Source organism: Pituophis catenifer, unplaced genomic scaffold, assembly GCF_029215685.1.
Source record: "Pituophis catenifer annectens isolate HBS135680 unplaced genomic scaffold, rPitCat1.0.hap2 SCAF_6, whole genome shotgun sequence".
NCBI lineage: Eukaryota > Metazoa > Chordata > Lepidosauria > Squamata > Colubridae > Pituophis > Pituophis catenifer.
The window spans coordinates 96,337,668-96,398,615 of record NW_027256886.1 but is presented as its reverse complement, the minus strand read 5'-3'; the positions used below and the strand labels follow the sequence as shown (position 1 = coordinate 96,398,615).

General features: G+C 45.5%; 1 protein-coding gene across 1 annotated transcript; it reads left to right on the top strand.

Moving 5' to 3' along the window:
• The first annotated feature begins 12,617 nt into the window (after positions 1–12,617).
• On the top strand, positions 12,618–58,705 carry EIF3F (eukaryotic translation initiation factor 3 subunit F). Its single transcript, XM_070945115.1, has 8 exons — positions 12,618–12,935; positions 14,809–14,879; positions 29,273–29,352; positions 44,742–44,879; positions 45,277–45,368; positions 53,137–53,273; positions 53,402–53,515; positions 58,439–58,705. The coding sequence occupies exons 1-8, from the start codon at positions 12,650–12,652 to the stop codon at positions 58,514–58,516; spliced, it is 996 nt and encodes a 331-aa protein (XP_070801216.1). The 5' UTR covers positions 12,618–12,649; the 3' UTR covers positions 58,517–58,705.
• The last annotated feature ends 2,243 nt before the right edge of the window (positions 58,706–60,948 follow it).

Below are 60,948 nucleotides of genomic sequence, written 5' to 3'. Positions count from 1 at the left end.
CTGTATATTTGCAAGTTCCTGGTCGGTACACATAGGTCTTCACAGAAGCCGACATATGATGTTACAGTATCTGTGAGTTCACCCAGGTCTGTAAGGTATCTTCAAAAATATTCCTATCAGTGCAGTCAAAGCAAACCTGTAGCTTTAAAATTTTTAAAATTCTCACCTCTCTTTCTGCAGATTCCATCAGTTTCTGTTCTGTCCCCGTCCCACACACGCACCTCCACAGATGGCCCAGAGTTAATAAACCACACGACAAAGTCTTTGAAGATAAAGCTGGCAGCAACCCAGTGGCTAGCTGCCAATTCAGACTTTACTCACACAAAACAAAGATTAAACTGCAAGCATTCTGATAAAGCAGGCAAAGTTTCAGCAATACAAGGATTAGTCCAAATGCAGTCCGACAAGGCAGGCAAAAGTCCAGTAACGCAGAGATCATGGATTATTTCTAGTTTTTGCTCATCACAAACTGAACCGGCCACCACACCCACATTTATACCCTGTGGGGTGTGGTCCAGTGACTCAGCTAATCTCTGGCACGCCTTCCCCTCTGCTGCACACGCTTCTCCCTGCGCCACTGTTGAGGATCCAGCCAGCACTTATCTCCTTCGTCGCTGTCCACCTGTGGCTGCGGGGACATGCTTGGCTTTGGGCCTATCTCTTGGCCTTCAGTGTCCTCCGGAGGCATTGCCAGAGAGGAGGGTCCTGGAGAGAGAGGCCTTGCCAACTCCTCTCCCTCACTCTCAGATATCTGCATCTGTCGATAGCTCAGGCTCAGGCAACGGAGCCACAACAGTTTCATCCAACCATTACTTTCTTTCTTATTCTTTCAACCAATTCATTTTATCTATCTATCTATCTCTCTATCCATCCATCTATCTATGTTTTGAAATTTGATAGTCTTTCTCTACATGATAAAATCATCACAACATGCTTCTTTCATAGTGGTCACAGATGTGGTCAGTTTATATTATTTTGTACCATTTATTCTTAATCCTATTCAAATTAAAACCCATTGACAATTTAAAAGCTAAAAAACTAAAAAAGACTAAAGATTTATTTACTTCACTTTTTACCATTTATATTCATTGCATTTTCTCTATCAAACTATTGGTCTTTCATATATTTTCCTTGTTGCATCATATATTCTTAAATTCACTGCAAATGATACAGGTTCTTACCAACATGACATCAACTGCATACAAGACTGCAGCACATGTAAACATGCCTGTAACAACTGACAAGTATTCCTGATACATGTCTCCTTGCACATTGTAAAACAATGGAAACATTATTTTCATTGAAGCTCTGTACATTATACAATACCTTATAACCGGGATGGCGAACCTATGGCACGCGTGCCACGGGTGGCACGCGGAGCCATATTAGTGGGCACGCCAGCTCAGCTCTGGGGCACATGCATGTGCTGGCCAACTGATTTTCGGGCCTTCTGGGCCCACCAGAAGTAGGTAAACAGGCTGTTTCCTGCCTCTGGAGGGCCTGGGGGGAGGGGGAGGCCTGTTCTTTTTTCTTACCTGGCTCCAGATCCTCTCTATTTATCTGGGAAGGGCGAAAACAGCCTTCCTTGGAGGCCCCTACGGAGGCTGAAAGGGCCCATTTCCCGACTCCCAGTGGGACAGGAAGTGACTTTTTTGCTGTCCCCTGCCTCCAGAGACTCCTAGAGAGGCTCCTAGAGACTCCTAGAGAGGCTCTGGAGGCAAAAAATGTCACTTCCTGTCCCACCGGGCGTTGGGAAATGGGCCCTTTCAGCCTCTGTAGGGCCTCCACAAGGGAGCGGGAAAGGCTGTTTTCGCCCTTCCCAGATAAATAGAGAGGATCTGGAACCAGGTAAGAAAGAAAAATGGGTCTACCAGGCCATCATGTACCAGGAGCGGGGGGGGGAGGAGGGAGGGTTGCGCACGCATGCGCGTGGACACATGCACACGTGATCCTCCCCCGCCCCCCTTCTCCTGGCACGCGATGGCAAAAAGGTTATAATAATCTTTGAAAAAAGTGGTGGTTCTTTTATAATTTTTTCTTTTTTTTTCTTTTTTTAATATACTTTATTAAATTTTTCCATTATAAAAGAAAAATATATAATCTCTACCTCCTTCAGAGGCACAGTGTTTATACATATTAAGAAATCATACATCATACATTTTGAACAGCTAAGGATGAAGCATATTTGATGTATGATTTCTTATAATTTTTTCTTTCTCATCCAAAGCTTGTTCATTTCATTTTACCCAATGCATTTTTCCTACTTCCTATTACAAGAAAGATTTCTGTTTCACTTTCCACATCCTCTTTCTTTCCAAATTTTTCATTGTGTATTAGAATAAAATACTTTTTCATACAAAATTCATACTTTTGCATCCTGCTGTTCTCATTTCTCTCTTTCCCTTCTTTCCCCAGTTCTACCTTAACTCTTAACACCAAAATCTCACATTGTGGTTGTATACTTCCCTTGTTCTTCCAGTGTTTCATTATACACAAATTATGCTTTTCTGTTCTTTCCTTTACCACATACGGTTATGGAAAGATGCATGCTTAGATCTCATGTTCAAAATTGACCTTTTTCTAAGCAGATAATCAACTGTACTGAAGGTAGTCCTCGACTTATGACTACAATTGAACCCAAAATTAGTAACATGGTTATTTAAGTGAATCTGCTTCCCCATTGGCTTTCCTTGTCAGAAGGTTGCCAAAGATTGACCAGAGGACACTGCAGCTGTCATGAGTCAGTTGCCAAGCATCTGAATTGTGATCATGTGACCATGGGGACCTGGACTGAAAGTTCTGACAGCCACTCGCCCCTCCCCGTGGTCATGTGATTCCATTTTGGGTGATCAGCAACTGACTTGCACTTACAGTTGTTGGTAGTATCCTGTAATCACCTGACTGAAATTTACTTTGGGGTTGTTGTTTTTTCCTGGAATAGTGTTTACTTCCAATTTTCAGCAAAAAACACCCATTGCATACAATAGGTTTGCTTAATGACTACCACAAAAAGGTCATCAAATTGGGCATAGTCACATGATGACCTTCTTAATCACACAACTTTCAACTGCAATTCTGGCTCCATTACGGTTGTAAGTCAAGGACTACCTGTAATGCTTTTGTAAAATACATTTCATTGCTTGACAGTAATGTTAGAAATCATGTAGTTAAACAGTGATCAAAGAAACCCTGACACAACAAATTTAAATAATATGCTGTTATTAACTAGGCTTGTAAAACTTGTAAAAAAGGTAAGCAGGTGTCTTGTTTATCTTTGTAGGTGACACTTCCTAGCATGGTCTTATTCTTATTAATAGACAAGTGTAGCTTCATGTTAGGTAGCAGCCTTCTTCCATTTTTATCGCTTGCATTCATGTTTTGTCTCATTCCATGTGGAATGTGTGAGAGTAGGAATACAGATGAGAAGCCAAACTTCAAACAGCCATGTTTATTGCAGACAATGACTCAGTAAAACCAACATGCAATTTCCGGCTGATAGCCCCTTTTAAAAGAAAACTATCAGCCTTTAACCAATAACATTAAAATATATCCTACACCTGCGTGGGAAAAAAAAAGTCTCTGCTCATGCCTGCGCGGATATAACACCCCTTCTCCCTTGGGGAAACTTTGTATACCACAAACATAATCACCCAGATACATTGGTCTACGGCGGCTTCGCGTCGACTGGCAGCTCTCCTGTATTTCTGTTGGGCCCTCACACATCGACTGCATTCTCAACAATTCTTCAACTACATCAGATGGCTTACAGATACTCTCTGCCCCCCCCCCCGAACATATCCCTCAGTTGGAGATGGGCAAGAACGAGATGAGCTCCGTGACCCTCAATAACAGGTGTTTCATTCTGCACGGCCTCAGCCCTTCAGATACCTTTCACTGCGTTGTTGTCCCTCTCGGTCTTCTGGATTCCCACCCTGGTTTATTTCTTCCAGCTCCCTAATGGCTGTGCCCATCACTCAGCTCCGAAGCTGATCGATATGTCGGCACTACAGGCGCCCATCCTTGAGCTCCACCCGGTACGAACGGGGACCCATAGCATCTGTAATCTGTGCCGGCAGCCATATGGGTTGACCAGTATAATTCCGGGTGTATACTAGATCACCTTGCTCAAAGGTCCTGACCGTACTTTCCCAGTCTGTGAGGGTTTCTGTCGAATAATCGGGGTGTATTCTATCTAAATTTGTTCTTAGTCGGCAGATGAGCACGTCATCAAAATAGGGCACAACCCCAGGGATGCCATATAATAAACGTTCCATCAGGTTTTGAAACAACCCTGGGGCCACGCTCACCCCAAACTAGGCGGCGACAATGGAACGCCCCCCCCCCCCCGATGTGTTATGATTGTTTGGGCTTCGGCAGTGGCGTCATCTACAGGGAGCTGCTGATACGCTTGAGCAAGATCTAACTTTGCAAAGATCTTAACTCCATCCCCCCCGAATGTAATAAGTGCTGCACCACTGGTAATGGATAAGCATTATGTTGAAGAGCCCTATTCAACGTACATTTATAATCTGCACAAATTCGGACCGACCCATCTGGTTTCACTGGCGTCACGATAGGGGCCTCCCACTTGGCATGGTCCACCGGTTCCAGTACGCCTTGCTGAATCAATTTATCTAGTTGTTTGTCATCTTTGGGCTTTAGTGCAAATGGCACCCTCCTTGGTTTCATTTTTTTATTTTTTTAGACATACAACATAAAATACATCTTTTTAGAGCAAGGATTTGATCCGGTATAAAATAGGTACAATTACTCACATTCCCTCAACCAATTTTGTTCCAAATTTTATCCATTTATAGCTTTAAAAAAAAAGAAAGAAAAAAAAAGAAAAAAATCTTATTCTAAGCATTTATCATTCTACTATATCACCCAAAATTCTAAACAATTATTTCCAAATAGACACCATTACAAATCTTTATCATTTTAACAATCAATATTATCTCCAGATATATTTTCCTCCACTCCTAACTTTTTATTTTTTGGCTAGTTCACAGTTTTGTTTTAACTGTTACCCAGCGTATGCTTTCCTCCACTCCTAACTCTATTTATTGGCTGGTTCACAGCTTTACTTTGTTTTCCAGCACATGCTTTCCTCCACTCCTAACTCTTATTTTTATTTTTAACTGGTTCCCAGCTTTGCTTTAACTGTTCTTCAGTATGATGCTTTCCTCCACTCCTACCTTGTTTGTAAGACTGGATCACAGCTTTGCTTTCACTGTTCTCCAGAATCATGCTTCCCTCCACTCCTAACTTCATTTGTTTAGCTGGTTCATAGAATTTTATTTTAGTTATTGTCCAGCTTTATGTTTTCCTTCATTCCTAACTCTTATTTTTATTTTTAACTGGTTCCCAGCTTTGCTTTAACTGTTCTCCAGTATGATGCTTTCCTCCACTCCTACCTTGTTTGTAAGACTGAATCACAGCTTTGCTTTCACTGTTCTCCAGAATCATGCTTCCCTCCACTCCTAACTTCATTTGTTTAGCTGGTTCATAGCATTTTATTTTAGTTATTGTCCAGCTTTATGTTTTCCTTCATTCCTAACTCTTATTTTTATTTTTAACTGGTTCCCAGCTTTGCTTTAACTGTTCTCCAGTATGATGCTTTCTTCCACTCCTACCTTGTTTGTAAGACTGGATCACAACTTTGCTTTCACTGTTCTCCAGAATCATGCTTCCCTCCACTCCTAACTTCATTTGTTTAGCTGGTTCATAGCATTTTATTTTAGTTATTGTCCAGCTTTATGTTTTCCTTCTTTCCTACGTCTCTTATTCAGTTATTTAACTTTAAATTAATTCACAATGTATTACCCATATTTATTTTTCGATCCATTCTCCTCCCTATCTTTTACTAATTTAAAATAAGAATGTATATCAACCAATATCTTAACTCCTATTCTCTCCTAGGCTTTCTCCCATTCCATGCTTATTTCTTATTTTCTATAAGTAACATTTTAAGTCACTTTAAAATCAATTTTCTATAATTGTTAAGTCTGTAAATAATTCTTTTTAATATCCAGCACCTTGAAAAACATTTTCTTCTACATTATTAGGTCTGTAAATAGAGCTTATTAAAGATTCAAAATTTAAAAAGGCATTAGAACATCCAGAAATCATGTTTTTCAATCATTTGTACTCTTGTTTTCTAGTCAAATTATTTGTATATTTATAAGGTCAATTTCAATAAAAATAATAGTAAAGAGAGAGAGAGAATAGTACAATATTAATAATAGTTAGAATAAAAAAAGAAAAAAGAAGAAAAAAAAGGAAAGAATAGAAATAACAAAAGAGATTGAAAAAGAAGAATTAGGAAAAGTAGAGAGGGGAAAAAAGACAAAGAAGAAAATAAGAAAAAAAAAAGAAGAAATAGAGAACAAAGAACAAAGAGAACAGAAAAAAGAAGAAATAGAGAACAAAGAGAAGGAAAGTATCTCCTAATGTTATTCAGACATCAAACACCCAGACACCATTACATCCATTTAAATCAAACTATAGTATTTTGTTATCTTGTTACATAATATATTCCATTTTTTTTCTTCTGTCTAAGTATGTTTCTTTTCCATTTCAGTGTCATCAAAGTTATAAGTTCTGTAAAATTAGTTCTGAATTAGCTATTCCATATATAGTATCATCATGTCCTTTTATTGCCGTGTCCCCTCTCTGTTGCCACTCTTATTAGTTCAGTTTTCATTATTCCATTTAGTTTCTTCTTTCTGATCTTCAATACATCCTCCAATAAACAGATTATATATCCAAAGTCAAGCCTCCTGAATTTTTCTCAAAATAATCCACTTTAAGTAACAAGCAACAAAGTTTCTCAGCAGAAAGCAGAAACAAGCAGTCTGGAATTTACACTTTCACTTCTCAGCTGGTAACCATTTTGTCCATCTCCATTTGTCTTTGTTTTTAAAAGTGTATTTATTTCCTCTTCTCTTTCCTCTCTCTCAAACATAATCCATTCTCATTTAGCCACAAAAAAAGAAAAAAACCCCCAGATCTGTAGTGAGATCGTTTCCAAGAAGTCAGTAATTAACGCTATCCATCAACAGGTCTTTTCCTTCCACCATTCATTTGAGCCTTTTTGCCCCAATAGTTCTCAGCCGCTGTTAAAGCTGGGGCACACTTATTATAATCCAGCATTTACGGGCAGTTCCCGCCTGGGCAGAAGTCCACTCACCTGGCTTTCAAACTCCCTGCTCCACTCTCTGCTTCTCCTCCTGCACATCCTTTTGTTCCGATTGCTGCAGTCTTGGGGCAGCCGCCATGGCTGCTGCATCCACTGCCGCTGGCGCAGAGGGCAATCCTCCGGTCACGAGAACCTGCCCGTTCCTCTCGGCCATCCGAGGGGTCCCTCTCTAACTCCCTTTCCCTACAGGACAGGGTAGGTCCACAGACTTGCCGGTGGCGGCTTAACAGATGGGGTTTTCGCGGGGCTCCGAGGAGCCCCGCTAATTCCCTGTCTGAATCGCCGCAGCGCCAACTGGAAGTCCCCCTCCTCGATTTCATTCTTATTGGTGCCACCTTGGGGTCCAAACTGAAGGATATCAGGGTACCCCTATATTCTCCCAACTTTCTGTCAAACACATCAGCGAACTCTTTACTCAACTCTCCGATGGTTTCTCCCTGGATTTTATGAACCCCAGTAATCTCTAACCCCAATGCTGCAAACCAATCCAGTCCCAGGAGGTTAGGCAGTGCACTTTCAACAACAACCAATTTAAGTGGCCCGGATAAGTCTTTATATTCTACGTGGAACGTTCTGCTACCCTTAATGGGGATGTTATTTCCTTGATAATCTCTCAAACAAATGCGACTACGTATAAGCTTCTGCTCGGCTCTGTGTGGCACCAATTTCTATAGAGTCTGCCAGGATACCATTGTTGTTGCCAATCCTGTATCCACTTCCATCCGGCAGTGAGATTTTATTTATTTATAAAATTTGTATGCCGCCCTATCTCCAAGGTCTCAGGGCGGCTCACAACAACAATCACTCAGAGTGCGGCCGTGCGGGTGGTTATGGGAGCGGCATGGAGCTCCCATGTAAACCTCTCCTGCGCGAGCTGCACTGGCTCCCGGTGGTCTTCCGGGTGCGCTTCAAGGTTCTGGTTACCACCTTTAAAGCGCTCCATGGCTTAGGACCTGGTTACTTACGGGACCACCTACTACCATCAATAGCCTCCCACCGACCAGTACGCTCCCACAGAGAGGGGCTCCTCCAGGTGCCGTCGGCCAAACAATGTCGGCTGTCGGCCCCTAGGGGGAGAGCCTTCTCTGTGGGGGCACCGATGATCTGGAACGAGCTCCCCCCAGAGATACGGAGGATTCCGGATCTGCGCACCTTCCGCCGCGAGCTGAAGACTCTGTTATTTTATCAAGCTGGCCTCGCCTAAATCTTCTCCCTTTTAAGTGCAAATTTTAAATTTTAATGTATTTTAAAATATGGGTATTTTAAATTATGGGTATTAATTCAGCCAAATTTATTTAATTCATTTTATTCGATGTTAAATTTTGTATATGTATGTGTTTTATTTTATGGCTGTTCACCGCCCTGAGTCCTTCGGGAGTAGGGCGGTATAGAAATTCAATAAAATAAATAAAATAAATCAACCAAGCAACCATTAAAATCAACAAATATACACAAAAATATGAAAAGTTTAACAATTTTTAAAATATACTACCCCATCAGTCCAGGCTGGGGGACATAAATAGCCAGGTTTTCAATTCACGGTGGAAGGTGCAAAGGTCAGGGGCCAACCGGAACCCCAAGGGAAGTTGATTCCAAAGGTGGGGCGCTCACAAAGCTCTACCCCTGAAGGTCGCCAGCCGACATTGTCTAGCCGACGGCACCCTGAGTAGGCCCTCTCTGTGAGAGTGCACTGGGCAATGGGAAGTTGACGCTGGTTGCAGGTGGTCCAACAAATAGCCTGGGCCTAAGCCATGAAGGGCTTTATAGGTTAACACCAGCACCTTGAATTTCACCCGGAGGGCAACCGGCAACCAATGCAAGCTGCGCAGGAGAGGTGTAATATGGGAATATCGGGTCCCTCCCGCAACAACCTGCGCAACCGCATTCTGTACCAGCTGAAGCCTCCGGGTAGTCTTCACGGGCAGACCCAGGTAGAGAGCATTGCAGTAGTCGATCTGGGAGGTGACTAGTGCATGAGTGACTGTGTGTAGGGCATCTCGGTCCAAGTATCCTGCAATAAGGACAGTAATGTAAATTTTACTACTTCCCGGAATCCCGGTTTGATTGCTCTCCCTCTCTGAATGACAAGCGTCTGTATTAATAGTAAAACACTTGTCCTCTGGGGTTCTTAACCTCGGTGGGCCATGCTTTTCCCCCCATTTCGAATTGAAGTCTGTCCAGTTGGGGCAAGCAATGCGGCACGGCAAACTTGTGCTAAGTGACCCTTCTTCCCACACCGTCTACAAATGGTGTTTTTATGGCGACACATAGCTCTTGGATGGTTTCCGCCGCACGCTATACACGAGAACAACTTTCGATCCTCTGTCCATCTATGTTCCTTGCTAGCCGCTCTCAACCGATGGACATCATCATGATTATTTCCCTCATCTTCAGTGTCCTCCCGTAATTCCATCTCTCCCCGATGGACGGTTCCCCTCTTCTAGCCGCCAGGGGGCTGCCCAACTTCTGTATCTCTTCCGTCGATCTATTCGATGATTCAACAGCTTGCGCTGCCTCTATTGCTGTCTGTAGCGTTAATGTTGGTTTCGCCAATAATCGCCTCTGTAATCGAACATCCCGAACCCCACAGACCAATCTGTCTCGAAGGGCTTCATCTAAGTTGCTAAATTCACAATAGATAGCTGCTTTCCTGAGGGCTGCCATATAACAACTGATAGACTCATCCTCCGCCTGGTCCCTATTGTAAAAAGCATGTCTTCTAGCAATACAAGATGGTCGAGGAGCATAATGTTTCCTCAATTTGCTTAATAATATGTCCCAAGGAACTATCAGCAGGGGTTGGGGCACCATGAGGGCCCTCGCTGTCTCAAACACTTCTTTTCCACAAATGCTCAAAAAAAGTGCTCGTTTACGATTGTCTGTGATATTTGTATAGTCATTAGCTTCCAATATACAGTCAAAAAGGATTAGATAAGAATCCCATGTTTGTGTTTCAGGATCAAACGGAACAAACTGTAGTGAGTTAGCCATTCTCTTTTCAAAACAGTTTCCACTCACACGTGCCTCTTTTATCTCTACGTTGGCTCAGGGCCCAGCAATTCCTCCTTCGTCGCCAATGGAATGTGTGGGAGTAGGAATACAGATGAGAAGCCAAACTTCAAATAGCCATGTTTATTGCAGACAATGAATCAGTAAAACCAACATGTAATTTCTGACTGATAGCCCCTTTTAAAGGAAAACTATCAGCCTTTAACCAATAACATTAAAATATGTCCCACACCTGCGTGGCAGAAGAAAAGTCTCTGTTCATGCCTGCGCGGACATAACACCATATGTCCATTGAAATGGGCTCATTCAACATGTCACCCCAGCCAGGTAAACAGTACAATTGCTACATTCATAAACAGCTTTGGTTATTAGTCATAAAGTGAGTAGACATAAACTTAAAAAAATAAGAGGAATGAGGAAATGTAATTATCCCTCAGACAGGAATACATTATTAAAATTAGATTCCCTGTTTTAAACCATTTTGGATATAAAGAGAAGGCATTGAAAGTCACAGAGAGTAACAAAAGGCCTGTAAAAATGCAACTTGTTCAAACCATGGTATTTTCCATAGCCTCATATGAATTTGGCACTACAGAAACAAGACAGCAATTGTTTCGTCTAAATGCCATGTGCACCCATACTATTTCCATAAGGTATCATCTAAGCCAGGGGTCCCCAGCTTAGACTTAGACTTGACTTAGACTTAAAATAACTTTATTGTGACTTTGAATGTACACTAATTGGCATACATTAAAATGAAATTTTGTTGCACGCAGCTCTCAAAGGGTCATCACCTCCAATATACAATACATAAATATGATTAAATAAATAAATACAAAAGTATGCAGTTACGGACTAAAATAAAATTTTTATAAATATAAGTAAACAAAATGTTTTCACTGCCTTTGAAACTAATTCGTGAACATGAAGATCTAAGCCCCAGAGCTCACTGTAACAACATTGCTAAAAAGGCATTAAGAGTTGTCAACCTTATTTTACGAAATTTTCTCTCTGGTAACGCTATACTTCTAACTAGGGCATACAAAACCTTTGCCAGACCTATCCTTGAATAATGCTCACCTGCCTGGAACACACACTGTGTTTCGGACATTAATACATTAGAGTGGGTCCAGAGGTATTTTACAAGAAGAGTACTCAACTACTCTCTCGCAATAAAATTCCTTATACCACCAGCCTTGAAATTTTAGGCCTGGGTAACCTTGTAAGGTCCCAGATGTTTCCCCGAGCCACTGAAATGCCAAAGAGAGTGAGACTTGGGACGAGGCTTGCAAAAAAATATCAGCTTTTTATTCTTGGGCCAAAGTAAAAAGTCTGGGTAATACTATTTCCAAAACACAAGACAAAAACATGTAAGGAATAGATACACACTGCAAGAGTGGCTCAGAGTATTTTAGCTGATAGAAACAAAGTTTATCCAATCAAAGGTTCATCACCAGCATGATCTTTCTTTGTTCGGGCCTCTGTCTCTGTCCACACTTCGCTATTTTACAGAGTATCCCTTGTCCTTGTGTGTTTGGGCTCCTAGGCAGCCCCCACCCCCCTACCCCCTTATCTATGGAGTAGGATGTTCCTGGGAACTGCCTCTAAGGATGTGCCTAGCTCTGAAACAAATTACAGAAGCCAGAAACCAAATAGAAAAGGATACAATTCTCTTACAGAATGAATTCCTAACAAATGATTCCCAACCATAGCAGAATAGTACAAGCAACTTCTTTTAACAGAAGCAAAGAGCAAAGGTTAGATTGATTCGTATCAATATGGCCTTTCAACCTTGAACTGCGCAGTCTACGTTACGACCTAAGCTTAGTACGTAAGATTATGTACCATAATGTCCTACCTGTTAATGAATACTTTTAACTTCAACCGCAATAACACAAGGGCTATTAATAGATACAAACTATATGTAATCTGCTCTAATCTTGATTGTAGAAAATACGACTTCAGCAATAGAGTAGTAAATGTGTGAAACACGCTACCTATTGTTAATTCCTCTACCCCCAAAACCTTGCATCTTAAACTGCCTACCGTGGACCTTACACGTTTCTTCAGAGGTCCCTGAGGGGGCGTGCACCAGCTTTCCTACCGTCCCTGTCCTATTGTCTCCATTTATATGTACTAATTTTATGTGTTTATGGCTATGTTTTGCTAATTTATATCCATTTATTTGTACCATTTTTCACGTGTCTATACTGTTACTGTTTCCTTGTACATGTTGACAAATAGTAAAATAAATGAAGATCCATCCGCGTGCTTCACGAAACGATAAAAAACGAACGAATCTCACGGAACTCGCTCCTGATTGGGGAAAGTGCCTGTAGACAAGCAGCAGGAACAGCCTATTAGTAGCTGCTTTTGGGGAGGCGGGTTGTCCGTGATCAGTCACCGCCTGAGAGTGCTCGCGCTTTCTTTCTCCACAAAATGGCGGCGGCAGTAGGGGTGCCTGGCGCCTCACCGAGCGTCGTAATTCCGTCTCCACCGCCTCCGGCCGCTTCTTCTCCCAACACAACCTCGATAACTGCTATGCCGGCCATCCTTACTCCTCCGACCGCGGCGGCTGCACCGCCGCCGCCTCCTCCGGCCGCGCTGGCGGCGCCTTTTCCCGGTGGTCGTGCGGTCCGGCTCCACCCGGTGGTGCTGGCCTCTATCGTGGACAGCTTTGAGAGGCGCAACGAGGGTGCGGCCCGCGTTATCGGCACGTTGCTTGGTAAGGACCGCGTGCTCCGCGTGCTCCGCTGAGGAGGCGGCGGTTGAATCCGAAGGTCCGCTAGCTGCTCTCTTGGCACTCTAGGGTGTTTTGAGGAGGAAGCCCAGCGCAAAGTTGCCTTCTATCCCGCGCCGAGGTGCAGGCACGAAGTAGAGAAAGGGTGGTGGGAAGGCCGGCCTGCGGAGAAGACCCTGTTCGGTCACCAGGTGCCCGGCTTTTATCCATTCCAGGCGTTAGATGGAGCCTGCCCATTTCAGAGATGCCGTGTGGAGCACGCTTTGGAAGCGGAATGAGATTCTGGACACGGGTGTCCACAATAATAAAAAGACGTAAATTAATGAATCGTAAATGAATAAAAAATAAATGTGGAAGTTTGAGTCAGTTTAGTGTAATGGTTAAGGCACCAGGCAAACCAGGAAACCGACTTCTAGTCCCGCTTTAGGCAGGAAAGCTGGCTGGATGACTTTGGGCAAGTCATTCCTTCAAATTACATCCAGTGGAATCCTGGATTTTGTGAGAGAGAAAAAGAACCTCAGCAGAACCCGCCTCACAGGGTTGATGTGGTGACAACAGGAGGAGAAAGAGTATTAGATATGTTTGCTTCTGGCACCTTCTATGTCAGAGGTCTTCAAACTTGGCAGCTTTAAGACTTGTGGACTTCAACTCCCAGAATTCTCCAGCCAGCATAGCTGCATAGCTGGCTGGAGAATTCTGGGAGTTGAAGTCCACAAATCTTAAAGCTGCCAAGTTTGAAGACCTCTGTTATACCTCATGTTGGGCAGCGGTCTTCAGAGGGTGTTTAGGGAATCACATTTCATTGCATCACTGAAATAAAGCTGTCCAGTTTTGTTTGTGCCAATTATTGTAAGATAAATGGTAAGATAAAGTCCCCCTCCACCTCCTGTTTTCCCCACAACAATCCCCCTTGTGAGTGGTTGGACAGAGAGTGACTGGCCCAAAGTCACCCAGCTGGCTTTCATGACTAAGGCAGGACTTTTAAACCTCATGGTCTCCAGTGAGACTATTTTTGTAGCATTAAGTAGTACGTTAGAATTTTTCAAGTGATTATTTGGTTGAAAGGCAACTTGGTGTTCATAGCCTCAAATTAAAAAAGAGATTATATTTTTAATATGAAAAATATTATTTGAAGTGAATCTTTATATTTTGTAGCTTTGTTACAGCGTTGGGTTATTTATCTTATGGCACATTCATATCACATTTCGATAAAAAGAGATAAAAATACAAAATATAAAATATAAAATGTGAGCATTGGGTTAAGTTGATGCTTTCTACTTTTTTTCCTATATAAAATGCTAGATCTGAATTTCATTGTTCCATTCATTTTTCAGTCAGTGTAGAGTTAAAGCTAGCCCTGATATGCATTAGTTTCCTGAATAGGAACAAAATGTTAAATTTGAAGAAGTAAAATGAAACCAAGATGCTTCTTTGATTTGCAGCCATGCTCTCTTGCATGTTTATTTACATGCACATTTCTTAGCTACAGCATCTAAAAGTTCATAAGTATATTAAAGAGCTTTCGTAGAAGATAGTTCAGTTGCAGAATATAGTTGCTGAAATGCATTCTTTTTGTATCTTGCTGAGAGCAAACAGCCTCGCTTTCATTCTTCTCAGACTTCACCCCATAGGCTTAACACATACTTGTATACCAAGATTGTTATAATATCACTATAAAATCATTCTCTTCTCTCGTAAGGGGGTTGAACTTGAAGGGGTTCAAGTTGTACTGTATTGTACTTCTCAGCATATATAAATCTAATTTTATCTTCAGTTATAAGTTCTTCCTTGGATGTTTCTAGGTCTTTGCTTGGGAATAATTTTTCTTAGGAAAATGTTTTTTTCTTTAACCTTGTAGGCACAGTTGACAAACATTCTGTAGAGGTCACCAACTGCTTCTCAGTACCTCATAATGAATCAGAAGATGAGGTGAGTGTGTGTTATTTTGATCATGATGTTAGTTTTGCCAGTAGCTTAAATGCATGTAAGAAGATTCTTTTAGGAAGGTAGCAAAATCAGAGAATTGGTTTAAGGATTCTGTAATTCTTTGAGTTACATTTCAGAAACCTAAAATCAGGCCTTTCTCCCCTTTCGAACTGGTACACTATCACAATTAACAGTTTTCTTGGTATTATTGCTGGAAGGGGATATCCTAAATTGTAATGCAAATGCTTAGGTGTGATGCACTTTTAACAGAATAATTTTTTAATTTCAAATTCAACTACAGGGACAATAAAAACAAAAATTACAAACAAGGCAAAAAAAAGAAAAAATAAAGAAGTGTACACAACGTATAACATTAAACCTACAACACTGGCTGAGTGTTGAAAAATATATCTCAAATAATTCTAGTATATTCCTCCTTGCACAGTGGGCCTACAAATAATTATGATTTTCATCCATGCAGGCTATATTTGGTATGTATTTTATACCACAGTTTCTTAAAAATATCTCAAATATAGAAATCTAATATCTATTAATCAACTCAACAATTAACTACTAATTATTTAAAAAAATTAACTGGTATCTACCCAAAATAAGCTAATCTTCAAAGCTAATCTTAACAATCCATTATTGTATTTAACTCACATAAATTCCACAAAAGGCTTCCAATTGCCAATTGCCTGAAGTATTATCTTTAAGGTTAGTTTCACCATCTCTGCCAATACATTCAGTTTCACAATTAATTCTTCAACTACAGGTATTCCTTTTTCTTTCCAATACTTGGCATCAACAATCCTTGCAGCTGTGACCACATATACCTTGTTTCCCTGAAAATAAGACCCAGTCTTATATTTTTTTTTGTTACCAAAAAAGGCACCATGTCTTATTTTTGGGGGGGAGGGAATGCCTTCCACTGACACACCTCACTTGCGCGTGTTACCCCTGGCCTCCTTTTCATTGTCAGAGGCCTTCAGGAACTTCTTCTGTGGCTGGCGAGGCTTTCCTGAAGGCCTCTGCAGCCGATAACAGAGCTCCGATCCTGAGCTCTGTTATCGGCTGCAGAGGTCTTCAGGAAAGCCTTGCCTGCTGCAGAAGAAGTGGACTGGCAAGGCAGATGCTGGCTGCAACTGTCCGAAGGTAAGTATTGGGACAACACCACCACCGCCTCCCCATTTTAGCTTAATTTTTACTCGTGCTCCTCACCCCACCTGTGTACCCCAGAGTGGGAGGGGGTCTTAATTAGGGCTTATTTTTGGGGTAGGGCTTATGTTGGGTGCACGTGTAAAAATTAACTTAGGGTTTATTTTTGGGATAGGTCTTTTTTTCAGGGAAACACGGTAGAAGTAGAGTTCCAAATTGTTTTTCCATTGATTTATCCGTAATACCTAGAATAAAGGCTTCAGGTTTAATTAGTGTTATTATTTTAAATATTTGCTGCATAAGCATTGTTATATTTACTCAATATGATTTAGCATGTTTACAAGACCACATGTGATAGAATATTCTTGGAATTTGATTACATTTCCAACAATTATTAGAAGTTCCTTTATATATTCTTGACAATCTATCTGGAATCAAATACCATCAGTACATCATTTTGCAAAAGTTTTCTTTCAAACTGTAATTAAAAGCAAATCATTATTCCACACATTTTTCAATTGATCTAGCATGACCAAAGTTTTTCGCCCATTTTACCTTACACTCCTTAACATGTTCTTCCAAATTTATCCTAGGTAACATTTTATAGACTTTGAAAATCAAATGGTCAACCCCAAAACATAAACTCAATTCCACATCTGATTTGTCTCCAGCAAAAACAAAGCTTTTTAATCAAGTTTAAATCTTTCAAATCTTTTATAATAATGAATAATTAAATCAATCACAATTAAATCCATTGCTTACTAGTTGTTGCTTCACTTTTAACTTAGGATCCTCTTCCCATATCAATAGATCACAATATGTCTTCTATTTTGATTCAATTAACATCTCTTTCCTGTGTAGTGCTTCATGTGGTGATAGCCACAATGGTACCTTAGTAGCCAGTCTTCTTTTATATTTCAACCATGTATGGTCAGTCGACTGCCTAATGGAATGATTCTTAAAACCAGGATTAACCTTTCATTTATTGTACAATAAATACACATGGCACCCAGATCTCAAATCAAAACCTTCGTGATCTAACAATCTTGAATTCTTTAATATTGTCCAATTTTCAGCCATCCCAAACAACAGGCATCATAATACAATCTTATATCTGGCAACCCAAGGCCTCCCCTTTCTTCGCATCTTATAAAAGATTGTATTTAATTCTTGGTTTTTTATTTACCATATTAATTTAAAAATCTCCTCCTGCCATTGTTTTAAGGAGAGGTCTTTGATCAAAATTGGTATAGTCTGATACTTCCAAAGGTGCTTTTTAAAGAGGCAACTGGATTTTCTGTTTTTTCTTTGAAGACATTTTGCTTCTCATCCAAGAAGCTTCTTCAGCTCTGACTGGATGGTGGGGAATGGAAGGATTTATACTTCTTGCAGACAGCTGGTCATTTGCATTCTTTTAGCTAGTCATTAAGGTCACCTGGAGGTTTATCTGTGTCATCAGGGTCATCTGACTGGTGCAAATTGGTGTGGAGCCTTCTTGGAACTGTTGAAATGATTGTGTTGTAGACTGGACATACAGTAGATGATGTCGTATCCCTCTCCCTCTGTTGAGAGAAGGCTGTTCAATTTTGACATAGATGGCCTCTTTAACCCCTCTTTCAAACCAGTGATCCTCTCTGTCCAAAATATAGACTTTGTTGTCTTCAAGAGTGGCCTGTGTCTTTTAAATGCAGATGGACTGCTGAATCTAGTCCTGATGTGTTTGTTCTCCTATGTTGTGCCATGCGTTTATAAAGTGGTTGTTTTGTTTCCCCAATGTACAGATCTGCACATGGCTCACTGCATTATACTGCATATACCACGTTGCTCAGTTTTCCAAAGCGCTGCTCCGACATTCCATGTATGGGTTAATCTCTCATCTATTTGCTCAAGACTGAGTATAATTTTTTTTCCCATTACCATGCCTCCTACTTCCTGTGGTCTTCAGTCTTTTCACTTAGTCTATTAATCAAGACTTGAGTTTCAGTTCTCTGGCAAATAGATGCCAGGTTAACTTATTTTTCTTGTTTTTAAAATTTTTCCTTTGGTTTTTTTGGTTGTTTATTTGGAACTTCTTTGTTGTAGTTACTTTAAGATTTTTTCTGGAATTGTTACATGGAGCCTGGAGCTGCGCATTTAAACTAGTTAGGAGAATTTGATCTCCTTTGCTGCTGGTGGTGGGTTAGACGTCTCTGGGAAATCCAGATCGTCTTCCCCCACCCTGATTGTTTATTTTTTTGAGGAAGCAGCAGTCCGGTGTGTGTCCCATTTGGGCGCCTCCGAGGTTTGTGTTGCCGCTGGTGTGTGTGTGAGGTGACTGCAAGTTAACAGAGTCCTTACTACAATCGCAGCTCCAGCATGTGTTGAGCGGCTGTGGAGTCACTGACCGGGACTCCAGTGCAAACTCCGTCGACCAGGCGTGTGAGAGGCTTTGTTTTTGCCTCTGCACCTATTTGGAGACTGAATGCAGCAGCGGCTCTTCAAAGAGGCAGTTTGTTAGCGGCCGCCATTTGTTGGAAGCGCGAAGGGGTTTTGCGCCAAAGAACAGCTGTTTCTAATTGCACAGGTGCAGGGGGCTTCTTCCTGCCTGCACTTGCCATTTTATAGTTTAATTTGGGCGTTGTCGGAGCGGAGAGAGCCAGGAAGCTCATTTCTTCAATTGCAAGCCTGGCTTAGCTCCTAGAATTGCGAAGCAGTGTTTAGAGTCCCTTGGCTCTGTGCTGAATTGCCTGGTCATTCTTCTGCAGATAAGGATCTTGCACTCTGCATCCAGTGCTGAGAGCAGCTTCTGGAAGGACAGGTTTGCCTGGGAGCAACGTATTCCTTATTTGCTGTGTTTCTGAAGCCCAGTCATCCTTTGAACTGGTATTTTCTGTGTGGTAATTGGGAATTTCCCTTACCTTAATTTTTCTGCATACAGTCATATTCCTGAAAGGAATTAATTTCTGGACTTATTGGAAACAATCTGTTTATCATATCTGCCTCTGATGTATCTTCTGACTTAGAACCTACTGTTAGCCCTCCAAGGCTCCATAGGGTCACAAGGGCTGGTTCTAAACATACTTCTAAATCTACCAGAAGTAAGTCAGCCAAAGCTAGACCTTCATCAGGAGGATCTGCAAGACAGACTGCAGGGACAGACAAAGATGCGGGCAGGCGCCACAAGGCCTTAGAGCCGTGATGGCAAACCTATGGCACACATGCCACAGGTGGCATGCGGAGCCATATCTGTGGGCACGCGAGCGTTGCCCTAGCTCAGCTCCAGCGCATATGCGTGCGCCAGCCAGCTGATTTTCTTGCCTTCTAGGCCCACCGGAAGTTGGGAAACGGCCATTTCCGACCTCCGGAGAGTCTCCAAGAGGGTGGGGGAGGCCGTTTTCGCCCTCCCCAGGCTCCAAGAAAGCCTCTGGAGCCTGGGAAGTGTGAAAAACGGGGCTACTGGGCCCACTGGTAACCTTTTTGTCATTGTGTGCCAAAGGTGGGGGGAGCACATGGGGGGTCGTGCACGCATGCGCATAGGGGCATTGAATTATGGGTGTGGGCACGCACGCTTTTGGCATGCGACGGCAAAAAGGTTAGCCATCACTGCCTTAGAGAAACAGTTTGATAAGGCACAGCACACTGCCTTGGTTGCAGAACATCTGCGTGCTTCCGTATCTGCTGCCATATCAGCTGCTTCAGCGGTGTTACTTCCATCACAACCTGTGGCTGCCGCTGCAAGCCAAAGTTGGGCTACATCTGAGCCTGGAATGTCTTCCCAGCCATTGCCTGAAGTTGTGCAAGTTGTTCCTGGGGCAGGCCAGAGCACACCACAGGTGGGGACTAATGGTCAGTTGGCACCTGGCTGTCAGGTTCCTGAGGCCACATTTACTCTGGCTGCAGCAGGGTTGCGTGCAGAAGAACAGTCTTCGTCTGTTCAACCTTTGGATATCCAGGCTTTGATTTCTGATACCCTGTCCAAAATGCTGGCAGCGGGTATTCAGTACGCCGGTCAGGTGTCTTTGCTGCCAATCAGACCTATTCAGCAGATTCAGCCTGTTGTGACTGGCAGACAGACTTCCCCTTCAGAACACGAATCTTCTAGTGGTGAAGTTTCTTTGCAAGAGTCTGGAAGAGATGGAATTTTCAGAGGATGAAGGGCTGAGACCTGGTAGGCCAGCCTTTCATGATCTGTTCCGCCCATCGCTCTTTAAGTCCTTACTCCATAAGGATAAAGTGGCTACCAATATGGGACTACTTGAGGAACCTCAGGATCAAAGTCTGGAGGTTGCCTCGCCTAATGATGATTTGTTCCTTATTCCTAAGAAGGAACAGGATTTCATTCCTTACCTGAAACTCTTTTCTGTGGTGGTTCAGCAGCCTTGGATGCCTGCCGTCTGTGGATGTACCGATTGCTGCACTGACCTCCTCTGCTCTGCTTTCAAGCGATATGCTAGAAGATCTTAAGCCTGAGGATCGTAAAGCAGAATTGACTTTCCGTAAGTCTCATGAAGCTGCTGCTTGGGCCATTAAGGCTGGTACATCAGCTTCATTTTTTAACTGAACTTCCTTGGTTTGGCTTTGTCAATTGCATGAACATCTGCCTCAGGATGACATTGGTCTGCACCAAAGGTCAATAAACTAATTGCAGCAACAGATTCTGCAGATGCACCTTTAGATGCAGTGAAATTTGCTTCTAGAACCTTGGCATCCAAAGTTACATAACGCCAGCTATTATGGCTGCGCAGTTGGAAGACTGACTTGAAGTCAAAGTGGAAGTTGGCTTCAGCGCCTTACAAAGGTTCAGCGCTTTTTGGAGAGGCCTTGGAACCGGTTCTGATAGAAGATAAGGACAAACGGAAGTTTTTACCTTCCTCATACAAGTGATCTGAGCACAGATTCACACCTTATTCGCAATGGTAGCCATTTCATCAGGAGCCGGGGACCAGTGGGTCCTATATCCAGCGATCCTATCAGCAAGGATATGACAGGCCCTTTGACAGGCAGTCTTTCTGGGATCAGAGCAGACTCCAAGCTCCACAAAAGAAGCCCTTTCGAGGCGGCAGGTCATGGCCTTTTCGTTGTGGCAAGTGACGCCATGTCACCTCTTCTCATTGGCAGACGTCCACAATATTTCCACGAGCTGTGGGCGTCCACCACGACAGATGTGTGGATTCTTCAGACGGTGAAGTATGGTCTCACCTTGGAATTCCTATCCAGCCCCCCCAGCCGCTACCTGCAGTGTCCGGTTCTGTACCAACACGACAAGAAACAGCTCATGGAGGCTGAGATCCAACATTTGCTGGACATCAGGGCCATAGAGCTGGTACCAAAGGGTCAAGAAGGGACAGGTTTTTATTCCATCCTTGTCCTGGTACCCAGAAGTTTGGGGTGTTGGAGGGGAATCTTGAATCTCAAGCACCTCAATCAATTCATTGTATACAGGAGGTTCAAAATGCAATCCTTGAAACCTATTCTGGGTTGCATAAGGGAAGGAGACCTGTTACAGTCGGTGGACCTCAAAGAAGCCTACCTATACGTCCCGATTCATCAGGCACATTGCAAGTTCCTCCACTTTGCATACGCTAATCAACATTTCCAGTATCAGTCCATGCCATTCGGTCTGTTGTCGGCTCTGCGAACGTTCACCAAGTTGTTGGCAGCAGTGGCGGCATCTGTCCAGGTGATTCCAACACACATCTTGTGATACCTGGACGACATTTTAATCCTGTCGTCTTCACTATCGCAGGCAGCAAAGGACAGCACGACAGTGGTTCGCATTCTGAAACTACATGGGTTTACCATCAATTGGCCAAAGAGCCACTTGCAGTTTACCACCCACATTCTACACTTGGGAGCAGTGATAGACTCGCTCAGAGGCCAAGTCTTCCTGTCTCCTGACCGTTCCTGCAGCATCAAGGAGTTGGTGTTACAAGTGGTCTCCAGCAGGTCCATTTCTCTCCTCCTGCTGTCCCAACTGCTCGGAAAGATGATTTCCTGTATAGCCATTGTGCCCTGGACTCGCCATCACGCTCATCCATGTCAATGGTTTCTATTACCTTTCCAAAAGGCGGGGCACAGCAATTTGAAGGCCAAGGTGAAGGTAACATCTCGAGTCCGGAGTTCATTTCAGTGGTGGACTTCGGTGGCCCTGCTTCAGGGGTGTATGTTCCAGGAACCCAACCAGGTCGTTCTGACGATGGATGCAAGTCTTCAAGGTTGGGGCCTCACCTTCTGTCACAGGTAGCTTAGGGACACTGGTCTCACTGGAACGTACGAACAGTATCAATTGATTGGAATTGAGAGCAGTGTGACTAGCCCTCTGTCACTTTCAGACCAAGGTGACAGGTCAGCATGTGTTAGTGTTGACGGACAATATGGCCACAAAGGCACATATCAATCGAGAAGGGGGCACTTGGTTCAGGGCTCTGATGGCCGAAGCGGAGAAACTGATGCGTTGGGCAGAGAAGCATACGCTATCAGTCAAAGCAGCACACATCTCCGGAGCATCCAATGTCAAAGCGGACTGGCTGAACAGAGAGCGCCTGGACTTGCTGAACAGAGAGCGAATGGCAGTTACATCCTCTGTTGTTCCAGGAGTTGTCTCACAGGTTCGGAGTTCCCATTCTCGACCTCTTCGCCAGTCCGAAGAATGCACAGGTACCGAGGTACTTCTCCAGGTTTCAGGTTCCAGGAGCGGAGAATTACAATGCTCTTCGGTGCCACTGGCCGCGGGGACTGCTCTATGCGTTCTCGCCCATTCCATTCATTCCAAGAGTGCTTCGCAAGCTGTTGACAGAACAAGCGGAACTTCTTCTGGTCGCTCCTCATTGGCCTTGCCGGTCTTAGTTCGCAGACCTAATCAGTCTCTCTGTTTCTCCTCCATGGAGGATTCCACGAGACAGGATTTTGCTCAGCCAAGGGGCCGTCCTCCATCTGGAACCCCAATGGCTCCATTTAACCATTTGGCACTTTTATTTTTTATTTTATTTTTTATTTTGATTTATATGCCGCCCTTCTCTGGAGACTCAGGGCGGCTTACAAGGCGTTAAGCAATAGCCTTCATACTTTTGTATATTTTATACAAAGTCAGCTTATTGCCCCCACAAACTGGGTCCTCATTTTACCTACCTTAGAAAGGATGGAAGGCTGAGTCAACCTTGAGCCTGGTGAGAATTGAACTCGCAGTAATTGCAAGCAGCTGGAAGCTAAATACTATCTTTAACAGTAGCTTTAGTCTGCATTAGTCTGCTGTGTCACTCAGGCTCCTTGAAAGGGTCCTTTTGAGCAAGGCCAACCTTTCCGACAAGGTTATACACACGATGCACGCTTCCTGGTGAGCCTTTTGTCGGTGATGTGCGAAGGTACATGTAGACCCTATGTTGGCTTTGGTTCCGGAGGTTTTGGAGTTTTTACAAGTGGGACTAGACAATGGTTTGGCGCCGGCCACCTTATGTTGACAGGTGGCCATCTTATCAACAATACTTACCTATGATTCCCATCGGTCCCTTTCTCAACATCCGAGGGTTCGTTGTTTTCTCCAAGGAGCTGCCAATCCCAGCTCTCCTGTGGTGCATCGTTACTCTACGTGAGATTTGTCTCTGGTGCTTCAAGCCCTCACATCTTCTCCGGTTGAGCCATTGGGTTCCATCAGTTTACGTTTTCTGACTCTCAAGGTTGCCTTTCTTCTAGCAATCACATCAGCTAGAAGAATCTCAGAACTGGCGGCCTTATTGATCTGGAAGGACCTCTGTATTTTCCGTACTAACAAAGTGGTTTTACGAATGGACCCGGCCTTTCTGCCTAAGGTAAATTCTTGGTTTCACCGAGTGCAGGAGCTTATTTTTCCTGATTTCTGTCCAGATCCACAACATCCTATGGAAGTCAGATGGCACACGTTAGATGTTCGCAGGACTCCCCGCAGGTATATAATAACGGCTTCCTTTCGTCGGACTGAAGCATTGTTTGTATCCTTTCATCCTTCATCTATGGGTCGAAACGTTTCTTTTGCTACGGTGGGCTGAAAGCCTGTATCACGAAAGCATATGAACTCAAGGCCAAACCCTTACCTGGATATATTTTGGCCCATTCTACTCGCAGCGTGGCTACCATGGCTGCTTGGGCCACTCAAGCGTCTATTTCAGACATTTGTAGAATGGCCACATGGTCGTCCTTGTCATTGTTTGTCAGACATTACAAATTGGACACTTTTGCCTCTGCGGAAGCATCGTTTGGGAGGAGAGTTTTGCAAAGTGTCATTTCCACCCAGGACCAGGGGATCAGTCAGCCCCCAGCCCAGTCCGTAAGCTTGGGTATGTCCCATACATGGAATGTCGGAGCAGCACTTTGGAAAACGGACATTGGCTTACCTGAATGTCTATTTTCAAAGTACTGCGAAGACATTACAACCTGCCCTGTAGGCTGCCTAATCCTGGCAGGGATGGGTGTTCTTTCTTTTGTTTCCTTATGATATAAGTTCTTGGATGACTACGTCTTCATGAAAAGACTGAAGACCACAGGAAGTAGGAGGCATGGTCATGGAAAAAAATTAAACTCAGTCTTGAGCAAATAGATGAAAGATTAACCCATATGTGAAATGTCTTCGCAGCGCTTCAAAAATGGATATTCAGGTAAGCCAATGTCCTTTTCTGTCTGGGTGTTTTATCCTTGGTGTAGACAAGCTTCTGCCTTAGTGTATTCTTGGGTTTGAAGTGTGCACATATATTACGTTGGCTGAAGAGCCTCCTGAGCTTTTCTGATATGCCTGCAACCTATGGAATGACAAAGTTGCTTCATTTATTGTTCTCGTCATTGTCTGTTACAGAAAAGCTCTTGTATAGTCTTTTTTGAGATTTGATGACAGCCCACTTGGAATAGCCACACGTTCTAAGGGCTTCCTTGATGTGTTTTAGTTCTTTTTCTTTCCCATCTTTGCTGGTAGGCAGGCCTTCAGCTTGATTATTAAGGTTCTGAGATGACTCCCATTTTGTGTTGCAGTGGGTGTTGGGAATCAAAATGTAAATATTGATCTGTGTGAGAGGGTTTTCTGTAAACTTCAATGTGAAGGCTTCTGTCTTCCTTAATGTGTATTGCACAGTCCAGGAAGGCTAGACTATTTTCCTTAACACTTTCCCATGTGAATTTGATGTATCTGTCCACAGAGTTGATACGTTTGGTAAATGCTTCCAATTCCTGTGTTTTGTCCTTCAATTGTCTTTTAGGTGGAAAACCATATTAGTCTTCATGTACTGTATATAATCCCATAAGACTTTTTAAAAGTCTTTCAGCTAAAATGGATGTAAAAAGTTTATAATCATTATTAAGAGGGGAAATTGTCTATAATTTTTCATTGAAGTTAAATCCTGCCCTTCCTTAGGTATCAAAGCAATGAAAGCATCTTTCCATGAATCAGGTTTAGGGTTAACTTGCAGAATAGAATTCATTAAATCCTTCAATGGCAATAATAATTGAACCTCAAAAGTCTTATAAAATCTACTCAGTAAACCATCTGGTCTTGGTTTAATAGATAGAATTTGATCAAAGATTTATAGATAACTAATGATGGAACATATGACAGTCTAAAATAGCTTTATTTTTGTTGTTGTATTAATAATACTTCTTACTGAAAGCTGCTCAAAGTTCCTATTTCTAATAATGCCATTGAAGTTGGGCCTGTTTTTCTCATCTAGTCTTTCAGTATTTTTGTCCTTTTCCATTTCTTTTTGTTATCACTATTTGAAGTTCTAATAATTTCTGTTGCCTTTTTCCTTGTATCACTATTACGTACTTTGCTACATCCCTATTTCTATCAAGCTGTTAGACCTCTTTTATTACTTTTGCTCAAATAGGGATAAGGATAAGGATGGGATACGATAGGATATGATAGGATAACAGAGTTGGAAAGCACCTTGGAGGTCTTCTAATCCAACCCCCTGCTCAGGCAGGAAACCCTATATCATTTCAGACAAATGGTTGTCCAATCTCTCCTTAAAAACTTCCAGTGTTGGAGCATTCACAACTTCTGGAGGCAAATTGTTCCAATGATTAATTGTTCTAAGTGTCAGGAAATTTCTTCTTAGTTTTAATTTGCTTCTCTCCTTCATTAGTTTCCATCTATTGCTTCTTGTCCTGCCCTCAGATCCTTTGAAAGAAGAGCTTGACTCCCTCTTCTTTATGGCAGCCCCTGAGATATTGGAATACTGCTATCATGTCACCCCTTGTTCTTCTTTTCATTAAACAAGACATACCCAATTTCAGCAACTGTTCTTTATATGTTTTAGCCTCCAGTCCCCTAATCATTTATGTTGCTCTTCTCTGCACTCTTTCTAGAGTCTCAACATCTTTTTTACATCGTGGAGACCAAAACTGGATGCAGTATTCCAAGTGTGAGCTCTTGGGGCACTGGGACCCCGCAGCCCAGCCCAGCCCCGCTTCCCTGAGGGGGTGTCCAGCTGCACTTACTTTGAGGCTGCTGTGAGGTTGGGTGAGGCGTCATGTGGCGAGGTGAGGCAGGCAGGGCCCTTGAGGCTGCTGCAGGGCAAGGCCAGATGAGATGAGGCAAGGCAAGGCAAGGCCAAGCGGGATGAGGTGAGGCCAGGCGTGGCAAGGTCAAGGAGCTGCAGCTACTGTCGAGCCCCCATGCACTCACTGTTTTCTGGGCGTGGGTTGAGGCAGCAGGCACCGGCCCCTCAGCATTTCCAGTGATGCTGTCTAACCACATTTTTCTTTCTTATCAAGTAGTAGATTTCTCAAATGCCTTTGAAGTCCAAATAAATTATATCCACAGCATTCTTCTGGTCCACTAATTTTGTCACTTTGTCAAAGATTTGTCTGGCACGATCTTGTTTTTGATAAATCCACGTTGGCTTTTGGTTATAACTTACTTTCTTAATTAATTAATTAATTAATTAATTAATTAATTAATTCAATTTATATGCCGCCCTTCTCCGGAGACTCAGGGCGGCTTACAATGCGTTAAGCAATAGTCTTCATACTTTTGTATATACCTGCTTAGTAGGGCTTTCGCCCCCCCCCCAGCGGTGTTCTTTTTTATACAAAGTCAGCTTATTGCCCCCACAATCCGGGTCCTCATTTTATCTACCTCGAAAGGATGGAAAGCTAAGTCAACCTTGAGCCTGGTGAGATTTGAACTTACAGTAATTGCAGGCAGCTGGTGCTACTTAACAACACTTTAGTCTGCTGCGCCACCAAGGCTCTTTTTCTTCTAGGTGTTCGCTGATTCGTTACTTGATTATATTTTCCTGAATCTTCCCAGGTAGTGAGGTCCAGCTGATAGGTCTGTAGGTTCCTGGATCTATTTTTTTTCTTTTTTTGAAATGGGAACTACATCAGCTCTTTTCCAATCCTCTGATACTTCCCTAGTGTTCCAGGATCTTTGAAAGATATAATTCAGCGGTTCTGAGATCACGTTTGTCAGTTCCTTCAGAACCTTGGAGTGTATTCCTACAAATTCATTCCATTAAACATGTGAATTTGTCACATGAGCTCGAGATCTTGTGATATCATTGTATTTTATCACTAATTTATCAGCTTGCTTGATATTATAGATTATTAAAGTATTTATCAAATAGAAATGATACATCAAGCTTTGCATTTATTACACTTCTATACTGCCCTTCTCCCAAAGGACTCAGGGCGGTGTACAGCCATCTTAAAACACATATACACTTACAAAATTTAAAAACAATTTAAAAACAAATATATAAATTTGGCCCACAAAATTAAAAGCTAACAGACACCCAATTTAAAATTCCTATTAGGCCAGTCTGGCTTGTTGGAATAAAAGAGTCTTCAGGGCGCAGTGAAAGGTACGCAGGTTGGGGATCATACGAACCTCTAAGGGCAGCTCATTCCAAAGGGCTGGTGCCCCCACAGAGAAGGCTCTCCCACTGGGTGTCGCCAGTCGACATTGTTTGGCCAATGGCACCCTGAGGAGCCCCTCTGTGGGAGCGTATTGGCCGGTGGGAGGCTATCGGTGGCAGAAGGCGATCTCGTATATACCCCGGTCCTAAGCCATGGAGCGCTTTAAAGGTGGTAACCAACACCTTGAATCGCACCCGGAAGACCACCGGGAGCCAGTGCAGTTCGCGCAGGAGAGGTATTACGTGGGTGCGCCGTGTCGCCCCCATAATCACCCGCGCGGCCGCATTCTGGACCAGTTGGAGCCTCCGAGTGCTCTTCAAGGGGAGCCCCATGTAGAGAGCGTTACAGTAGTTCAGACAGGACGTGACGAGGGCATGAGTGACCGTGCGCAGGGCATCCCGGTCCAGAAAGGGACGCAACTGGTGTATCAGGCGAACCTGATAAAAAGCTCCCCTTTTTTGCTACCGGTACAGTGAACTAGCCTCAATCTCCACTACTGGTCCTCCCGAACCTGTCTGAACCGATAGCATTTCATCCCTGCACCACACCCATATTCATGTGCTCAGAATTTGGCTGTTTGGCAACTGCTTGCATTTATGACCAATTGCAGTACCCTGCGATCATGTGATCACAATTTGTGACTGTTTTGCCAGTTTCAGCAAAAATCTCAGAATGGAAGAATTTAATGGATTTGCTTAATGACCGTAAATTGTCATAATATTGGTCTGCTTTGACTGAATGATTGCAATGACTTATGATGGAAATTCTGGTCCCAGTTGTGGTTATACTATAAGTCAAGGACTACCTGTACATATCATGATTTCCATATATGCTATATCTTATATATTCATTTTGTGAGTTTGCTTCTTCCGCTGAACACGGAGCTACAGGGAAGTAGTTACTATACTTACGTTAAAAATAATAATATGGGGGGTGGGTGGGTTGGAGTGAATGGCAGGCATTAGGTTTACTCTTAACCAGTTTTCCCATTTAATCAAATGAAATGAATAGCAGTTACTTGTTTATTGATATAATCGACCCTTGGAGGTACTTTTCTTTACCATCAAACTTTGTTCAAAATGTACAAAAAATGAATGTTTTTTTATTATATATTGATGAAGCCACATAAGTATCTTTTATAAAGGAATTCAGGGAGACAAACTTTGATTTTTTTTGCATTAGAGATAAGTTATCAATCAAAGACAAGTGCTTTCCACACACTGAGAATAAAGTCACACTGGTGAGTTTATTCTCAGGTTAACAAGTTTATTTTATTTTATTTATTCAATTCAAGTTTAGATAAGAGGCTTGGAAAGGTCCTCTGGCTATCAGTAAATTAATGTCATTATTGCAGAATCTTGAATTTTGTTAACTTTCAGGTTGCAGTGGACATGGAATTTGCCAAGAATATGTATGAATTGCACAAGAAAGTGTCTCCTAGTGAAATTATTCTGGGATGGTAAGTCTTCACTCTACCGAAAATTGTCTATCCAGCTTCTCAAAAGAGAGGACTATCTTTAATTAATAGAGTGCCATAAAATAACAACAGTTCTTTAAACAATTACGTCACCTGTCAACTGTGGTTTTGAGAACAATACTCCATTGTTATAGAATTTTGGGAAAAAGTTTGACTCTAATAGGATAAACTTTGACTCTATTTCCCCCCCCCCCCCTTTCATTCAGGGATGTATTGTTTGCTTGCTTGCTTCTTAAAGTTGATGATAGGTTTTCAGTATTCACTGAACCTTTGTGGCATATTGCTTTGATCATGTTTCTGTTGTTGTCATAGATCCAATTTAATCCTTGGAGTATCCGTGGATAAAACTGTATAATCACACAAGATTCTAATTGATCTAAAATAGTGTCAAAAGCTGTTTGAGATGATAGATTCTCAGAATCTGTAAGAGAATCTCAGCAGATAGCATGGACTTGTGCATTTTCTTTTTTCCTGTGCGCTGCTCCCACTATCCATGCATGGGTTAATCCTTCAGTGCTTGGCAAACAACTGAGTGAAAACAAAAGACTTTTCCTCCCCTTTCCGGCTCCCAAGCCACGCCTCTGGTCCCATGATCCCCCAGTCTTCACTCAGTTGCTGGCAAACACTGTAGTGATTTTTGGAGCTCCACAGGTTTCTTAAAGGTACAGTAGTCTGTGGGGTTTTCCTCCTTTTTTTCTTTATTACTCTTCCAATTTCTTTCTTCCCTTTCCTTAGGGCGATTAGGCTTTTTTGTTAATTTTGAATAGATTCCCTTTCGCGGTTTACTTTGCTCTCGGAGTGAATAGCAATCACCAGCTGGAAGGGGGGGAGCAGAGCATCGCGCCCACGCCGCTCGCTTGGCCACCTCCTGAATTTTAAACCGGCATATCTTCCCGCGGCGCTGCTGCAGCGATCGAGCTGCGCCCCTCCAGCTGGCCGGCGGGCTTTGAGCAACCCGCCTATTTCAAACTGCTCGGCTCGCCTAAACAACACCCCCCCCCCCAGGAGCGATTTCGCCTCACCGGCTTCGGGGCATCAGCGCAAGGCGCAGCGGAGCGCCAGAGAGCTTGGCAGCCCCCCCCCCCCTGTGCTAGGAAGGGCAAATTCCAGGAACGAGCTCCCACCAAGGCAGTCGCGCGGCGTTTGGTCGGACCCTCGGGCCGCCATTGTTGCCTGAGTCGGGCACAGGCCTCCTCACGTGCCAGCGCCATATTGGGGGACCTTCGGGCCGCCAGATTGGCCAGACTCATCAGCCTACGCCCCCATCGGCCATCGGGGCGGGCGCAGACTCCGCCCCACGCCCGCAGGGGGCAATCAATCCACCTCGCCCCCACCTTCTGAGGAGTGGTTCTGGCCTAGCTCGAGGCTCTTTTTGAAGAGATTACCCCTCGGCTTGTGGAGCTACAGGGCAAGGGGCCTGCCCGAAGAACCTAGCGGCTGCAGTTATGTCTCGCTCCCCTCCATCCTCAGATATGGAGCTAGAGCTCACCCCCCCCCGCGCAAGGAGTCAAAAGGGGGGGAAAATAAATCAAAGAAGAGGCATGAGAGCTCTGCCAGCAGGGCGGCTTCAGAGGGCTCCCTACCATTCCAGAATAGAGACGCCCTAAGGAGATACAATGCTCTGGAATGACAGTGGGAGAAGGCGCACAAGGCAGCCTCAGAGTCCTCATCCAGAGAGCCTGCGCCTTTGGAGGCCACTCACGCCCCTCCGAGAGAGGCAGAGCCAGGAGTTGCAAGTGTGTCAGACATTGCAGTGACCCCAAGAACTCCTGATTTCCCCAGGGCGGGCCTCATCACACCCCGCTTCGAGGCAGGCTCAGGGGCCGGACCAGAGACTCCAAGGGGCCCCTCACCAGCTCATCATATATCGGGCCATTGAAGCAAGTTCAACGCCATCAAGGGCAGACCCTCGGCTTCAGGGGGGGCCAGGAATAGCAGCCCCAATGGACTTTCAGGCCATGTTCTCGGCTGCACTGTCGTCATTCTTCTCTGCAACCCTGCAGCAGGCAACTCAGACACCTGGACAGGCCGCACCTGCCCAGGCACGGCAACACCAGCTCCAGTCCCATCCTCTCCCAGTACAGGGCCAAGAATCCTCGTCTGAGGAATCAGACCAAGCGGAGGAGGCCCCTGAGGAGATGGAGTTATCAGAGGATGAGGGCCTAGCACCGGACACACCGGCATTCACAGGCCTCTTTCGCCCGGCCCTATTCAAGTCCCTACTCCACAAGGCTAGACTTACAACGAACCTGGGAGTGCCAGGGGACGTCACAGCCGCTACCCCCTCAACGGTGGGCCCTCACGACGCGCTCTTCAAATCCTCAAAACCGCAAAAGGACTACATTCCTTGCCCTCAGCTGTTTGCGGATGTGATCCAGAATCCCTGGGGCCAGCCGGCCTCGCTGGCAACACCTAGCAACCTAGATAAAAAAACTCTACTGCTCAGCCCCAGAGTTAGAGGACCTTCTGGCGCTCCCTTCAGTAGACCAGCCCGTGGCAGCGTTAGCCTCCAGCTCGCTGATCTCCACTGACCCTCTGGACACGCTTAAGGCGGAGGAGAAGAGAATGGAGTGGGCCTTCCGCAAAGCACATCAGGCTGCAGGCTGGGCGATCAGATCGGCAACGGCAACTTCCTTCTTCAACAGAGCGTCACTCATTTGGCTCCGGCATCTACAGGACAGGCTTCCCCCTGAGGACACCAGACTGCATCAAGATCTAAATAAGATAATAGCTGCTACAGAATACACAGCCGACGGTTCTTTGAACGCAGCCAAATTTGCCTCAAGAGCTCTGGCTTCAACCCTGACAGCTAGGAGGCTCTTCTGGCTCCGGCCCTGGAAGGCCGACTTCAAAGCCAAGTGGAAGTTGGCAGCCGCGCCATACAAGGCACCAGAGCTGTTCGGAGCCGCGCTGGAGCCCATGCTGATTGAGGGGAAGGACAAGAGGAAGATCCTCCCCTCAACATATCGGCGCCAGGAACGCAGATACACACCTTACCCGCTCCAGTAGCCCTTTCGTGCCGGCGCCAGACCCAGGGGGTCCTCCTCTCATCGCTCCCAATACCAGGGGGGAGACAGATTTCACGACAGGCAGCAGTTCCGAGACCGAGGACGACAACAGCAGCCTAAGCGCAACTTCCGTGGAGCCGGCCCTAAGCCCGCCAGAAGGGGAAAATGACTCCAGGCCCACGGGACCCATAGGGGGAAGGCTCACCCTCTTCCATCTACAATGGGCCAGCTCGACTTCGGACTCTTGGGTAAGGCGTACGATCTCTTCAGGATTATCCATCGAATTTTCCGGTCAGCCGCCCCACCGGTTCGTCCGTTGCCCAACCCCTCGATCCTCGGAGCTTCAGGACCTAATGTCACAGGAGATTGCCCACCTCCTGGAGGTCGAAGCCATAGAGCCGGTCCCGCACAGCCAGTGGGGCTCAGGTTTCTACTCAACCCTCTTCTTGGTACCCAAGAACTCCGGGGGCTGGAGGGCTATACTCAATCTAAAGCGTCTGAACCTGTCCGTTCAATACCGCAGGTTCAAAATGCACTCCCTCAAGTCCATCATAGCGGGGGTGAGACAGGGCGACTTCCTTCAGTTGGTCAACCTCCGGGAGGCTTATCTGCACGTGCCCATTCACCCGCATCACCGTCGGTACCTGAGGTTTGAGTATGCGGGCCGGCATTACCAATACCGTGCGATGCCATTTGGACTCTCGTCGGCCCCCTGCACCTTTACCAAACTGGTAGCGGTGGTGGCGGCCAGGCTTCACCTAGGGGCGGTGATAGATTCGTCCAGCGGCCAAGTATTCTTATCACCGGACAGAGTCCAGAGCATCCGAACTCTGATCCTGCAGATCCTGACGAGGAGGAGAGTTGCCCTGATCCACCTCTCAAGCCTCCTCGGGAAGATGGTATCCTGCTTTGGCATCGTACCGTGGGCACGCAGACATTCGAGACCCCTGCAGTGGTTCCTCCTTCCCTTCCAGCGAACGGGAAGGGCCAACTCCCAAAAGAAAGTTCGCCTCACTCTCCAGGTCCACCGGTCCCTCAGGTGGTGGACATCGCCAGCACTCCTCAAGGGGTCCAGCTTCCTAGAGCCGGACCGTTTGATACTCACCACCGACGCCAGCCTTTGGGGGTGGGGAGCCCATCTCCACAACCTAGTCACGCAAGGACAGTGGTCGCTTCAAGAACGGCAATGCAGCATCAATCTCGTAGAGCTTCGGGCGATCAGACTGGCACTGCGCAACTTCCAGCCGACAGTGCAGGGGCATCACATCTTAATCCTGACCGACAACATCTCGGCCAAGGCGCACGTCAACAGGGAGGGGGGCACAAGGTCCCGTGCCCTGATGCGGGAGGCCGCGGAGTTGTTCAGCTGGGCAGAGAGACACCTTCTCTCTATCAGAGCAGACCACATTTCGGGGGCAACCAATGTGAGGGCGGACTGGCTCAGCCGCGAAACAATAGATCAAGCGGAATGGCAGCTCCACCCTCAGCTGTTTCGAGAACTCGCTTCGCGCTTCGGAAACCCGGTGGTAGACCTCTTCGCAACCCCGGCCAACGCTCAACTCCCCCGCTTCATATCTCGCTACCCGACACCGCAAGCGGAGGACCATGATGCGCTGCGCTGCAGGTGGCCTGAGGGTCTCCTGTACGCAGTCCCGCAGCTCCCGCGTCTCATCCGAAAGCTACTGGCAGAAAAAGCAGACCTACTCCTGGTAGCCCCGAACAGGCCCCGGAGACCATGGTTCGCCGACCTGGTGGCACTGTCCGTGGAACAGCCATGGGTGATCCCACCACAGCAGCTCGTTCTGTGCCAAGGAGCAGTCACGCATCCAGAGCCCCAGTGGCTGCAATTAGCCGTTTGGCATTTGAACGGGTCATCCTGAAGAAGGATAACCTGCCAGACGAGGTAGTTGCCACTATCCAGGCGGCTAGGCGTCCGTCTACGACCCGCATCTACGAGTCATCATGGCAGGGGTTCTGTCGCTGGAGCGCCCACCAGCATATCGACCCCACATCAGCTACTATTCGGGACATTCTGCGGTTCCTACAAGCTGGCCTAGACAAAGGCCTGGCCCCGGCAACCCTACAAAGACAGACAGCGGCGTTGTCAACAGTCATCGCATGCGCTCCGTACCAATCCCTCGCGCACCACCCATGCATCAAGGAGTTTCTGCATGGGGCCACCAACCTGCGACCCCCCACAGTACACCGTTACCCTTCATGGGATCTACCTCTTGATTTACGGGCGCTGACCAGGCCCCCATTCGAGCCCCCAAACTCGAGCTCTCTTAAGTACCTATCATTTAAGGTGACCTTCCTGCTGGCGATCACCTCGGCGAGGAGAGTCTCAGAGCTAGCGGCCCTTTCAGTCCGCAAAGATTTGTGTATTTTCCACGACTCCACCGTGACACTACGCCTGGATCCTGCCTTTATCCCGAAGGTCAACTCGTGGTTCCACCGAGCCCAGGAGCTCATTCTGCCAGATTTCTGCCCCTCACCTCATGACCCCAGAGAAAAGAGGTGGCACACTCTAGACGTTTGACGCGCCATTCGCACTTACATCCGACGGACCGCTCCCTTCCGCCGTACTGAGGGTCTCCTGGTCTCCTTCAACCCGAAGTCCAGGGGTCAGAAGATATCAGCAGCTACGGTCAGCAGATGGATCAAGGCCTGCATCGCCCTGGCATATGACCTGAACTCCAAACCGGGCCCCGGCAGAATTCTACCGCACTCGACTCGCAGCGCGGCCACCACGGCGGCCTGGGCCACCCAAGCCTCGGTCGTGGACATCTGCAGAGCTGCGACGTGGTCGTCCCTCACACCGTTCATCCGCCACTACAAGATCGATGCGTTCAACTCGGCTGAGGCATCGTTTGGCCGCAGAGTACTGCAGAAAGTGTTGATGGAGGAGGACTCTGGAGGCAGTCAGCTTCCCACCCAGGGAGTTTAAGCTTGGGTATATCCCATGCATGGATAGTGGGAGCAGCGCACAGGAAAATGGACGTTGTCTTACCTGAACGTCCCTTTTCTGGGCGCTGCGTACACTATCCATATCCCGCCCGTCAGGGCTGCCTGCCCCCTGTTTATGACTGAGACTAGTTTCCTTTTCCATTACGTTAATTTGAGTTAATAAAGTTGAGTTTATAAGTTACTCATAGTGTGGATTCTTGTCTGCTGCGCCTTCGTTCAGACTGGGGGATCATGGGACCAGAGGCGTGGCTTGGGAGCCGGAAAGGGGAGGAAAAGTCTTTTGTTTTCACTCAGTTGTTTGCCAAGCACTGAAGGATTAACCCATGCATGGATAGTGTACGCAGCGCCCAGAAAAGGGACGTTCAGGTAAGACAACGTCCATTCTATTATATTTGTAACATTGCAAATTTGAAGGTATTGTTTTAAATATCATTTTAGCTGCCATCCACTTTCTTTCTTTCTTTTTGTTTCAGACATAAACATTCTGATGTGCAATATAACCTTTATTTAATATATTTATATGGCAGCTCAACTCAACACATATAATATTAAAATTCCACAATGTAAAAATCCCTTAACATCCTCCCATACTGTTGTGACCTAGGCCCATGTAGTTATTATCAGACACAATCAGACCTAAACAAACATATTTTATTAGAACAGCTGAGAATTACTTCATTCTCTGCTTAGTCCAAATTAATTTTCCATTGCGCTGCTCCTCCAATGCATGGATGGGTAGTATCTCCTAGTTGCTGGGCAGAACTGAGTGCAGATCACTTCCCAATTGGTTGACCACGCCCACACCGTCCAATCATCCTCAGACTTTCTCACTCAGTTGCTGTGAGAACTGTGGAAATTGAGTGCTCTCTTAATATTTGGATCCTTCCCTTGCTTTATTATTTTATTTTATTATTTTTGTGATTCTATCTTGTATATTTTTGTCTGCTGTTACAAGGACGGGTTTGGGGCTCCAAACCGTCCCGTTTAGCTCCCTGACCATCGGAGCAGCAGAGCACCGGATTCCGACCCGGCTAGGCGGGTCCGAGTTGCCTATTGCTGCTAACGACGTGATCGTTTAACTGGGGGCAATTTGAACTGAGGCCCCTTGGTTCCCCATTTAAGCGGCGCCGGAGTGCTTGCCTTATCTGGGGGCGGCCTCCGTGACTTGCGCTCGTCAGCTGAGAGGCGCGGCGTGCATTTCCGCGTCTATTTCATCGAGCGCCGACGATTGAGGTGATTTCGCAATTTTAAACAGCAAGGAACCGCCAAACGCTCTTGCTGGCTCTATTCAATTAGCCGACCACCGTTCATCGCCGAAACAGCGGAGCGGCGCCTCGAGAGGTACTGTCGGACTGACGGCCGCCATTTTGTCTTCAGCCCTTGTCGGCGTGGCGGCCGCCATTTTGTGTGGTGCGTATGACAACCGGCTTGCCTGAGGGGTCAGAGTGGCGGCGTTTGTCTCCTGGCCTTTGAGATATTTCTGCCCTTGAGCTATTTAAATCACAGGACTTCAATTAATCCTCACTGAGCGCTTCCTCCTAGCCTACAATAAAATTGCTCGGCACTATTCCCTGGAGCCCTCAGTTATAGGGAGTGAGCTCTGCACCTTCAGGGCCGAATTTCTCCCTTCCCGCCTTTGACTACACTGAAAGTGTTTGGCACACTGAAGTTATAGGGAGTGAGCTCTGCACCTTCAGGGCCGAATTTCTCACTTCCCGCCTTTGACTACACTGAAAGTGTTTGGCACACTGAAGCTTGTGTTCTCTGGAGCTCTCACTCATAGAGGTTGAGCTCAGCAACTTCTGAGCCGGCTTTATCCCTATTTTTCTCAATCCTCACTGTGGGTGACAGTCAAACAGTAAACCTCGGTGTGGTCAATTCCATTTGGCTGCCCTTGCTTGTCCCAATTACCAGAATGGCGGATTTAATGTTGTCATCTGATTCGGAGGGCGCTAGCAGTTATCCTCCTCCTGAACGCAAGTCAAGATCTAAAAAGGCTAAATCTAAATCACACAAGGCCCAGCCTTCTTCTAAGGCGGCTACTTCTAACAAGGCGGAGCAGAGGAGGCACCAAGCCCTAGAAAGACAATTTGAACGGGCTCAGCAACAGCAGGCTTTGTTGGCAGATCAGCCCTTCTCTTCTGATGAACGACCTGGTACTTCCAGGGACATTCAGCCAGGGCCCTCCTCCAATTTACATCGATCCAGGGGCGTGTCTATGTCATTACCTGATGTCTCTATTCCATCAAGATCTGATAATGTTGTAAGCCGGAAACATATCCCAGAAGCTACCTTTACTCCTACCGCGGCGGGGCTCCGCCCGGAGGTATCTGCCAATCCTGCGAGTCTTCAATCTCTTCTATCTGACGCTTTGGCAAAAATTCTGGCGGCGGGTATCCAGCAGGAGAAACCAGATTTCGTTTTTCAAGTCGTACCCCTACAGGTTCCAGTTCAGGCCACAACACAAGTGGCACCTTCCACCAGATACCACACAGCAGACTCTTCTTCCGAGGAAGCAGAAGAAGGAGAAATTTGCCCGGAGGATATCGAATTCTCAGATGACGAAGATCTTCCACCCGAGAAACCGGCATTCAAAAACTTGTTTCGGCCTTCTCTTTTCAAATCCTTGCTTCATAAGGCCAAGAGGGCCACCAAATTTGGCTTAGCTGAGGTGGGAGCCGACAGGGGGGACCAGTCTTCGGCTCCTATTGACTCTCTTTTCCAAGTATCTGAGCGAGATCGAGATGTGATTCCTTGTCCTCCACTGTTTTCCAACGTCATAAAATCAGCTTTTGGCCAGCCAGGTTCTTTGACATCCCCGAGTGGCCTAGACAAGCGTCTATACGCTGCTGACAAGGAGTTGGATGACATCCTTGCTATGCCTTCTGTGGACCCTCCGGTCGCTTCCTTGTCCTCTTCTGCCCTGATGACTTCAGATGTGGTTGATGGCCTCAAAGCTGAGGACCGTAAAATGGAACTGGGCTTCCGTAAAGCGCACCAAGCGGTGGCTTGGGCTATTAAGGCAGCCACAGCTACATCATTTTTCAACAGGGCTTCCCTGATCTGGCTCCGCCAGCTTCAAGAGAGGTTACCACCCTCCGATACTAGACTTCATCAGGATATTAATAAATTGGTGGCCGCAACGGAGTATTCGGCAGATGCCTCACTGACAGCGGCCAAGTTTGCTTCACGCGCTATTGCAGCTACGGTGACCAATAGACGGCTTTTCTGGCTTCGCAGCTGGAGAGCAGATAACAAGGCGAAGTGGAAGTTAGCAGCAGCTCCGTTCTCTGCCCCGTCTCTTTTTGGCGCCTGTTTAGATCCAATATTAATCGAGGACAAGGACAAACGCAAGGTCCTTCCTTCTTCTTCCTTTTCTTCTTACCGCAAGCCCGAGCGAAGATTTCTACCTTATGCTCCGCGCCAGTCCTTTTGGCCCTACTCTAGTTCCAGCGGCCAGTATTTTCATAGATCATATACACAGGGCTCTGACGGAACTTCGGACAGACAGTCCTTTCGGGATAGAGGACGGTCCCTTTCCCAATCGAAGCGTCCCTTCAGAGGAGCAGGGTACCGTCCGGCTCGCAGAGGCAAGTGACTCGCTACATCAGGGTCCCATCGGTGGTCGTCTCCAACTCTTCCACCGACAGTGGGATCTTTCAACTACCGATGCCTGGATCCGCAACTTAGTTCAACACGGTCTTCGTCTCGAGTTTCACACTACACCACCCGACAGATTTCGTCGCTGCCCTGTCCCTCGCTGTCCAATTCAGAGACGCCTCATGGATGCAGAGATCTCGCATCTACTTTCTATAAACGCAGTGGAACGAGTCTCCAGGGGTCAGGAGCGAACTGGATTCTACGCTACCTTGTTTCTGGTGCCCAAGTCATCGGGGGGCCACAGAGGTATCCTGAACCTGAAGCGTCTCAATCAATTTATACTATATCGAAGGTTCAAAATGCAGTCGCTCAGGTCGATTCTGTCTTCCATCAGACAAGGGGATCTTCTACAATCTGTGGACCTCCGCAAAGCTTACTTACACGTCCCGATCCATCCCCTGCATCGTCGCTATCTCAGATTCGAATACAACAACATGCATTTTCAATATTGCGCGATGCCCTTCGGCCTGTCCTCTGCCCCCAGAACCTTCACGAAACTAGTAGCAGTGATTGCAGCCACAATCAGGTCTCGTTCAATCCGTCTACTTTGTTATCTGGACGATATTCTGGTCATGTCCACGTCTCCTTCCCAAGCGAAGTCCGACATAGAGGTGGTTCTACAACTGTTCCAGGCCCACGGTTTCACCATCAACCGTCAAAAGAGCCATCTGATCCCTACGACCCGCCTCCTCCATTTGGGGACGGTGATCGACTCCTACCTTGGCCAGGTGTTCCTGTCACCCGATCGCATTCTAGATATCAAGTCGATGGTGCATCAGGTGCAGACCCAAAAGAAAGTGTCCCTGCTGCTACTGACTCAATTGTTAGGAAAGTTGATCTCGTGCATATCCGTAGTTCCATGGGCACGCAGGCATTCCAGGCCCCTTCAGTGGCTGTTGCTACCTTTCCAGAAGGCGGGTCGCAGTACATCCACTCATCAGATCCGGCTTCCTCCACAGACCCGACTGTCCCTCACGTGGTGGAGGTCCCCTGCGCTTCAAAAAGGGTGCTTCTTCCTCGAGACACGCCACCTGGTTCTAACCACCGATGCGAGCCTCCTCGGCTGGGGAGCCCATCTCCAGAACAAAGTCGTTCAAGGTCAGTGGTCTCTAGCGGAGCAGTCGAACAGCATCAATTTGCTGGAGTTGAGGGCTGTTCGTCTCGCTCTACGCCATTTCAGCGAAATTCTGGAGGGAGAACATGTGCTAGTCCGAACGGACAATGTTACGACCAAAGCACACATAAATCGGGAGGGGGGCACACGCTCCAGGCCCCTGATGCTGGAGTCGGAAAGACTGTTAGCTTGGGCGGAACGTCACACGGCCTCTCTCGTGGCGGATCACATCTCGGGACACGACAACATCACCGCAGATTGGCTCAGCAGGGAGCACATCGACCCTGCAGAGTGGACATTGAATCCTGCCATGTTCCAGCAGATAATACGCAGGTTCGGCCCTCCCCAGGTGGACCTGTTCGCAACTCCCGAGAACGCACAGCTTCAGCGATTTTACACACGTTACCCTACCACCGGAGCAGAAGGCTTCGACGCTCTACATTGTCCATGGCCTCCAGGCCTCCTCTATGCCTTCCCTCCTTTCCCTCTGATTCCACGTCTCGTTCGGAAGCTTTTACTCGAAAGAGCCGAGCTGATACTGATTGCTCCTCAGTGGCCTCGCAGGCCCTGGTATGCCGACCTCATGGACCTGTCCATTTTGCCATCATGGATGCTTCCGCCTACGACAGAACTGCTCAGTCAGGGAGTCATCTACCACCCAGATCCGCAGTGGCTCCGATTGACTGCCTGGCGCTTGAGCGGCTCCAAATGCAGAGAGATAGATTGTCCAACGCCGTTATCCAGGTGATTCAATGTGCCAGGCGGCCATCGACCACTAGGATTTATGAAGCGTCATGGAGAGCCTTTTCTACCTGGTGCTCTACACACCACGTAGATCCGACTTCAGCGGATATTCCAGAAGTGTTGGACTTCTTGCAAGGGGGCCTGGCTAAAGGTCTTGCCCCAGCCACGCTTTGTCGTCAGGTGGCCGCTCTCTCAACGGTCATCTCTTGCGAAAGACATCGTACTCTATCGCAAAATCCGAGGATTAAAGCCTTCTTGCACGGGGCTCCCAACATCTCCCCGCCGGTGGTGCATCGGTACCCGTCGTGGGACCTCCCACTTGTACTTCAGGCCCTCACCACCAAGCCCTTCGAACCGTTGGCTTCTGTATCGCTAAAATTTCTGACACTAAAGGTCACTTTTCTGCTTGCCATAACGTCTGCTAGACGTGTTTCCGAACTTACTGCTCTATCAATACGCAAAGACTTGTGCATCTTTTACAGTGACAGAGTGGTGATGCGATTGGACCCGACTTTCTTAACTAAAGTTAATTCAAGGTTCCATAGGGCGCAGGACTTGATCTTTCCTAACTTTTGTCCGGACCCTCATCATCAGTCTGAGGCTCTCTGGCATACCTTAGACGTTAGGAGGGCCCTTCATCGTTATATCAGGCGTACCGAATCTTTTCGTCAAACAGAATCCTTACTTGTTTCATTCAACCCTTCTTCAATGGGATGCAAAGTGTCATCAGCTACAGTTGCCAGATGGATCAAGGCCTGCATTTCAATTGCCTACGACATTCAGGTCCGCCCTCGTCCGGCTAAGATTTACGCACACTCAACACGCAGTGCGGCGGCCTCAGCAGCTTGGTCAACAAATGCTTCTGTCAGGCGGCCTCTTGGGCCTCGACATCCTCATTCATCAGAAATTATAAAATTGATAAGTATGCATCAGCGGAGGCTGCCTTTGGACGCAGGGTTCTACAACAAGTTGCCACGTCCTGAGAAAGGGGCGACAGTCAGCCCCCCACCCAGGACAATTGAACTTGGGTAAATCCCATCCATGGATTGGAGGAGCAGCGCAATGGAAAACGGACGTTGTGTAGCTGAACGTCCATTTTCAGGGCGCTGCGACTCCAATCCATACCCACCCTGGGCCTGCCTGTTGTACTGTTTGTTTTACATTGGTTGTTGTTCACTTTCATAGTGCCTTCGTTCTAGGCCTTCGTGAGAAAGACTGAGGATGATTGGACGGTGTTGGCGTGGTCAACCAATTGGGAAGTGATCTGCACTCAGTTCTGCCCAGCAACTAGGAGATACTACCCATCCATGGATTGGAGTTGCAGCGCCCTGAAAATGGACGTTCAGCTACACAACGTCCGTTCCAAAGCAAATCCTTCATAAACAGTCCTTCGGCCTTATCACAAACCTTTGTCTTCTTTGGCACCCTGCCAAAGGCTTTGTCTTAGCAAAAGCCCCACGAAGTTCAGAAGCAAGAGATGCCGACAAGAAAAAATGGCTGCTCTTTTAAGCCTTCTGGGAGGGGCCAATCATCTCCTTACTCCCAAGTTGTCCTTTTTGCTTTAGTTCCTCTTGCCTTCTGGCAGCTCTTCACATGCGTGCATTAGGAACAGGCTCCTCCTGTTCCTCTGCCTCTCTGTTATCTGCCTCTGGAGGCTTCGGAGTCCGCGCATCGCTCCCAGATGGCCCTGGCCCCATCTCTGCCTCTGATGCAGAGCCCTCGTCCGGGCCTTCCCCTGACTCCAGGACTGGCCCATTGTCCTCCCCAGCCTCCCCACTGTCCGACTCTGCAGCCAGCTCTGCAGGCTGCTGGCGGACCACAACACATATCTCCATGGCAGGGGTGGGTTCTACTTACCTTTACTACTGGTTCGCAACAGGGCCATGTGCATGCGCTTGCTTTGCTCGCATGTGTGCGTGCTCTTCTGCACATGCGCAGAAGCATTTTCATGACATCAGGGTCAGTGGATGGAGCCTCCTGCCGGTTTTACTACCGGTTCTATAGAACCGGTGCGAACCGGGGGCAACCCACCACTGCTCCATGCGAGTATGGCGCCAAAACAACAGGCAAAACCAACACCAACCACTTGATTAGTTCCATGCCATCTTGGGGTCCCAGGCAACTGACAGAACCATGTCTCAAGGGCCTTCCAGAAGAGTATCAAAGTGGGGTCTAATCTTATCTTTGGGGGAATGATATTCCAAAGGGAGGGAGCCACTAGAGAAGGCCTGTTTTCCTGGGCCTCACTAGATGTGCTTCCCTAATAGATGGAACTGTAATACACCCTGCCTTTCCCCTCTTGTGGGCCAGAGTGATGTAACTGGGAAGAGATGGTCGTTCAGTTAATCTGGCCCCAAGCCATATAGGGCTTAAAAGGTGATAACCAGAACCTTGACTTGTACTTGGAAGCAAATCGGTAGCCGATATAGTTTCCACAAAAGAGGTAACATAGACTGTTGCGTTTTGAGCCATCTGAAGCTTCCAAATACTATTTGGCACAACCTCATGTAGAGTGCATTACAGTAGTCTGAACAAGAGGTGACTAGGGTTTGGGTGACTGTGAGAAGGGCATGTTGATGTACAAAAGGGGCTAACTAGTACACAACTTTTTTTGCCTTTTGGTACTATCCATGGGGTTTTATCCTGGGAGAAATATCAACAACCTCAGATATGCAGATGATACCACTGCATAATGGCAGAAAGCGATGAAGAACTAAAGAGGCTCTTGATGTGGGTGAAGAAGGAGAGTGCAAAAGTTGGCTTGAAACTCAATATTAAGAAAACCAAGATCATGGCATCCGGCCCTCTCAAATCCTGGCAAATAGATGGGGAAGAAATGGAGATAGTGACAGATTCTATTTTCCTGGGCCATCACCGCAGATGGGGACTGCAGCCAAGAAATAAAAAGACGCTTGCTCCTGGGGAGGAAAACTATAGCAAATCTAGACAGCATTCTAAAAAGCAGAGACATCATTCTGCCAACAAAAGCGCGTATAGTCAAGGTTATGGTTTTCCCAGTTACAATGTATGGCTGTGAAAGTTGGACCATAAGAAAAGCTGAGCATCAAAGAATGGAGGCCTTTGAACTCTGGTGCTGGAGAAGACTCCTGTGAGTCTCTTGGACTGCAAGGCGATCAAACCAGTCAGTCCTAGAGGAGATCGACCCTGACTGCTCTTTAGAAGGCCAGATCCTGAAGATGAAACTCAAATACTTTGGCCACCTAATGAGGAGGAAGGACTCACTGGAGAAGAGCCTAATGCTGGGAAAGATTAAGGGCAAAAGAAGAAGGGGACGACAGAGAATGAGGTGGCTGGATGGAGTCACTGAACTAGTAGGCGTGAGATTAAATGGACTCGGGGGGATGGTAGAGGACAGGAAGGCCTGGAAGAATGTTGTCCATGCGGTCATGATGGGTCAGACATGACTTCGCAACTAACAGCAAAGTACACAACTTGCCATTGTGCAGGGCTAGAGCTGCCAGTCCAGGAGAACCCCCAGATTATGTACTGGGTTACCTGGGGCAGTGCAACCCTATCCACAACCCAAAACAGTAATTTTAAAAAATCTTTTGTTAATTTGCAAAAGATTATTGAAAATCTCAAGTAACTTTGTATCAGATTCATATTTCATTAGTTTATTCCATTCTGAGGAGAGGTATTGGTAATATTTACCTATTTGATAGTATTGGATAAAACTAATTTAGTTTTAGTTTTATTTAGTATATTTCAAATGGTAAGATAATAACATATATTTTATGGATACATCAGTGGCAAAACATTAGTCTGTATTCTCAGCATAGCAACTTTTAAATGTCCTGTATTAAATTAATGTATTCACTGTGTGCAAATATTGTTTTAAGCTGATTTTATTTTTGCAGGTATGCAACTGGACATGACATCACAGAACACTCTGTTTTGATCCATGAATATTACAGTCGGGAAGCTCACAATCCAATTCACTTAACTGTGGACACCAGTTTACAAAATGGACGTATGAGCATTAAGGCATATATCAGGTACTTCCAAAAACAATTCATCTGCATTTTGCTTGAAAGAAACAAGGGTAAAAAAATAAAATTTTATAGTCCATAAAAGAAAAGTGTGAACCTTATTCCATACTATTTTTTAACATTAGAGCAGAACAGCTTAGATGGATATCAAATTGCAAAAATAACATTAAAAGAATAAGTTGAGATTCCAAAGTTTTGAGAAGCTCCTGCTTTGATCCTTTTTCTCCTATGACATTCTTAAAATTATTCTGGCAGTTATATACATGTACATGGCAGTTATGTACATATATATGGTCACTATTGTGTGTTTTTCAGAATCAGTATTCTAATAAGTTGAAAGCAACTCTTATGTATCAAACCTTATTTGGAATATATATGCTAAGAAAAATTATCTCTCTTTTAGCACTACAATGGGAGTTCCTGGTAAGACTATGGGGGTAATGTTTACTCCTCTCACTGTGAAGTATGCCTACTATGATACAGAGCGGATAGGAGGTAAGCATTATATTATTGATAGATATAGTGCTACTGCTTTTCTCCTAATGATTAGCATAGCCAAGAAGTGAAACCTAATGAGTGGCTAGTCCAATAATGGCAAACGTTTTGGACTGTGTGAAAAATTCAAAATATGTCTACTTTGATTCTACTGGGGTGTCATATATAACACTACCCTCAGACAAAAAAGGCCTTTTGCGGACCTCTCGCTGGACTTTCCTCATGGCTTCACTCTCTGGATTCTCTGGAAGTTAGATAAGAGGCCTGCTCTTTTGGAGTTTCTGGAGCATCAGAAAAATTGCATGAGAATGCTTGCATGATTTTCCATTTTCAGAAATGGAATGGAATGGAATGAAACAGGAATGATAGATGATAGATAGATAGATAGATAGATAGATAGATAGATAGATAGATAGATAGATAGATAGATAGATAGAGTCCCTTGGGAGTTGGGCGGCACAGAAATGCAACTAACTAACTAACTAAATAAATAAAAAATAAATAAATAAATAAATAAATAAATAAATAAATAAATAAATAAATAAAAGCTGTCATAGGGCTCGATTCTCGGCCCTCCAGCACAGCATGAAATGACATGACATGTTATGATATGACATGAAATGAAATGACATGAAATGCAATAAAATGAAATGATGTGAAACAGGAATGAAAAGCTGTCATAGGGCTCAGTTCTCGGCCCTCCAGCACAGCATGAAGTCCTCGGTTGGCAGCGTGAAAGGTCCTGGACCTGAGCCCGCTTTGGCCTCTGTGGTGATACGGAATGTTGAGATGGTCATTAAGTGAGACGGAATAGCCTGATTGCGGCCGGACCCGGCAGCATGGCTTGTTTACATTCCTGATTAGCCTAAGTGCACAGCAAGGCTGCATTTATTTATGGAAGCCTGATTGTGGCAGCATGGCTTGTTTACTTTCCTGATTATCAGAAGCGCGCAGCCAGGCTGCATTTATTCTGAAAGGCCTGATTGCAGCCGGACCAGGCAACATTGCTTGTTTACATACCTGAATAACCTGAGGGCGCAACAATACTGTACTTTTCTAAATAGCTGATGGCGACCAGGCATGGCTTCTTTACATTCCTGGATAGCCTATGGGCACAGCAAGACTGCAATATTATGACTAGCCTGATTGCCGCCAGGCCTGGCAGCATGGCTTGGTTACTTTCCTAAATAACCTAAGTGCGTAACAGTCTGTGTTCTTTTCTGATTGGCCTAATTGTGACCGGTCCTTGCAGCACATTCCTGAATGGCTTAAGGGCACTACAAGGCTGCATTTATTTTTGCATAGCTTGAATGTGGCCCGCCCTGGCAGCGGGGCTGTTGACATTCCTGATTACCCTAAGTGTGCTTCGGAATGGCCTGGGGGCAGCGGATCTGTGAGAGGCGGCTGGTTTTGGTTGCAGGGCTTGCTTGTCATTCGGAAAGCCTGAGGTGAAAGGCTCGGACAACAAGGCTTGATCAGCAATTATGATGGGCCTAATTGCGGCCAGTTCTGCCAGCAAGGCTTGAAAGATATTTGGTCTCAAAGCAGATCTCTGTTCACGCGGCAGAGCAGAGTGGAGTGTGTGTCGGGTGTTTTGGGCCCTTTTTTAATAGGGCTGGACCAGGGACCCAGGAGATTTCGTTGTAAGTGGATGCAGGCAAGAGTAGCACTAGCTGGAGAGGAGGAGGTCAGATGGTGCTCTGGCATTTCAGAGGGTCTCCAGGGCTACCTTGTGCTTCCTATGACCGACTCTCAGGCGGTCAAGACCAGGTCAACAGACACGGAGGAACTAGTTCTTAGACACTAAAGACAGTGACGAGGATCCTCTGGCGTCGGGCTGGACGCAACAGGGAGATAGTATGAAGTATGAAGATAGTATGATAGTATGAAGATCTACTTTGACCCAATATTATTGGACGATCTGGTGAAGCCCTGACCAGTTGACTCTCCACCTCTGTTTTGTGTGATGTTTACGGCTGCTGACCTGCTTGCGCTGCGAGACTCCCCCCTCTCGCAGGTTTGGCCCTCCTCACTATCGAGGGCCTACCTTGATGACGGATTTTGGAATCCCGAGAGGTGGCATGTGGCGAAGAGAGGGTTGTGGGGTTTTGGGGCGAAATTTTTAGATAAGGTTTTAAAGGTTTCTGGGAGAGGGGTGGGCTCTGTGGGTTTGGGGGAGAACCTGTCGGGGAGGAGGCCAGAGCCGGCTGAAGAGCGCGGCACAAGAGGTGCGGGAACCAGGGGTCAAGGAGGGGGTTAGAGCTTGTGTTGTGAATGGACATTACATCAGTACTGTGGGTGGGAGGGGTAGATATGGCGGGAGCAGGGGGCCACATCAGGTTGTGGGAGCGTGCGCCTGCTGGCTCCAAGCGATGGCGCGCTCTGGCCTCCAATGCTCCTCTCGTTCCCCAGGTTGCACAGACCCTCAGGCCCTGGGCCTTCGGCTGATGTTGTGCAACGCCCGGTCCATTGTAAATAAAGCCCCCCTCATTTGTGATCTTGTTCAGGAGGGGGGAGCGGATCTGGCGGGTATTACGGAGACCTGGTTGGGCCAGGAGGGGGGGTCCCCCTCGTTGAGATGTGCCCACCCGGTTTCCGCACATTCCATCAGCCGAGGACACAGGGGAGGGGAGGGGGGTGGCGGTTGTCATTAGAGAAGGTCTTGGTTCGAGGGAGGCCACTGTTCCTCAGACGGCTGGATGTGAGTCCCTCCTTGTGAAGTGGGGTCATGGGGTGCAGATGGGCATGCTGATTACATACCTGGCTCCGTGCCACGTGACAGCAGCCCTGCCCGAGCTGCTCAACGTTATAGCCGCGGTGGCAGTTGATACCCCAGGCTTATGGTCATGGGAGATTTTAACCTGCCATCCGTCGGGAGGCGTCTGAGGTGGCTCGGGAGTTCATGGCTTCCATGACAGCCATGGACCTGACCCAGTTAGTTCATAGCCCTACTCACACGGCGGGAAACATTCTAGACCTGGTTTTTGTCTCTGGTCAGTGGTTGAGTGATCTTGAGATAGGGGATATAGTGATCGAGCCCTTGTCATGGTCGGATCACTCCCTCCTTCGCTTTGACCTTCGAACCACCGCACCCCACCACAGGGAGGTGGAACCATTGAGCTGGTACCGCCCCAGGCACCTGATGGATCCAGATAGGTTCCAGACAGAGCTTGGGCCATTTCCTGAGGCTCTGGCACACGGCTCGACTGAGGAGCTGGTGGCTGCTTGGGATAGGGCAGTCCCTGGAGCTTTGGATCGGGTCGTGCCTTTGCGGCCTCTGACCCGGCGCCGATCTCGCCTGGCTCCTTGGTTCACCGAGGAGCTGAGGGAGATGAAGCGCCGGAAAAGACGCCTGGAGAGCGGTTGGAGGGCCAGCCATTCTGAATCTGACCGAACATTGGTAAGGTCTCATATTAAGACCTACCTGGTGGCAATAAAAGCGGCGAAGTATAACTATTTTGCCGCTCTTATTGCATCATCAGATAATCGCCCGGCCGCCCTGTTTAGGGTGACCCGCTCCCTGCTCCACCAGGAAGCACAGGAGGACCCCTTGGAGGGTAGAGCCGAGGATTTTATACAGTATGTGTATGACAAAATCGCTCAGATTCCGGAACACCTGGACTCTGACTGGGTAGATTCAGGGGGGAGGACAGAGGCAGGTCTTGTGAGTGTTATCTGGGAAGAGTTTGATTCTGTGACGCCCGAAGACGTGGACAGGATACTGGGCAGACTGAGCGCAGCCACATGTTTACTGGACCCGTGTCCCTCCTGGCTGGTGCTGGCCTCTCGGGAGCTTACACGAGGCTGGCTCCAGGGGATTATAAATGCTTCTCTGAGTGAGGGTGTCTTCCCCGCTGCCTTGAAAGAGGCGGTGGTGAGGCCTCTCCTCAAGAAGCCTTCCCTGGACCCGGCAGTGTTGGCAAATTATCGTCCAGTCTCCAACCTTCGCTTCATTGCGAAGGTTGTTGAGAGTGTGGTAGCGCGACAGTTCCCTCAGTACCTGGATGAATCGTCGTATCTGGATCTATTCCAGTCGGGCTTCAGGCCTGGGTACAGCACGGAAACGGCATTGGTCGTGTTGGTTGATGATCTCTGGAGGGCTCGGGACAGGGGTTATTCCTCTGTCCTAGTCCTATTAGACCTCTTTGACCTTTGATACCATCGACCATGGTATCATGCTGCACCGGCTAGAGGAGTTAGGGGTGGGGGGGCACCGTCCTACGGTGGTTCTCCTTTCTCTCTGACCGGTCGCAGTCTGTGTTGACGGGGGCAGAGGTGGACCCCGAGGCCCCTTGTATGTGGGGTGCCACAAGGGTCAGTCCTCTCGCCCCTTCTGTTCAACATTTAATGTGAAGCTACTGGGTGAGATCATCCGTGGTTTTGGGGTTAAGTACCATCAGTATGCTGACGACACTCAGCTGTACATCTCCACCCCAGACCACCCCAACGATGCCCTTAAAGTGATGTCCCGGTGCCTGGAGGCCGTGCCTGGATGGGGAGAAACAGACTCGGGCTCAACCCATCCAAGACCGAGTGGCTGTGGTTTCCGACATCCCGATATAGTCAGTTGGTGCCATCACTGACTATTGGGGGCGAGTCATTGGCCCCCACGGAGAGGGTTCGCAACTTGGGTGTCCTTCTGGACTCACGGCTGTCTTTGGAAGAGCATGGGACGGCCGTGGCCAGGGGGACTTTTTATCTGGTCCGCCTGATTTGCCAGTTGCGTCCCTTTCTGGATCGGGACTTGTTAAATACGGTCACTCATGCTCTTGTTACTTCCCACCTGGACTACTGCAATGCTCTCTATATGGGGCTCCCCTTGAGCACCCGGAGGCTCCAGCTGGTCCAGAACGCGGCCGCGCGGGTGGTTATGGGAGCGGCATGGCGCTCTCATGTGACCCCCCCCTCCTGCGTGAGCTGCACTGGCTCCCGGTGGTCTTCTGGGTGCGCTTCAAGGTTTTGGTTACCACCTTTAGAGCGCTCTATGGCATTGGACCGGGGTATTTACGAGACCGCCTTCTGCTACCAATAGCCTCTCACCGACCAGTACGCTCCCATAGAGAGGGGCTTCTTAGGGTGCCGTCGGCCAAATAGTGTCGACTGGCAGCCCCCAGGGGGAGAGCCTTCTCTGTGGGGGCACCTACCATCTGGAATGAGCTCCCCCCAGAGATAACGGAGGATCCCGGATCTGCGCACGTTTTGTCATGCTCTCAAAACTTTTTTATTTCAGCAGGCTGGCCTGGCCTAACTCTTCTCTTTTAAATTTTTAATTCGTTTGATTTTATAAATTGGGTGTTTTAATTTGTGTTTCGGCCAAAATATTTAATAATTTTAAGGGACTTTTAATATTTGTATTATCTGTATTTTATCTTGGCTGTTCACCGCCCTGAGTCCTCCGGGAGTAGGGCGGTATAGAAATTTGATAGATAGATAGATAGATAGATAGATAGATAGATAGACAGACAGACAGACAGACAGACAGACAGACAGACAGACAGACAGACAGACAGACAGACAGACAGATCCATCGGAGCGGAGCGTAAGCAGGGCAGACAATATGAGGGCAGAATGATTGAGTAGGGCCCTTTGACCACTTGGTGTGGCATTTGCTTCTAGCGTGGGTTGAAGTGACTGTGATTTGGTTCGGTGGACTGCCCAGGGATCTCTCCACAATGTCAGCATCCGGACAGATATCCCGTTGTTTCCCATGGTGCCCGATTCAGGAGGCAGCAAGGGTCAACACACTTCGTTCTCTGTGGCCCAGAGCTCACGGTCTGCTTTTTGCTCTGGCTTTCCTACCGGGGGTCTTCAGGAGATTCTACAAATCAGGGCAAAGTATCCTGGACAATGCCACATTGGTCTTGACACCCGGGGGTCATGGTACGAATGAGCCTGTCGGTTGGCCTCCGCAGAGACTTTCGTCCGACAGGGTATCCCTCGATCAGGGGTCTTTTGGCCATCCAGAAACCAGGGGGCTAAGTTTGACTGAGTGGCGGTGGAGCGGGGACTGCTGGAGGGGTAGACCCTCTCCTTCAGCGTGCCCCGGTCTTTGTAGACAGCCAGACGCCCGTTCACGAATTCCAATTCTGTTGCTACTTGAAAGGTGTTTAGTTATGGTGCTCCTCCAAAGATATACAGCCGACAAGGATAGTGGTTCCACTACTCATCGAGTGGGCAAGCAGGTGGAAAACAGGATTACATCCAGTAATGCTAGGCAGCACATAGCAGTATTGCAGAGTGTTGGGTTGTGGAGGAAGAGAAGCAGTGACACTACCTCTGGAGGTCAAGAGCTTATCCGGTGGGCCACTAATTGAGACCGGCAGTGGGTCACTGCTATACCAACTGGGACGCCAAGGGGGGTTTTTCAGCTCTCCCTTCAGCCCTTTTGTTTTGGGTTTGAGCCATTTAGGATGGTTCACCTCAATTCTTAGAGTACAGACAGGGTTTTTTTTTCTGTAGCTCTTATATTGACCAGAAAGATATCACAGCGGGGCACTTTTTCTGTGATAGAGGAGTGTTTATGTTAGACCTGGTCTTTAAGATCAAGATCTCTGGGTTTCACCGGGCACAGGAGTGAATTCCACCCTTCTTACCGTTATCCATTGTCTGCCAGCCGGGTCAGGAGGAATTTCATCAAGAGGGCACAGGGGTTCGATGTAGAAAGGACCCCTTTATGTCTTTTTTCCGGTCAACCAGGCGGAGGGAGCTCTCTCCTTAGACAGGGGTTGCTGGATAGAGCTATGACTGAGCTTCGATGCTCAGTCTTTATCATGACCCAGGGTGGTTAACTCACATGCCACATGAAGGGGGGTCATGTCCACGTTGTGGGACACTAGTGTATCTGTGAAGAGGGGGTGCAGAGTGGTGAGTGACTCCGTCACCATTCTTCCGACATTACCGTATTGAAGCTTGGGTTTCGGAAGAGGCGGATTGGGGTCGGTGAGTTCGGCACAGTTTGGTGGAGACAGCCAGACTGCGGGACCAGACGACTTCCCACCCTTAAGGACTGTCTGCTTTGGTAAGTCCCATGCCTGGAGTCTCGAGTTCCTAGCTGGAAAACGGGTGTTGGTCCTACCTGATAAACCCCTTTTCAGCTGGAACAAGAGACTCCAGCCCCATCCAAAAGACAGGGGTCTGGTCAGGGAGCGTTCGTGGGGTGTTGTTAGGTGATGAGTATAGATCTCTCGTGGTACATCGTTGAAACTGGGAGTGTCATCAAGAGGGGGCGTCTCTACAATTTGAACCCAGTCCATAGAGCCAGAAGACAGAGTGATACGCCGTGCCTGGAGTCTCTCGTTCCAACTGAAAAGGGGTTTATCAGGTAGGACCAACACCCGCTCTATTAGGTAACAAACTATTACTACAGCACATAATTTGGCCATTTTTCAGTTGACAGTCCTGGTCATTTAATAGGATGTACACAATTACCCATTGAGACAAGCCTGAATAATTTACGATTAGAAGAGTGATTAGCTCTGCCCTCTGAGAATGATTAATAGGGCATTTAAGAAATACATGTACAACTGTCTCAATTTCAGCATTTGCATAAACAGTTTTGCTTGGAGATATTGTTAAAGGTTCCTATCAACACCGTGGAGGTCAAAGTGATTAAGCATGTGATTGTCAATACCTGTCTAGTGAGGGCACACTATACCTATGATAAAAAATATGTTAAAAATAAGTTAATGGTTTACTTACCTAAATTATAACTGTAGTATTTGTGACCATAACTGTATTTAACAGATTCATATCTACTCTCTGTTCTCAGTTGATCTCATCATGAAAACCTGCTTTAGCCCGAATCGAGTGATTAATTTGTCAAGTGATCTTCAGCAAGTGGGGACAGCTTCTGCTCAGATTCAGGATACCCTGAGCACAGTACTACAGTATGCAGAAGATGTGCTGGTAAATGTGCTGTGGCCAAAATATGCACTAATAGGAAACAAGACTCTGTGTGTGTGTATTCATTTTTCTGTTGATGTGTAATATATCAAAAATATTTTAAAAATAGTATCTCTGTCCTTTTTGTCTAGTCTGGAAAAGTGGCTGCTGACAACACTGTTGGGCGCTTCCTGATGGATCTTGTTAACCAAGTTCCAAAAATTTCGCCAGAGGACTTTGAGACTATGTTGAATAGCAATATCAATGTAAGTCCTTGGAATAGACTTGTAAGTAGTACTAATAAGTTGTATGGATGGGTGAGTTATAAATTGTTGTTCAGTTTAGTGATAAGTGTTAATATGCAAGCCTGCATTACATCTCTGGTAGAATAATCTTTAATTATTACCATAAACTTTTGTCTGATTTCTTAAATTACACAATTTAGAAGTTGCTTTGGGTTGATATCAATCTTTCTGATATCTTCTCTGGACAGCATTGCATTTCCTGCCCTCCAAGGAAACAGAGAACAATTATGTTGGTCTATTTCTGTAATAAAGATTTGATTTGATCTGAGAATAGTTTCCTCTTACATAGGACAGCCATTTGAAAATTGAAAAATAAAATAAAAACATTTAATGGTTAATAATCTGTTTGAAAATATTGTCCATGTACATAGCTCAAAATTTTTATTACTTTATCAAAATACAAAATATAAAGGAAAATGAAAATAATGGAAAATAAGAGGAAAAATAAAAGGAAAAATGGAAGAGAGAGAGTAGTGGGGGGAGGGAAGAAAAAACGGTGTTGATCTCCGACTCTTTTTAGCACAGTAGAAGATAGTAACATTTCAGCCTCAGCTTTTTACTTTTACACAGTAATATATACTAGACATTTCTATAACAATGAACATATTTAATCAGCAAAACCAAAATCAAAGTTTCATTTTTTCCATCTCAAACACAAAATCCAGAAGTGGTTTTCTAGTGGAAACAAAATTAGACATGCTCTTTTCTTTGAATAAAGCAATCAATTTAACCTTTTTTCCTTGCTGTGGGAAATAATATATATTTCTATATTTGCACTTACTAATCTTGATAGACTATCATCATTTATATTAACAACATTCACTATACTCTTCTTTTAACTTCCTTTTAACATACATACTTTCAAATTTACTTTTAAGAAGCTAAGAATATTGTCCATTTTGAAGATAAGGCTATTCTCCAGTTTTCTGAAACTCGCCAGTTTTCCATGAGTTTTCAAAAATTACCAGTTTTGAAAGATTACCACTTGGGAGTTTTGTGGTCATCTTTGCTATTTCCTTCAGTATTTATGTCCTTGGAGACTTGAATTCATTTAAATTAGGGAACTGATCTTTTACCATTTTCTTCTTTAGCCTGAGTTTTAGTGGGTTGGTAGCTAACTGGGGTTTCTGCTCTAAGATTCTATATCTTCTTGCCATAACTTGTTACTAATTTTATCTCACAACATGCCTGCTCCATTTTTGCCTTTTCTTTTGCTTCTGACATACTATGCAAAACTTTTGTTGTTATTGGGTATTTATTTGTTTGGGTATTGTTAAGGATATTGTTGTTGTGTTACCAACCAGCAGAGTGTAGAGCACAGAGAAACGTTGCTGAGAGCAATGAATAAGAGATGTGCAAACTGGTTTATCAAAAGTTTACTTTATAGTGAAAAAGCAATCTCATAGTCTTTAAACAAATCCAAGTCTTTGCCAGTTAAATTAGTCCAGTGATATAAAATCTTCTTACCACACAAACAGTAGTTGGTTAGAATGACAAACTCACTCTGGTTCACAAACCACGATGGTAGCAGATCCAACCAACGATGATAGCACAATGGATAGCAACTCCACACACTATGGTAGCTTATCATCAACTGAATATTTTACAGTACCTTCCTTAAATACGTTCACAACTAATTACAGCATGACTCAGCATTACAATGAATCAGCAGGAAAACTTTAAAGTCACACAATACATATTCATATTAAAGTCACAGAACACATATATTGCCTGGACAACTTGTTAGGCTCAAACCATATCCTAACAGGTATTCCTCAACTCATCATATATTTAACCTTTCTAACACAATCTCTTCTGGCAACTGTATCTTTGGTTATTATTAAACTTTTTTCCTTCCATTTTAGAAAGCTCTGTGTATCCATACTGGTCTCGTTTCCTATTTTTCTAATTAGTAGGATTTGCATCTTTAATGTCTTGTTTTGAATGAATTTTCATCATTCCCAGATTCTTTTCTCCTTTTAAACCATTGGATTTTCCACCTGAGTTCATTGAAATCTGTTTTTCTAAAATCCCGTATACTTGATTTTTTCCCATTCCCTCTCCCTTGATATCATGAAAGGTTAATATGTCACTTTTTCCTAGAGTTCCAGTCACTTTCACTTCTTCCAACAGTTTCCCCAAGTTAATTAAGATGACATCTAGGATTGCAGACCCTTTTGTTGAAAAAAGATAAATGTCAGCAGAAAACAGAAATCCGGCCTCTGATTCTTGATAAGAGTTAGATTCCCATCATTTGTGAGGATAGCTGAAACCTCCTGTTACTGTCACATGCCTCCTGGGAAATTTGATCATCTGACAACACAAAACCTCATCCATATATCTGGCCTGGGCAAGCAGTTCATAATAAACATCCACAGCAATGACACTTCTATTTCACTCTTTTTTAATTCCTGTCCAAACATTGTTGACAGGATTTTCATATTGCAATTCTTGAAGTTTTATGCAGGCATACAGTATGCCTTCCTTATGTATAGGGCAATTTATTCCTTCTGAATAAATCAAATAAATCAAATACCTTCGAGTTCTATACTGTCACAAAGTATCAGTAATGTCTATGACATATTTCTTGTCTTGTGTTAGGATTTTAAGTTCTTCCTTTTGGCTTCCCATACTGTACACCAGGGTGTCCAGCCCACGGCTTGTTGGCTGTATGAGGCCCTGGACAGCTAGTTATACAGCTCCACAGGATCTCATAAAAAATTAAAAAATAAAGGAAGTTTGTTATTTTTATATACATTAACTATATTATATATTTTAAACGGGGCCCAAGACAATTCCTCTTTACTTAGTGCGGCCAGGCAAGCCAAAAGGTTCAAAAACCATGCTCTACACATTTTGTTACTAAATTTAGAAAGCGTAAATGTTAAATACAGTAAATGGCTATGACATTGCAATTTAAAACTTGGTATATATTTCAGGATTAAGTAATTGTAATTTGCCAACTCTCATTTAGCTTTTTTATTTTCAAAAGTAGCGCATAACTTATAATGTAGTAGAGCATTGTAAACATTGTTAAACATGCTTTTTATGGGACATAATTTTATTTTTATTTTACAAATAACTCAGGGTGACAAATATACCCAGCACTTCTCCTATTTTTCCTATGACAGCCCTGTGAGGTTGGTTGGATTGAGAGAGAGTACTGCCCAAAGTAACCCAGCTGGGTTTTGTGGCTAAAGTGGGACTAGAATTCATGGTCCTTTACTTTCTAGTTGATGGCTTGATCATTAGACCAAGTTCTGTTGTTGTTGTTATTATTAGAGTTGTACCTTTATTTTGGTACTTGGTATTTTGTACTTTGGTATTTTGTTACAACTCAAGGCAGTGTATATAATGCTTCTGCCTCTTATTTTCTCTACAACAGCACAGCACTCTCTGAGGTGAGCCAAGAGGGACTGACTCAGTTCAGGTTTTATGCCTAAGGAAGAATTAGGGTTATTATTCAGAAAAGTGTGAAACTGTATAACATATATTATATAATAGAGTTGGAAAGAATCTCAGAGATTTTCTAGTCCCGTGATGGTGAACCTATGGCACACGTGCCACAGGTGGCATGCGGAGCCATATCAGTGGGCATGCGAGTATTGCCCTAGCTCAGCTCCAGCGCACATGTGTGCTCTGGCCAGCTGATTTTCAGGCCTTCTGGGCCCACTGGAAGTCAGGAAACAGGCTGTTTCCAGCCTCTGGAGGGCCTCCAGGGGGGTGGGGAAGGCCCGTTGGACTAGATGACCTATAACAGTGATGGTTAACCTTTTTGCATGAGTGGGGTGGGGAGCATTGAATTATAGGTGTTGACACGTGTATGCATGACCCCCCGTGCTCCCCCCGCTTTTGGCATGTGATGACAAAAAGGTTAGCCATCACTGTTCTAGTCCAACCCCTTCTCAAGCAGGAGACCCTATATCATTTCAGACAAATAGTTGTCCAGTCTCTTTTTGAAAGCCTTCAGTAATGGAACACCCACAACTTCTGAAGGCAAACTATTCCATTGGTTATTTGTGCTCATCATTAGGAAATTTCTCCTTAGTTCTAGGTTCCTTCTCTCCTTGGTTAGTTTCCAACCATTGTTTCTTGTCTTGCCTTCAGGTGTTTTGGAAAACAGATTGACCCCCTTGTCTTTGTAGGAGCCCTTCAAATATTGGAACAATGCTATTGTGTCCCTAGTCACTGTTTTTTTAGACTAGACATACCCAATTCCTGTAACTGTTCTTTTTACGTTTTAGCCTCCAGCCCCCTAATCATTTTTTGCTCTTCTCTGCACTCTTTCCAGAGTCTTTTTTGTGTGTGACCAGAACTGGATGCAGTATTCCAAGTGTGGTCTCACTAAGAATTTGTAAAGCGATATTAGAATTTCATGTGATGTTGATCCTATCCCTCTGTTAGTGCAGCCTAGGATTGCATTGGCTTTTTTGGCTGCTGCCACGCACTATTAACTCATATTTAAGCAGTTGTCCACTAGAATTCAAAACCCTCTCACAGTTGCTGGCATTAAGCCAAGTTTCACTATACAGTTGATTTTTCTTACCTAAGTGTAGAACCTTACTTTTATCTACGTTGAATTTCATTTTTTTAGCTAAGGCCCAGTTTTCAAGTCTATGAAGATCTTTATGGATCTTGAGTTTGTCTTCTACAGTGTGGCTATTCCTGCCAGCTTAGTGTCATCTGCAAATTTGATGAGTCCCCCTTCAATTCCCTCATCTAGATCATTTATGTCAATCTAAAATTGGAAGCTTTAAAATATGTTTGTTTATTAGTATGAATGAGAGGACAAAGTTACAGATTTGTTTCTAATTACTATTTCCATTGAACAATGTTGTATAATGTACGGACTCTTAAGTATATTCTTTTTTTTTTCCTCCTTAGGACCTGCTGATGGTAACCTATTTGGCAAATCTCACCCAATCACAGATTGCACTCAATGAAAAAATCTTAAACCTGTAATGAAATCTTAACCATCTATTAACAAGACATCCTAAAGAAACAGTGGAACTTCTTTGCACAGTCCAGACTCCATACTTGGATTTTATCTTCTGAACTGACTGCTGAATTAATCTTTCTCATCACTTTTTTCCCTCTTCTAAGTATGGTCAGAAAGATGATCATCATTAAAAATGACCAAGGAATTCCTAAGTTCCTCTGTCTTGCTTGTGTATTATTAACATAGCTCTATAAATTTGTAGGGATCCTTGATTTCTACTAGGGAAATATATTTGAATTTGTTTTTGAAAATATTTATGAGCTTCAAGTGTGAAAAAGAGAATAATTCAATTAAAAATAATAAGCTTTTCAAAATGTCATTCCAAACTTCTACCAAAGTACATTTAGGATTTAGTTGAATATAGGGATAGGCATTGTAGAAAAAAAAAGTTAATTTCTGTCAGATTCCTGTTTTATAGATTACTTTCTTTTAGGATAGAGACTTGTTGGACTGAAGTTTACTGATAAAAAAAATCATACAGCATAAACAAGATTTTGTTGAAGGGCAAGGCAGAAGAAGAATACTTCTCAAATAACCAATGTTTCAACTATGCTATAAATGTAGAATATTAACAGGGCTGTGAAAGCTAATTAATGCATTCTTGTATCACAGTGTATCACAACACAGTGCCATAGTGCCAGCAGAAATTATAGGCATTTACTTAGATGAAAATAACATTCTAGGTCTCAGGAAATTCCTTTAAATAGTTGACCTGGGGGAAATGAAAGCAATGACTGTTCTGTTAAAGAATTTTGTTTTCAAGGAAGGAGCTCATGAAAGGGTGTTTAATCCTTTTTCTTGAGCAAGAACAGATATCCCTAAAATCAAGGATTTTCCTTTCAGTAGAAGCAGCTTGGGAACTTGGCTATCCAGTGAGAAAGTGGGAGATGGTCTAGTGATTAATGCAGTGATGAAATAAGATGATCAGGATATATTTCTTTATATATGAATGACAGTTCTACTATGGATTGATGCTCCATAGATGTATTTGGGAATTTGAATTATAAACCAAACATTATTTTTCTGTACACGGTTCCTGATGTGGGTGATACAAAATACTGTAGTAATACTGCCAGAATAAATAGGGGAATAGAATTGGCATCTTGATCTTAAAGATCTGATCTTGTTCAAGATTTTTTTCTTTAGTGAGTAATATAAATGGGAAGTGCTATTATTTGCTGGCCCTTTCCACAGATACTGATTGACTGTTATGGGAATAGAATGCTAAACCAGACCATTTAATTTGATAAGACCTGCTTCTTTGCCTAAGCCAGAGGTGTCGAACTCAAGGCCCACAGGGAGATGGGAATGAGAAGCAGGGAAGGAGGGAGGGAAAAGGGTAGGGATAGGAGGAGGAAGGGTGGAGGTGAGAAGGAAGAAGGAGGGGGAAGGAGAAGGAAGGAAGGAAGACAGGAAGGAGAAGAGAAGGGAGATTACGAGAGGGCGGGAAGATCTGAGGGAAGCACTTGGCCACCAGCAGCCCTGCTGCCCTTTTGCCATCCCCTTGCCCCCTCCTCTCCTGGTGGTCTATCACTGAGGATGCTTTGGTTACAAAGTCGGATCTCCTTGCAAGGAGAGGGAGTGGGCCTCCCTCTGACCTATACTCTTTGCTCTCCTATACACACCATGAACAACCTGGCCAAGGAGAGCGAGCACAGCAGCAGCAGCCTCAAGGAGGAAGTAAGCACAGCCAGGTGCCCCTCTGGGAAGCGGGGCTGGGCTGGGCTGTGTGGTCCCGGTGTCCTGGGACCTCGAGGGCCAGGCTGGGCTCTGGACAACCTGTGCCGCCATCCGGGCGTCCTCCACGTGGCCTCTTGTGGACAAGGGTTTGGCACTTGCTCTGGTCTTGCCTTCCACCACTGGAGACAATGGATCCCCCTCAGCCCTGCCTGGGCCATCAGAGGTGCCCGATGCGAGCAACATTGACCTGGCCATGCCCACCCAATTGGCTGTGATTACCCAGCCATGCCCCTCCTGCCCCTCGAAGTCAATCAATCACAATCCTGATGCGGCCCTCAAATCGAGTTTGACACCCCTGGCCTAAGTTGATGATAATGCTGTAGTAGTGGAATGGCTGAGTCTTTAGGTAGAGGGTTGGAGGTCTCAAACCATTTTTTGCAGAAACTTTTTGGGTCTTTGCACCATGACTTATCTCTTCAGATATGGCTTGGAAATACCTGTTGCTATCAGCTGTCATCTAGGGCTGTTTAATAAATGGATGAGGATTCTGAGGAAACAATTCTATGCCTCTCAGTCGTAAATCTATCCCTGTATGAAGATATCATGTGCATGTTCTATCTTATTTTCTCAATCAATGTTGTCACTTGTTGCTTAATCTGGCTAATGATCAAGTAATAATTACATTATGAGAATAAGAACATGAGTTAGCACTAGC

Bases quoted from the DNA above. Each gene is read 5' to 3' on its own strand.
- EIF3F (XM_070945115.1), top strand. From the start codon at position 12,650: ATGGCGGCGGCAGTAGGGGTGCCTGGCGCCTCACCGAGCGTCGTAATT. The intron at 12,936-14,808 runs GTAAGGACCGCG...TTAACCTTGTAG, and splicing joins CGTTATCGGCACGTTGCTTG to GCACAGTTGACAAACATTCT. The intron at 45,369-53,136 runs GTAAGCATTATA...CTCTGTTCTCAG, and splicing joins TGATACAGAGCGGATAGGAG to TTGATCTCATCATGAAAACC.